The 70,882-nt window shown below is 37.3% G+C and overlaps 7 protein-coding genes and 1 non-coding gene across 11 annotated transcripts; 3 read left to right on the top strand and 5 right to left on the bottom strand.

Moving 5' to 3' along the window:
* Positions 1 to 3,459: 3,459 nt before the first annotated feature.
* On the top strand, positions 3,460 to 5,661 carry LOC143900969 (uncharacterized). Its single transcript, XM_077412801.1, has 3 exons — positions 3,460 to 3,737; positions 4,121 to 4,383; positions 4,956 to 5,661. Exons 1-3 carry the CDS (start codon positions 3,515 to 3,517, stop codon positions 5,151 to 5,153), a joined length of 684 nt encoding a protein of 227 aa, XP_077268927.1. The 5' UTR covers positions 3,460 to 3,514; the 3' UTR covers positions 5,154 to 5,661.
* Positions 5,662 to 5,746: 85 nt separating this feature from the next.
* Positions 5,747 to 10,654, bottom strand: LOC143900968 (uncharacterized). Its single transcript, XM_077412799.1, has 3 exons — positions 9,407 to 10,654; positions 7,607 to 7,862; positions 5,747 to 6,884 (listed from the first exon to the last, which is right to left on the bottom strand). The coding sequence occupies exons 1-3, from the start codon at positions 9,751 to 9,753 to the stop codon at positions 6,795 to 6,797; spliced, it is 693 nt and encodes a 230-aa protein (XP_077268925.1). The 5' UTR covers positions 9,754 to 10,654; the 3' UTR covers positions 5,747 to 6,794.
* Positions 10,655 to 24,879: 14,225 nt separating this feature from the next.
* Positions 24,880 to 27,482, top strand: LOC143900941 (ras-related and estrogen-regulated growth inhibitor). Its single transcript, XM_077412743.1, has 4 exons — positions 24,880 to 25,137; positions 25,606 to 25,828; positions 25,947 to 26,133; positions 27,193 to 27,482. Exons 1-4 carry the CDS (start codon positions 25,002 to 25,004, stop codon positions 27,370 to 27,372), a joined length of 726 nt encoding a protein of 241 aa, XP_077268869.1. The 5' UTR covers positions 24,880 to 25,001; the 3' UTR covers positions 27,373 to 27,482.
* LOC143900940 (BBSome complex member BBS2) lies at positions 27,278 to 30,828 on the bottom strand. Its single transcript, XM_077412741.1, has 11 exons — positions 30,571 to 30,828; positions 30,333 to 30,452; positions 30,079 to 30,267; positions 29,736 to 29,918; positions 29,428 to 29,650; positions 29,129 to 29,340; positions 28,790 to 28,960; positions 28,603 to 28,707; positions 28,208 to 28,520; positions 27,813 to 28,067; positions 27,278 to 27,744 (listed from the first exon to the last, which is right to left on the bottom strand). The coding sequence occupies exons 1-11, from the start codon at positions 30,793 to 30,795 to the stop codon at positions 27,650 to 27,652; spliced, it is 2,091 nt and encodes a 696-aa protein (XP_077268867.1). The 5' UTR covers positions 30,796 to 30,828; the 3' UTR covers positions 27,278 to 27,649.
* Positions 30,829 to 30,984: 156 nt separating this feature from the next.
* Positions 30,985 to 32,858, bottom strand: Emc10 (ER membrane protein complex subunit 10). The gene is made up of 4 exons (XM_077412744.1): positions 32,433 to 32,858; positions 32,080 to 32,343; positions 31,373 to 31,639; positions 30,985 to 31,285 (listed from the first exon to the last, which is right to left on the bottom strand). The coding sequence occupies exons 1-4, from the start codon at positions 32,490 to 32,492 to the stop codon at positions 31,199 to 31,201; spliced, it is 678 nt and encodes a 225-aa protein (XP_077268870.1). The 5' UTR covers positions 32,493 to 32,858; the 3' UTR covers positions 30,985 to 31,198.
* A 144-nt stretch (positions 32,859 to 33,002) lies between these two features.
* Positions 33,003 to 35,734, bottom strand: Fer3hch (Ferritin 3 heavy chain homolog). The gene is made up of 3 exons (XM_077412699.1): positions 35,425 to 35,734; positions 34,692 to 34,916; positions 33,003 to 33,912 (listed from the first exon to the last, which is right to left on the bottom strand). The coding sequence occupies exons 1-3, from the start codon at positions 35,521 to 35,523 to the stop codon at positions 33,727 to 33,729; spliced, it is 510 nt and encodes a 169-aa protein (XP_077268825.1). The 5' UTR covers positions 35,524 to 35,734; the 3' UTR covers positions 33,003 to 33,726.
* On the bottom strand, positions 34,034 to 34,105 carry Trnaa-cgc (transfer RNA alanine (anticodon CGC)). Its single transcript has one exon. It is a non-coding gene; the product is annotated as a tRNA-Ala (tRNA).
* A 2,468-nt stretch (positions 35,735 to 38,202) lies between the features above and the next one.
* LOC143900915 (tetratricopeptide repeat protein 17-like) lies at positions 38,203 to 45,038 on the top strand. 4 transcript variants are annotated; one of them, XM_077412696.1, is made up of 16 exons: positions 38,209 to 39,218; positions 39,401 to 39,657; positions 39,743 to 39,854; positions 39,936 to 40,162; positions 40,273 to 40,560; positions 40,632 to 40,969; positions 41,059 to 41,272; positions 41,346 to 41,589; positions 41,677 to 41,901; positions 42,058 to 42,226; positions 42,721 to 42,882; positions 43,291 to 43,451; positions 43,572 to 43,729; positions 43,816 to 44,041; positions 44,130 to 44,393; positions 44,476 to 45,038. In XM_077412696.1, the coding sequence occupies exons 1-16, from the start codon at positions 39,057 to 39,059 to the stop codon at positions 44,629 to 44,631; spliced, it is 3,363 nt and encodes a 1,120-aa protein (XP_077268822.1). In that variant the 5' UTR covers positions 38,209 to 39,056; the 3' UTR covers positions 44,632 to 45,038. The 4 variants fall into 4 exon arrangements, with proteins under 4 accessions (XP_077268824.1, XP_077268822.1, XP_077268823.1 ...); XM_077412695.1 differs by having other exon boundaries at positions 38,210 to 39,218; positions 42,058 to 42,238; XM_077412698.1 differs by lacking the exon at positions 44,476 to 45,038 and having other exon boundaries at positions 38,203 to 39,218; positions 42,058 to 42,238; positions 44,158 to 44,332.
* The last annotated feature ends 25,844 nt before the right edge of the window (positions 45,039 to 70,882 follow it).

Here is a 70,882-nt window from a genome sequence, read left to right as displayed (position 1 = left end):
CATGAATTGTCTGTCGAATGGTTTTTGTAAGAGTTTTATTTACCTGAAAAGGGTCCAAATTTGGACGGAAACGTTGTGTTTTATTATTAATAAATTTGCCAGTTATGGAAGTTTGATGATATTATCACTAGAGTGACATCACTAATTTTGATGAGTTTTTGATTATTTTATATAATTAGTCTATTTATATAATTAGTCTATATCTTGATGAATATCCGCGCACAAGAGCGGTATCGAAGATTTGTTGACATCGCCGTTATTTCATAATAACGTCATTATTTTATCGCGTCGAGGCATCCTCTTTTTAACTCTTTAGGCCCAGTTTCACGCGAGTGTCGGTTAACTTTTAATCTTAGATTAACTCACTCTTCGTCTCCTTCACGTCTCCCCTTTAGAAAAAGGCGAAGAGTGAGTTAATCTAAGGTTAAAAGTTAACCGACACTTGTGAAACTGGGCCTTAGGGATTCATGCCTAATTGTTTGGTATTCGCTAGACTGTAATCATGTCAAGAGACCACGTGCCTTATCGATTTATTTCTTTCGTAAGGCAAGTTCAAGTGAGATATTTTTCCGAGGTTTCTCTATCTTTACGTTACATGTTACTTTTATGTATCTGTTGGTGGTCTATTTCTTGACTGTTATTTAATAACAGATAAGATAGAAAAAAATATACCACATCTCTAATTATTTATAATTAGACAATTATATATAGACAATTAGAAATTATCTATATATCATGTTTGTGCGCTCGCCTTTTGAATCTTCTGAATTGAGTTGTAATTTCGTAATAACAACATCACGAAAAATAAGAGTCATAAAGTTTTTAAGGATGATAAAACTTTATCATCGTGAAATTAACAAAAACATTCGAAAGGCACATAATAACGCAAAAATTCGCTATTTTTATATCAGATAGGTCTGTAACTTCTATTATAATATAAATTAATTATATATGACAGTTATTATTAATTAATCATGTATTATTACAATGCTGAGCAACACGTAACGCAAAACTAGCACGATTGAAAAAATTGTTAATATATAATTAATGAATTATATCTCTTCTTTAGATAGAAAGAAATACTTTCAATTTAGTGCATTTTGTGAGACTGATAAAAAGACATATATCTAAGTGTTCCCTCCCCTCTCCCTCTCGATTTTGAGAAACTATGGGCATCTTATGTAGTGATCAAAATAATAAAAAAACACGTATTCTTCTTGTAACTGCTCATATGAGTTGACCTTAGCCGATATGAAAAAAAAATACTATCTTGCAAAAACTCGATATCTTTAGACACTAAATACAAATTGCGTTGTGCTTGACGTATTGTGACACTGCAGGCCTTTTATGTATTCCTTCATCGGCCTTCATCGGAATACCAGTTATATATACGTACGTATACATTGACATACATCATCATAATTTGTATCATCATTTTTTTGTATCATCACAAATCATTCTTATCATTGCACTATGCCTATTAGTTTGTCAGAGAAAAATGACGGCACATTGAAGATATAAAAACACTCATAAATACAAAAATATGAAAATAATGAATCCTTTAGCAGTATCTAATATCTATAAATAAACTCAATATCGGAAGTAATATTCTTTTATATAATATTTACGTAAAAAAACCTTGTAATTATAAAAGAAAATATAATATTAAAGCAATAAAAAATTTTAATTGATCACAGATAAACAGATAAACACGCTAAATTTTATAATTATATCAAAATGTTACATGTATTTTGCAATTGAAAAAAATTTAGGTATAATATATCAAGTAATTAAATTTTACTGTAAATATATTTCATAAATTTCATAAATTGTTCCATAAATTATAGAAAAATATTTTAAAGCAAGTAATAAATAGAAATATCGTAAAATATTGTATAAATCTTAATTGTCATTATTAAAAAATTGAAAAGTAGTTAGCGCAACTTTTATTGTATGTTTTTACTTTTGTTTATAAATTAGTGACAGAAATATTGTTAAAGTAACATGCATAATCAATGCTCCTGATAATAATCATTAGATTAAGACATTTTTTTCATAAAGTCTGAATAACGCCTTGAAAAAAAAAAACGTTTTTAAGAATACATTATTTGAATACGCGTGCAGTAGTGTGGGATAATTACCTTAATCCTTAATGAATAACGGAAAATCAATTGTTCATTCTTTTCTGCTCGTTTAAATTGCTATCTAATTGTAAGATAATTTGGAAAGAACGCTTTTACACAAGCGCGCTTTTCGTCAACATTAAAATATTGCTGCAATGTTGCTGCAAGTTGCTGCTATATTTCGTGCTGTAAAAGATCATGAATTCAAGGAAATTGACCAAAAACGTTTTTCTCAGAAGAATTGTGTGGGATTCTTTAATTGCTTAATATGCAACTTTATGTGTTAAAAAATTTGCGACGCCATATATATATATATATATATATATATATATATATATAAATTAAACGTAACTTTTTTTAAATGCGTGACATACTGGTGATGTTCGAAGTTGGATGAAATTTTGACACCATGCACGGTTATCATGTTATTCTTTCCTCGCACGTGTCGCGATAAGTTTTATTCAGATGTCCGCAACATTAAGATATTAATGTTATCAGATCACATCAGAGCGTGTCATCGTGCACTTTGCAACAGGTACTTTAAGCACTTTGATTTATTATAAACAATATATTATACCTATAGATAGTCCTGACAAGAATTCTTCATAAAGAAATACAAATGCTTTCAAGTGTAATTCGTAATGAAATAACGTGATTGCAAAAGTGACAAAATTGTGCGAAAGCAGACATTCCTGCTGCCTTTCATCATCAAATGTTTAGGACGGCTGAAAATGCCTTGCATGCCTTTGCAAGCACGCGCTATTCAGCGAGTCTCGCAGATAATTTTCAACGCGTAAGAATATGCAATTTCAACGTTATGCAAAGCGTTTTATCGTACGCTCGTATCAATTGATGCCCACGCAACAATGAGGTAAGACCGTTTATTACACGCACGAGATTATTGCATGACCATACTAATAATAGAGTCGCAGAAAGACCCATGTTAAATTGCAATTAGCAAATAATATACTATGCGTCGTGCACATATTTCACTTAATTTTCAGACAAATTTTTCATGCTATTTTCTTGCATGCAAAAAGAAGTGCAATATAATGTCGCTATGAAAAAAAAAGTTTGTATGCTGGGTACATTTCAATATTTCCAATTTCTTCTCGCTGCCTATTCTCTTCACTTTTTCATCCGATTATCATTGTAGGTATCTCGCAGAAACAATTTCTGTGTCGTCATTCATAATATTATTTGATAACAATTAATGTGCTTATACACGGGCCAATGCACGTGCTGTAGGAACTAAAATATATACGTCAGATACGATTACATGGATGTGTCTTTGACACGTACGATTGGATAAGAACATTATTAAAAGTGCGACAGACCACAGCTCGGGTCTTGTGTCGATCGTCGATCGAAACGATTAATTGTAAAAGAAAATGCGTCTCCATCAGTCTGGCGCACACAGGATCGCGCTGATTTTGGCGATATTGACGTTAACATGTGAGATCTCATGGGCCAGTAAGCAGTGCAAGTCGGTCGTGATGGACGTACACGTGAAGAAGTGTAGACTCGGTGCTGAGAGAGCCAAGAGAGGCCTGGAGAGGTTTGATATGCAGAAATATGATGAGAAGTACGAAGCGAAGAGACAGGAAGGGCCCGGTGAGCGAATCAGATTTTAAAATATTTCCTTTTCCTAATACGAACTTTGTACTTAAATACTGTAAATGAAGTATAAAACAATATTTATTAAAACAAATACGGAAGTAAGATGTTTTCCCCCCGTTGTTCTCGTTTATAGACTTTAGACTAATTTACTATTTTGCGAATGAGTATATATTATATCAAGAATTGATTAAGTCACTTAATAAGGCATTGCCGAAGAGATTGCACAATGTCAAGTGCGGTATGTCGCGACGCTTCATGACCTCGCGCAATAAAAATCTTGTCAGAAAGATTATCCGCGAGAAGAAGCGGCGGCGCCGGCGCCTCGATCGCGGTCCGAACTCTATTAACGCTCGATTCATAATTCCGTTTTCCTCCAGACTATTCAAAGATGAAAGATTCAGCAACGCACGGCGTTCCACAGAAAAGGCAGCTATCGGCCGGACAAATCAGCGGTATCACCTTGCCGATTGTCGCGGAAGCTATAAACGGCGCTGCCCGAGCCCGGGTGTACGCCACGTCCGGGACAGAATACTCAGACCCTAGGCCGAGTTTATTAGGATCTACTCTCGGTTGGCCGAGAGAATATTATCTCGCGCCTCCTTATCCGCTCGGCAGGGGTGTCGTACCCGTCCGCGCTCCGGTAAGCCAATCACCTCTGGGATCCATTCTGTTATATGGGAAACAGAAGCTAGTCGGTTCATCAAGATCAATATTGCAATCCGTCAAGCCGTTGTACGTCTATGGACTAAAACGCTTCACAATCGTGTAATTCATCTAGCTGTAATTTGTGCAAGAGAACGGCGATGATAAACATCGGTGACCCAACGATACAAACAGCGTAACAATAAAAATGTTTTAACGCACCGTTCTGCATGCACTACCTGTGTGATTAACATGTATGTACACAACTATGTAACTGCGCTATATGCAAATTCCTCCGACGATGTCGTGTGCCTCCACTTCTTTCGACTGACTCATCACAACAAAACAGGACAAACACGGATTGTATCGAAACACGTTCTAATTTTAGCTGAATAATTTTAACAACATCGTGTAATGTAACTAACAATTAATGCTAACTCAGAAATATGTTAGTAAACAATCAATTAACTCAAGAATGAAAAATAACAGATTTGATCAAACGGAATTAATGATAAATCTGGATATAAAGGCAACAGGAAAAAAATCAGACTGACATATAATGTTCGGCAGGCCTTAAACGACGGTCTTGATTTAAACAACGAAGAACTGGACGAACTGTACAATGATATCTACGGAAGGCTACCGAGAGCTCCGAAAGACGAAGCTTGGAAAGTTTTCTTAGAAACAGCATCAAAGTGCTGTCAAAATGTTGACCGGTGCCTTAAGGAAACGATGCACGTACCTTGCCTAGAAAGTCAAATGTCTTAACGCGTTGACTGCCACGATGGTCATCCGTAACCGGCGTCTGACGCATCTTTAAATGGCGTCCTGGTGATCACTGATGACCGGCGCTATCAAAATTTTTTAAAACGTTTGTAAAAAAATTAATACCGTACCAGTAATATAAAATTTTAGATGACATAAGTAGCTAGCTGATAACAATGTAAAGTAAAAAATCCGCAATTCAACATACTACTCTTCCCTATGAGAATAGTCTTATTTAATCACATATTACATAATATTTTATCATTATACAGAGTAGATCAAAATATATACAACCTGTGAAATGCATGACTCAAAATAAATCAAAATAATAGAATAATTCTTTTCGAATAAGGCCTCTCTTTCGAGGAAAAGAACTTTATGGCATATACGGTAAGAGATACTTGCTGCGTAGACAAACGTGTTAAGAATTAAAAATTGCGATTATAAAATTAGTGCCTCTTGGAAGAGTATATTAATTACAATATATTACAAATACAAATTATAAATACAATGTCTCAAGTTTATTATCTTACTTCTCAATCAATTTCCTGTATTTGTACGAAGTCAGGTATTCGACGAAATAAATGAAACATCAGTCAGTATGTATAAATGTTTATTAGTCGCTATTATTAACGCCGATGTCAAATGGAAATTTTGAATCGCGGTAAAAAGAGCGTGCGCTATTCAATATTCAATATTCAAATGTATATTGCGTGATAAAACTTCCATCTACAACTACTCCCTTCCAAATCCTTCGAATCTACTTATTTTATTAAAAACTACAAATTCCGCATTTAAATCTTGTCCATTCCATTGTGGACTAGTAAAGTACGCGTTCGTCGATGTGTGTTTTAAAGCTAAGAACTCTAAGTCAAATCTTAAAACTTACACAACAGAATTTTTAATACTAATGAGATCAATTGTTGATAAAACTAAAATCACCGATAAATATCCAAATCGGACTGCTTCTCGCGCCTGAAAACGCTTATATCAAAATCACTTAAGTCTTTTCTTTCTTTTTTCGCGAGATCGCGCGACCCGATTGTACGGATTGCATTCAAGTTCATCACAAACTGCATTCGATATTCGAGTCCGCGCGGTTCCTCCAGGAGTCGTCGTCGAAATTCACTTCTTCCTTGACGACATTATTCTTGACATTGAAGGAAAGCAATATATTGGAACAGCCGCATCTGTTTCCGTCAATATCATCGCCGAGCAATCGATCTTCCACATGCTTCCCTGATCGCCAGTTCTTCGATGTCCAAGATTGATGGATGACGCTGTTCGCCACACGTGGTCGCTGTTTCGATACGATCTATTAACACTAATGCGCGCGATGAGGCTGAATTTCCTATAAATAATATCTCTTCCACGCGAATCATTCATTTTCAGATCGATTTATCCGCCCTGATGTATCCGTCCCCCGAATTCTCCGGTTTCTTCTCTACGAGCGATCATCCGTGTGCAAACTCCATCAGTTATTTCAATGATGCGATCGATAGAACGTAACGGATCAAAGTTTGGCATTGGAGAAACAAATAACTTCGATCTACGAGTAATCACTTTTCAAAAAGTTCTTCTTATTTCTCGTATGGACGATCGACAATCGTCTGTATTTTTTTTTTTTAGCACCGCAGCTTCGCATTACGATACAGAGGGAAACGACGTAGGTTCGTCGGTCGTCAATGTCGTTACAAATTTGTTGTCTAGAGGCTTAACGTTGTTGCGTGAAACCTGTAACGATAGATACGCCAATACGTTACAATCAATTGAAGAATTTCATTAACGCTTGAAAATTATTTCGTTTACAAGACAGCACGCATGCAAAGGCAATCGATGGCTGTCCGAGGCTGCATTGCAGCCGTTCACCGTGGGTGACAAACAGCAGAACGTCATGCAAAATGAAATAAAGAAATCATACGCAAGATAGCCACCTATCTTATAATTATTTTTAGATGCAAAGCATAAGTTAGTGATTGGTGTGTAATAAGCAGTAGTATAAAAGAAGTGCGCTGCGCTGTAAACACAAGGACACAATCATATCAAATGTATTTACAACTTCGATGAGACTTCGCGCTTCAGATATATGTACAAATCTTAAATAACAAGAATTCGGGATAAGGATAATGCGATTTGAGAGAAGTTATAGAGCTTTTTTTTCAAATCTTTTCCTTCGAGCAGTCCATCGATTTAAGAAAACAAGTAAACAGCAAATATATAATATTTTAATAAGCATTTCAAAATATTTAAGCTTGCAGCAAATTCAAGTTTGGTAAACGGGATATATAATTATTGTTCGAGAGATACCTTCATTGCATTGCGGATGCGTTAGAAGCATATTAGATAAATTAGCAAAAAGGCATTGGGTCGCGATCAGATCGCGCTGCAAAAGCGTTTACAAGCGAAAGTGCGCTAGGTGCTAATAAGCAAGCAATGACGACATGACGTGAAAGCACCTTGCCAGCTCGGCGACACTCTAGACGCCGACGCCGGCATCTGCAGTGCCTGCCGCGGTGTCGCTTTTTCGCATCAGCCTTCCCCTTGCATTCACCATCAATATTGCGACCACTTTTCCCCCTATGGCGTCCCTTTTTCAAATCATCGACCTTACGTTTTATCGCATCGCCGGCGTACTCCAACTCCGTTTGCGAATGCTGCTCCAGCAGATCTTTTGTCGTCGAATGAGGTAGATTCGCTATGTACGACTGATCTCTGAAAAACGTAAAGATAATACACATAAATAAACAGATCGTAGGACGAAACAAAGTTATCTTGATGGGAAGCCAATGTTATATTAATTATTGAACGATATAATACGTTCGGATTTATCTTTCAATTTTCAACTTCTAGCCACATATCGATTACATTTTTCTTTAAACTCCCGCAAAATTATATTACGATCTACTTCGCGTCGCGGATCGATGACCCTACATCCGAGTTTAACTCGAACAGGACAGTGTTTAGCGAGACAAAGACACTTCAAGCTTAGACGTTAAGAATACAATAAATATGTCGCCCGATATGAAAGTCGCGTGAAAGCAGGTTCATACGACCAAAAAAGTACGGTAAACATTTGTGTAAGAAGGCTCGATTACGATTGTAGGTGGATAACAAAAAAAAACAAGTCGCACAACTCGATAAACCCACGGGGCAACCAACGCGAAACCGTGGCGGGGGGAGAGAAGGGAGGAGGAAAGAATGTTACGCACGATAGCGAATCGTCCTAATACTTCAGACCTTCCTGAGACCAGTTCATACACAACCATGAACTTTAGATAGCAAAGATTATCACGGAGGCAATGATAACGCGGCCTAGCGCGCGCGCTCTCTCTCTCTCTCTCTTTTTCTCTCTCCCTCTTTATTCCTCCTCCCTCGCTGATTGCGGTTTACGCTCTCTCGAGAGTGCACACGCTTTCTCGAGTGCATATTAACTCCCTCTTATACTCGTTGCAGATCGTCTATTAATCAGCTGACAGCGCAAAACAAATGATTCCGCATCAATATAAATAATTATATAATAAGCTGCTATGTGTGTTACAAGACGATGAGCTATATTTATACGTATTGCGCGCAATTATACGATATTTATATTTTTCCCCCGGTTGCAAAACGGAAATAAATCGACTTATCGCGCGAATGTGTCGTGCAAGTGACATATGCATTTGCAATTAAAATTCAATCGATGAGCAACGGAATTTTTAGTAAAACGAGTGATTCGAGTATCGATTTAACATTGCGTTTTTTTTAGATAGGAAACTTTGAAATGTCAATTAAGATATTTTTGTCATGTGTTATTCGAGCAAAATGAGTCCGATTAGGTACGCGTCACGAATTTGTCAAAATATTTATTTGAGAATTTTGAATAAAATTTTTCCTCTAATTTATTATCGTGTTTAAAACGTATCCGAATATTTAAAGAAGAGAGAGCTATGAATAAACACGCACGCAGATTAGATTCTCACAGAATTTATTAATTATCTGATAATCCACTCATATATACTTATATAAAATCGAGAGAAAGAAAAAGGTGAAACACACAACAAGACATAAGAAAATATACAAAATTAGAAATATAATAATCTTAGTAACATGTACAAGAAAGAGGTAAAATTAGAAAGAAAGTTAGAGAGAGAAGGTTGAGGTATCTTTGTCTGTTTTCGAAAATATAGTAAAATTGTATAAAGAGAAAGAAAGAGAGGTGAGTGTGAGGGGGCAAATAAGAACATAAAAGAACAACCGCACTAACATCCACTCACATAACGTCGTCCCTCGAGTCGACCTGCGTCTCCTCGGGAAGGGGCTTGCAGTATTGTTCGAGCTGCTCGTAGGTGCACTGATGATAACAGCACTCCTCGACGAGTCCTGGGCCGCGATCGGCCCTCCGCTCATCCTCGTTACTATACGAAAACGGTTCATTGTAGCCGCGTTCCCGGCACACGATGTACAGGGCGTCGCTCAGCTTTCTGGAGCACAACTTCTGCATCCGGATGTGAGACTTCTTGTAGGCTTGAGCGTCGGTGGCGTACAGGACATTCAGGAGAACCAACGCGATCAGAAGCACCACTCCGTTCATCACACGATTGCCACATACCATCATCCTCATGTTTCTCTCTCGTCAGGGACGATCGTCAATCAAAGTGGATGTGAAAGAAGTGGCGGAAGACCGGTAGTGTGCTTTCTCTACGGTTTCCGGAAGTCTCGATACCTTAAAGTCTTTCACAGTCGCATTCGCCGACCGGATCGTTGTATATATATATATATATTTTTTTATAAGAGTTAAATTATTCGATTTCGCCTCACGCCGGCTCCACGATCGCGACCGCCGAAAAGTCCCCTTCGAGTTTGATTCCGGTCTCGATGTCGCGATGTCTAACAGTTCGGTATAGTCTTGAGAAATGATTTCCCGACGCGACTCCCGTCTTTTCTCGCGGTCACGAGAAATCGCGAAATGATGCTGCGAGACTCGAAGCCGTGAAGAGACCTCCGTTAGTACCGAGTTCGACGATATAACTGGTACCGGGCCGCCTCACCACGCGGTTCTTGTTCTAGATTTCAGGGACCAGGGGGAGAGAGGTATGATAAGGAGGGAGTAGTGGAAGAGGTAGGAGAGAAGGAGGAAGAGAGAGAAGAAGGAGGAGGAGGAGGAATAGAAGCTCGGTAGCAGACGGACTCTCGCCGGTCACCGGCGACACCGCGCGCAGGAGGAGAAGAGGGATCGTTAGCGGCCAGACGAATTCGCTTTTTCGTGCCACGAGGGGGACCGTCGCGTCGTCTCTCACAATCAGCCGAAAGCCGGAGAAACGAGAGTGGGCACTGGGCTGCCGGGAGCTGACGGACAGGCAGGATGAAGGCCGACAACGACAACGATTCCGCTCTTACTTCGGGAATCGGCGCGTAGCTATACTTCGCGCTACATATGACCGGCATATATTCCCGAAGTATATAACATAATATATTCTTTTGTTGGACGGACTTCGCGCGCCCCTTTTGTACCGCGCCGGCCGGGCCCAACCCGCCCCGTCTGGCTCGCGAAGACAGACCCGTTCTCTATTTCCGTTCGCTATTCATTTTGTCGCGCACTTGGACGGACACCGCCGCCGTCCGATTTCATCCCCCGTCTCTTCGTATCTCCCGAACAAAGCGAGCTGTTTTTTTTTTATCGAGGATGCTGTCTCTTCAGACGCCCCCCGTAGCGAAGTCTCGACGTCTCGGTCTCTTCGCGCCGCGCCGGGACAGAGCGCTAGACAGCTACACGATACCGCATTATTCCTATTGTATCACGCGGGTTTAGAACTAATGCCCCGTGACCCGTGACTGTGTTAGATGTAGCGGCAAATTCAAAAAACCAGAATGGGTGGGAAAAATTTTCACATTAAGCTGGTTGTTTTGAATTTATTAAGGAAGAACGCTGCTCACGCTGATCGCCCCGTTTAAAATAGATAATTATATGCATCCGTATAGCAAACCCTACAAAAATACAAACAAATATTTTTCATTTGTGTATCTAGCTGTGGTTATTATTGTATTGTATTGCCACTTCTCAAGTGATGCAACGACTGCGCTTTCTGCTCGGCTTCAAGAGAGTAAATATATATAAAATCGCTAGTGATTTGTGGCGCGAATTGTGTTTCAGGATCGAGTGACACGTAAATAGATCGCGTTTCGCGAACAATTGCAAGAACACTACTATTAAATGTCGTTTAGACCCACTATGGATCACGTGCACAAGACGTCGCGTTTCGAGCGAAAGTGGAGTAGCTATCGGTTACGGTTCGGCATCAATGAAGACAACCGTTCCATTATCTCTGAATGACTTATCGAAGACCGACGGGGGAGCCGGCGATGATCGATTATCGGGGTCCACGCGGTATCGGGGATCCGCGCGCAAAAACACGGAAGGATCACGTTAAGTGATCTGTGATTCCGATCGAAGACAAAGTGTGGTCCATTAACGGCGACTTTAATTGATCGCCGCGCCTGTTTTGTCTCTCAGCCCGATATATCGGTCGCAATTTTTTGCAGATAGAGAGGTCGCTACACGCGACCTGCTACCCTCGTTTCTTTCGACCGATCTTAGCAATTTCGATATCTTTCGACGAATATAGACGTATATCCCCCCCCCCCGCTCGATATATCTCCTCTATTCAGACATTATTATTTTTGCGGAAAGCGGATGAAAAGATTGGCAAATAAGCGTATAAACCTATATATATATTTTGCAACAACACATATCCAAATTATTATTTAAATTTAAAATATCAAAATCAGATAGATTTTGCACGAAACGTTGCAGGTCTAGCGGGACCATACCTTTTATCCGACAGGTGAACGACGTGTGGCATTATTTTTTTTCAACAGACGCGTTAATTTAAGAGAGGTGCGGCGATCATTATCGATATATATGTTATCTGAACTTTGACGAATAAATTCCGATACGACAACGAGTCAACGACTCCCACGCGTGGGTGCTCGATGATCGGGCAATGTGTCATTATATTATCGTTGAAATACGAGAACTTTTCGAAGAAATCAGAGCTCGTCGTCTGGGGTCTATTTATAGATACAATTGCAAGTGTCTGTCCAGGTGGTGAAACCGCAGTCGGATATAGTTTTACGTCTGCGTCGTACGGGGGGAATACTCACGCAATCAGTCGTGTGGAAATAACGCCCATCGATACTAATCGTTCTCTCCTCTTTTATCTTCTTCTCTCTCGTTCTCTTCTCTCTCTCTCTCTCGCTCTTTCCTCTCTCCCTCCTCTTTCTCTTTCTTTCTTCTTTCTCTTTTTCTCTGGCAAAATGCATCTGCAGAACGCGATACGCCGCCGAATCGCGATCGCGCGGCAGCACGGCGAGGAGACGAAAAATTTCCCCTGGATCGCACGTTCTCGCGTGACACGCGGATGCAGGAGGATGTCGACGACGCATGCCAAGGACACGCGCCACGTGCTGCAAACTACTACGTGGCGATGCACTCGCTTAACCGCGCGAGTACACGCGCGCACGTGATTCCTAAGTGCGCGCCGTTGTAATAGCGGCCACTTACGAGGTCTATTGAGCCTAAGTGAACCGCCTGCACATGGCGCGCAAGGAGAGGTGCGAGCCACTTAAAAAAACTCGTGAAAAACTAGCCTCAAGTGGTCACACGTGGATCGTTATAGCCTGTCAGATCGTCTCGGCCAACGCGCGCGCTAGACAGCTACAGGGTGGGGGATCTTAAGATGAACCGATTTCGCGCGCGGAAAAGTAGAATTGTACTTTTCCGAGAAATGTAAATGGCGCGCGACGATCATCATCAAATTAAATCAAGCTAAATTATTTTTTCTTCGTTAGACAATTTGGATTATTAATCGATTGACTCTCAAATTTGTAAAAGTTTAAATAATATCGATAATATAGGCGATAATTGTCAATTAAAATATTGTATTTCCAAAATACCATATTTTTTAAATAAATAGATTATTCGCAAACGTTTCCGCAAAAACGATATTATTTTGCAAAGGTGAATTTTTTAATTCTTTACACCTTTGACGTGAAAATCAAATTAAAAACAAATGAGAGAGAGAGAGAGCGCCGATAAGCGGTTTCACGAAATTATAACACGGAAAGTATAATGTTTATAACCTCTCGATTACAGAATCCTGGCGTTCCTGGTAACGTCAAATTGCAATTATCGCGTCACTCGCAAACTTCGTGATCGTTCTCTATCGCAGGCCTCTGTGTCGCGCCTCATGCATGTGCGAAAAACATTTCGATTTGACTACCTCTTCGTACATCCATTAACTCGAGATGCTCGTTATTACCGCGATACGTTAATATTAGTTAACGCATATCGCAAAAAATGTAAATTATCCTGCAGTAGCGATCGCATAATTGCCGAGGCCGAGAAACACGGAGACTGTACTTCGCACCCGGAACGCATGCTTATAGCTACTTATATACCAATATTTTTAAAGGCGAATTATCGGCGGATGTGTGTGAATCAGGAGTCAGAGAGGGTAACGATGTAGACGACGAGAAAAGGGTAAACAAATAATTAATTTATCCGCTGGCAACGATAAAGAAATTCCAATGACGCATTTCATTGATCTCTCAGGTATAATGTAACTCGTGTAATGGTAAAAACTTGTACAGTTTTTGTAAGAAGAAATTGGGTATAATTATCGGCATCACATAAACAGATAAACGTCAATACAAGTTTCAATAAATTGTATATTATTACCGAAACTCCTCATAACTTGCAGCGTAAGCCTTGAAACGAGTGCAGGGAAAGAAATGTTTACTTTTGCTGGAAAGCGAATGTAGTATGTCCAGACGTGACACGTAAGCGCCAATTAATTAAGCGATTCAGAAGAAAAAACTTTAATTAATTAAAGGAGCGTGACACGCGCGCGGTCTTAAGCGCTAATTGGCGCGCCTCGCCGCGATTATTATGTCGGGAGAGGGATGAAAACTCGCAAGTTTCCCGGCCGCGGCGCGCGGCGGCGCGGCGGCGGCGCGCGGGCGGCGCCGCAACCGAAAGAGAAACAATTCGATAAGTAATCGCAGTGGAAAATAAGCGTGTTATGGGGCGCGGGCATCAGTCGTCTATTATTAACAACGAGATATCGTTACGAGCAACAATATGGCAACAATATAGAATCGGAGCTTCTGCGCGTTCTCGCGCATTATCGGCCACGATGTGGCATCTCTCATCAATCCTGGCGGTGATGTTTTCGAGAAAACGGGAGAAACACCGCGATAAACCACGTTGCACCGACCCTTTTATTTTCCACGGTAGTCTTAGGCTGCAGCATGATTATTGAATGTCTTCGTTGCGCATCGAATATCAAACGAAGATAGAGCGATGCTTTCAGCTCTATGAGCGTGAATCGGACCGCAGCCTTAACAATATATGAAATATTTACAGTCACTAATGCGATGCAGGAAGAAACGCGAGCAGAAAGTTCGACTGTAGTCGGAGCAAGAGTATCGGCTCCGGCTCACGTTCTTCTTTCCCGACACGCGATCGTTCTCGATTTCTGAGAAGCCACCGATCGCTTAGAAACGAGGAGTCATCTGGATGACGGTCATATTTCCTCGAACGAGATCCTTCCGGAAGAGAAGGCGCGGCGGGAAAAATTCGTATGCGTTCGCGCGGCCGCGGCGGCGCGGAGGCGGCCGGCGCGGCGCGTGAGAACGAGAGATTGAAAATAGCTAAAGCTATTTTCCATCCTCGCGTAATGCACGTCCTTCTGTAGCTAATTGCGGATCAAAAAATGGACACGGCCGTTAAAATTCGACGCGACGGTTTTACGGCAAAGTGCCTCCCGCTGAGGGCGCCGCCGAGAGCGGGGGGAACGATGACAGACACGCGATGAACAACACGAGGAGCGGCGTGTCGACGTCGCGCGTCGGCGAAAAATCGCTGACGTTGCTTATTGTTAAGATTTAGGCTTCTTCGATAATAGCGGCTATAAGAGCAGTCGGAGAAGCGATATAAACGGGGTTAAGTTCGACGAGCCGGCTACATATCGGCCGTATAACGTCGATCATCCGTTCTATCGGCTGTTTTCCTACCCGATTTTTCTCTCGCGCGGTACAGAGAGAAACTCGGCCGTGCAGCTGTGCCGAATCTAAGTCCGATTTGCGAGGCTATCACGTGCACAAACGTGATGGGCTGCACTTTGACATAACTGCACTTTGACATAACTGCCGCTGCCGGCGACGGCGATCCGGTTCGCGGGGGAGCGTATCGCGCGCGTTATCGATAAGAGGAGTAAGATTAATTGTCTTAAGAGGGCAAACGTCCAATTTTAATAGAAAATAAAATTTATTAACTCGACATAAAAAATGTATCGTGTTTATTTTTCTTTCTTTGTTTCTTTTCATTTTTTTTTATTTTTTTTTTACTTGGTTCCGCCTTGGATAAACTTTTGTTGAAATTTGAACTCTCTTGTAAAGGGTAAATTTGATAAATTGGCGTGAGAGACCGCGCGACACTCTTATATAAATAGCGTTCTAATCGTTCGGGAGCATTGTGGAAAATATTATTTCTTACGTCTTATTGTCGCAACACGGTCCTCGTCTTGTATAAGTTTTCGAGATAATTGACCGATTAGATCGGCAAAGCCAATGTACTACATTCGAGAGCAGTCGAGATGCTGCCACAACGAGTGAATCAACGAACGGTAAGAAACGAGCGGTTATATTTGAAGCAATGACACTTACCGCACAGATGATTCAATCGGTTACGTCTATCTTCCAATTACTCGCTACACCGCGCGCGCGCGCGCTGATCTTTATCTACGAGGGCAGAGAGCACTCCTCTTCCGCGCCAACCTGATCGATATGAAATTAAGACGCGGATTACGTCCCTCTCTTCCCGATTTCATTAATAAATAAAGACTATCAATTATAGTTGCGAGATCGATGCATTCTTAAAATAAAAAAAAGAAATGCTAGAAAGAAAATATTCATGTACTATAGATTACAGGAAAAGCTCTCGATAACTTTTCTGCGCTCGACGAGAATATGTTCCACCACACGGCTCGTGTCTATAACAGCGCCATTGCAGAAATTGTATGCATTAGAATCGATATAATATACAAACAATTAGAATCAAAAGCCATGCGATCCAAGCTTAGGTCTTTGACAGCATGACAGCCTTATATTAGTTTCTGTATACATATATGTCTATATATATACATATAATTTTTCCAACATACTGCGCGCCGATTATTTGTCGGACTTAAAACACAGTCATTGTTAGAATTAAAAACCCTTCCCTCCCCGGAATTAAATCGACTCGATTTAATTATCTAAAAACTGTAAAGAAATTTATTGCAAAAAATATTACCTCAGCCAGGGTTCGAACCTGGAACCTCTCTCATTCCGTGTAGGGCGTCGTACCATATCCGATATAATATAATATTAAAGAGTTATAGTAAATTATTTTAGCTGATCCTACTTGTCGTTTAAAGCGAGCAAAGAGCACGCATCTTACTCCAGAATCAATATTATCTGTCACTAAACAAGTAGTTTCTAAGCGAAAAGAGATAAACGTGACTTTTAGCACACCCGAGGGTTAAGGGTTAAGGATGAATAAGAAAAAAGTATATGATGGCAATCTTGTTCTCTTGCGTGCGAAACAACCCGAGATTCCGTTTTATTTTTGTAATAAGCGCCGTTTACCGTTCACTGGACGTGATTCTCGGTACTCTGTCCCGACAATCGCAAATTGCCACCGCGAAAGTCACACGAGTTCTTACGCTAATTTTATATGTCGTCATTTTCGCGTAAAAACTCGTTGCGCAAATCAAGAATATCGTACGCGAAATGACATAATTACAAATAGATGTACTATATATAACCAATGCGATAATCGCAGTATTCGGTACATTACGATTTATAAACTCATGGTGAAATAGTATATTACACTACAAGGGCCGATAGTTGAAATCTCGGTCCTGCTCGTCATGATGCCCCGAGGCGAAGCCGAGATTTCAACTTTTGGCCCGCGTAGTGTATACGATTTTTCTTCATAGCCGGTCGAAAGTACGTTATTAATTTTACTTTTTTTAACTTTAAATGTTAATAAGCATGTTTTTGATGCCTGCCCCCGACATTTGCGGCACGAGCGAAGCGAGTGCTGCTGGTCGGGGGGGGCAGGCATCAAAAACATTCCAAGAGTCAAGTTAAAATACACAACCAAATTATTTTCTTCACAGTTTGACAGTGAAGTTTTGTGTTCTATCTGCCACTTTTTATACGTGTCGTAAACAAGATTGTATCGATCAACAGACTTCTTTGGCAACGTATCTGTATTTATTATCAATCGCGCTTCTGCATCGAAATTTCGTATAACTTCTTCCTCGTCTACGGATTCATCAGATGACATATTGACAGAACAATATTGATGACTATTTTTAAGGTTAAAGGGCGTTAAGGTTTAAAGTTATAGAGAGCGCGCGTGTACTTTTCACAGGGAGTAAATGTTAAACTTTCGTCCCTGCTATTAGGGACGAAAGTACGTACTTTCGACCGAGGTATGAAGAAAATATTTATAAGATAATCAGCGATAATTTTCACGACAGTCATTTTCATTTTCGAGATAATTTTAAAGCTCCGTTTGGAAAGACGTCTATTAACGCAGATGATGAATCGAGAAATTTTTAGAAAATAAATTACCTACATAATATTTCTATTACAGCTAGACATCGGATTTTTTTTAATATGCAGATTGGTGGAAAAGAGCAATTAATAACTTAAATTATGTTATTTATAATATCCAACATATTCACACTGCAACATATGTTAGGTATAAATATGTTGGATATTATAAATAACATAATCTTAGTTATTAATTGCTCTTTTCTACCAATCTGTATATATAAAAAATCCGATGTCTAGTGATTATTGAAACTGACGAAATATAATAATTCGCAAAGTTAATCATTTATTAGATTGGACTTTATTTCCTTAAGAAGATTAGGATAGTGTTGTTGACGAAAAATTGAAAAAGTTCCATCATTGTAGGACCATCTAGTTTCCGCATGGCGCCATATCCCTCAGAGACGTTATTATCTATTCTAGTGGCAACGACACGTGTTTAGTAGATGTAATGTTTTTTCTTATCGATCGACAACGTCGTATTGTCGGAAAATTCCTTCCTAGTATCGATTAATTAAGAGTGGCATCGCCTCGTGTGGGAGCAGACTGTTGTTTCGTTTACGCCGTAGGGTCCAAGTTCAGTGTCCGACCCAGCTGTCATATAACCGAGAGAAAGCAACAGAATTTTTTCTCTATTTTTTCTTATCGTTGGCGCCAGCAATAGCTCAAGTGTGTTAGTTGATACTTGTCAGACCCATCGCGAAATAAGAGATAAAAAAAAGGTATCGGCGGCACGCGAATGCCATATTTTAAAAATATTCATTGAAGTTTTGTTCTAGTTCGCTGCGGGAATTAATTAAACGCCTGACTGCAATGTGCAAAAAAACTGATATACAACTGACGCTGTGTGTAACATCTTTACCCCATAATTATAAACATCTTATTTCGCGATTAAATACAATTGTATCCCTCAATCTTTCTTATCTTTAATTTATAATTGGGGTCGGAATCATTATTATGGCGATTATTCTTGATCAAACGGTTAGGTTCTCTCTCGCAGCAAATTGACCGTGTATTAATAGAAACCGAGGGCTGGCTATACACTTAGATAGATTTTCTCGTAATGCAGCTGCAAATGATCTTTTTATAACGGGAAAAATTGTGTCAGGTCACAGTGGAGCGTGTATTCCGGGAAATGGTGTAGAATGTATTTCGCATTTTTAGACACTTGTGGCTCGATCAGCAATTGATATGGAAATTCATTAGCTTAACTAATTCCGCGCAAAATTGATGTTTTGACCTCAAACCTGATTATGAATATACTGATTAGGAGAGATGACAGCGTTTCACACTTCCGCCATAACAGCAAGAGTGGGTAAACAGGAAGAGAGTCAAAACTACTTTGTAGATAAAAGTAAAAAATATTAAACTGATGATCCCCGACAACGTTCGTCCGCGCGTGTCGAAAAACATGAAGAATCAGTTTTGTCGCAAAAAAATTCCTAAGGCTGTACTGGAGGTACCGGTTCAACCAAAAAAGTCATGGAAATATTAAAAACACCGATATTTTAAGGTAAATGACACTTAAGACCTATGTCTGGACACATTTGTCACTTTAGTTTTTAAATGAGCATAACGCAAATTAAAATTAGAGATAAAAATATAATACAAGAAAAATATTTTTATCTTGAATTCTTTGATTTTAATTCGCGTTATAACTTATTTAAGGAAAATGATGAAAATGTCCAAATATAGGTACGTGTCCAGGCATATAGGTACATTTATTTTAACTCTCCAAAGATCCAAAGACAAAAAAATGTATATAAATAGTTACGGCAAATCTAATAGAATCTAATAGAAAAGACATAGATTTAATGACTGTAAACTGTTATTACTATTTCTTTCTTAAAAAAAAAATTTTCCCTGAATTTAACTTAAAGTGAAATCTGTGAAAAATATGTGTAAAATTTCATACTACGCGCGCCGAAAGTCCTATCACGAGCAATAATTTCACTGGTTATTTTTTTGCAATTTCTTTAAAAGTATGTTGTAAATCGTTTCAAATTTTGCTATACTTTTGTTTGTTGATGATCTACTTGTGTGTAAAATATCACTGTATTGATAGTATTTTTTAATGTTTTTTTTTACACTTTTCTCTGTATCGTCGTCAGGTTGTTAAAACTCGGATATTCAAAAATTGATAACTTTTTATTTGAATTGTGAATCGATCTAAAATTTAGCGCCGAACTTTAAAAGAGAATACAGAATATAACATTAAATTTTCATCAACTTCGTATAGCATTTTGACAAACCATCCTGAACATCCTTAAATAGCTATATTAGTTAGGCTGCGACAATATCGTTTTTGAACTTGTTGTAAAATATCACCTCAATTGCATCTTATATATTTATCTAATTACTTCGCATTACCATTCAAAGGATTAGAACTGTATTTATAGATTCTCCCATGTCTCCCATTCCGTTTCTTCTTCGCGTGAAAAGCGCAATCTTTATTACGCAGAAGGTGACATCAACCCGGATTCGCCGGATTAGATATAGCTCGTCGCAACATGGTGGTCGAGAAATAAAGTATTTTTCATTGCCGGGACAGAACCCGCTATAAACCGGGCTATAAACCGGGCTATAAACCGACTTTACATCTCGTCGTACGGCACGTCAAAACAGATCTATAAAGCAAATATGACTTTTCAGAAGCGCGGGCGTCCTGTCGCGGAATCTCTGGCGGAATATCAAAAAAGCGAATCCACACATCTGCTGGGTTGCGTTCCAAAATTCACTCTAGTTAACTAAAATGCTATATAGTGTACGTGACGTAAACTATAGATTTTAGTTACCCAGAGTAAATTTTGGAACGCAACCCCGGAGGGCAGAGAGGTCGGTCGCGTTCATTAATGTACGAATTATAGCGATGGCAGAGAGAGGAGAAGAGAAGTTACAAGGGTGTTTTGTCTCTCATTAGCTCGTAAACAGTGCATCAATATCAGCTGCTTGCCAAATTCAGCGAGCAGGCATCGACTTATTTATCAGCGCTTCGTCGCTTTTTCGTTTTCCACGCCTCCTACCGATCCCATTCGCGGAATATGTTATACTCGCATTTAACCAAGATAGTTTAACGAGGACCAGCTATAATATAAAATTCTAACTCCTGCCTCCTTCAATCTGATTATTATTATTATTATTAAGTAACTTCATTAATAATGGGGTAGGAACAGGATGGAACCATTTACCCTCCCTTAGCATCAAATATTTTCCATAATGACCCTTCTATTGATTTATCAATATTTTTTCCTTACACATTGCTAGTATATCTTCAATTTTAGGTGCAATTAACACTTTATCTCTACAATTTTAAATATACTCGGGGAAAATTTTTGAAGTTCTAGAAATTCTTGCAGTTAAACAACTTAACATTTTGATTAGTGCCCCTTGTGAAAATTATCTTTGCGTAACTGAATATCGACAGAACTAATTGAGAGAATTGACTAGTATAACTTAAAAATCTTTGAAATAAACAGAATAGCTAATTATGATTTTTAGTTACGCGGGGTTTATTATAGGGTTACGAATCCAAATAATTTGATTACTAATCGCGGGCCCCAAAGTGGGTTGCTCAATCATCTTCTTTTTCCCAGAGAATACATCATAAAAATTTTACTATAGATATAAAATCCCCTTATATTAGTTTGATTTATACTGATTATACTTTTTTACCCGACCGCGGAACACTTCTTCATCTTCCGTCTAATTATCCTTTTCGCAAAAAGCAGCTCTTGGCAGTTGCGACGTTTTTTTGTCACCGCAGACGCGATACGATCGAATCTTTTTGCCAATTTCGTCGATCCATACGTCCCCTCGTAGCTGAACACTCATCTTCGCGTGCTTCACGCGAATTTATATGCGTCGGGGGCTGATATCATCCGCCGATCTCGTGCACTGACCGTACCGCAGGCGGACGAGATCATTACGGGTTCGTAATGAAAAAAAAGACAGTCTAAAATTGACGACCTCTCCACCCTTCACTCTTTTTTTCTCTTGCGCTGACGTGAATCCGACGTTATCTTATCCGTATATGTAACACGTCACGATCGCCTTTGGGACACCTCTCCTTTTTTCTGTATCTTTTGGATGACGGCGACTTGACTCGTTATCCTTTTTTTGGGTGAGACTGGATTTGGGATAGTTTTTACAGATAACCCCGATAAGGACTCACCCAGCCGATAACCCTCATTGAAACTTGCAGGAGATGAACGAGTGGCGGCACGCTTTTCTCCAATCCACATTGACGGCCCGATCGAACCAAAGTCTATATTTAAGCTTATCAAAGAGAGTCTTTAAATAATCATGTTAAGCTATAAACTCGCTTTCTCAAGCTTATTTTAAAATAATATTTCACCTATATATATACATTTCGCATAATTATATTCAATTATTCCACATGAATATCCACATGAATAATCCTTGGAATAATCCTTCTCACGAATAATTCTAATAATTCTAAGACTAGGTATCCAATTAAAATTGACAAGAGAAACGCCGTAATCGGTCAGGACTGGATTTTGATTGTCCAAATAATATAATATTAATATAATATAATTAATTAATATATATTGCCAGGGTAAGGAATAGTACGTAAAATTCACTCAAAAATCAATATTATATTATTTGAGCAATCAAGATTCAGTCCTGATCTTGACCGATTACGGCGTTTCTCTTGTCAATGTTGATTGTATGCACGATCGTAAGTATGCTCACTTATTTATTGTCTAAGACTATCGTTGTAACCGAGGAGAAATCACGTTATAATTTGAAAAATTTGAGCTGTAAAATAATTTCGGTTCCTAGACCGGATATATATGTCAATTCAATCGTCCGATCTTATCGAAATTCCTTAAATAGTTCTCACTTGATTTATCAGCCAATAGGAATAAAGTTCTATTCTTGTACAAGCTGTCGGCATAGCAGGGGAAATGTACTTATCACGGGACCTATTTTTATTTTTGGACACAAATCCATTTCATAAATTCTGATTTATCCATTCAATCTTGAGCTATAAAGGTTCTCTGATCGAAGCGTACCTACAGATAAGACTAAGTCCCATATTATATTTCTTGGATATACGAAAAGATACCAATGCCGTGCATATTATTATACATATATTAAGCTTTCGTGAAATAATTTCAGCGTTCTTAGAAATGACGTATCATCTGAATCTGAACTACTGATATACGCGAAAAAGTGCATATTCCATAATTATAGCACGAATCACTGAAGATGAAACATTATATTCGCTGATATCTGTGAATAATTTGTATTACAATAATTATGCATGTACTTTAATGTGAAAAATTACACATTTAAGATTATAAATTTCTTACCTTATCCTCATCATTATAATCGATAATAACTTTCCGGCTTGACAATTCAAGGTTAGCGCTTAACGAGAATAATGTGTGCACAATTCCAGAATATACACGTTATCATAACTGACTTCGTGACATACTATGAATTCCGTATAAGAAAAATTATCAATAGATTAATATTCTACATTATTAGAACTTAACTGGGTCACATTTACGGATCAAACTGATCAAAACACTAGCATCATAACATAATAAGAGATATAAATTTTCTACAAGTCTCGTCGCGTCAGCAATAACTTAAATGATAAGAAATTTTTTTCCGCTCGTTCGAAGCAAAAGCTATAACAAGGATTATGATCGATTCACGAGCAATAATGGTTGTTGAAACAATGTCAGAAATATATACACGTTTATTAAATAATTCAATATTCGACTTTTCGTGCCATACTAGGACTTCGTCAAAGAATAAATATCGATCAATAATTATCATATTCTACATTATTTTACGAACCTAATAACTGGGGTCACATTTAACGCCAGCAATCAAAAACAATCAAAACGAGTCATACCGCAATTTCAAAGTCAACAATTAAAAATGATAGAGCGCTTTTTCTTCACGATCCTCTAGCTGTCATCCTCCGATGATTGTCTTTCCTTTCTCTCGGATAAATTTTCCCCATAGTCACCGTCGCAAGAAACCCGTGCAAATCCATAGGATTTCATTCCTACGACATTTATTCTTTGAAGAAGTCCTATAGTATGGATCGGTCATAATCCTTGTTTATATAATAAAAAAATGACTGAGCGACTCATTAATTCCCGCGTGCAACTCCTTCCCGTAGCTTTTTTTATTCCTTTAACCAGGGACATCGATGGGCCAGGTGCACAAACTAAATATAGCCCCCTTAACACATCGTTCTTCATTTAAAGCTATAATGAAAAACAGCGCGCATGTTCCGTATACCAACCGTGCGGTCGCATCGAGATGTGTATACGCAACACCTGAGGACGGAATAGTGTTTTATACCACTGATTGTGTGAGATATTTCCAGTCGTTACTCGCCAGACAGGAAAGCGGGAAGCAGAGAGAGGGAGGGAGGGAAGGGGAGAGAGAGAGAGAGAGAGAGAGAGAGAGAGAGAGAGAGAGAGAGAGAGAAGGAGAGTATCGTATTAAATGCAACGCGACGCTGAATATAGTCGTAAAACAATTAGTCGCAATACTCGCAATACCGCTCACGGACGAGCCGAGTGTACATACGAGCAAGTGCATCGAACCGCGATGCGCGCCGACGAGCGATGCAATGAGGCGACGAGTCGACGAGTCGGCGACCGGCCGGCCGCCGTAGCCCGGCGCCGTGTCTGCGGAAGAAGAAACGCGGCGTGAAAGGCGAGACGCATAATACGAAGTGATAAAAGTCACCGAGAAGTCCCACGATTCCCCTTTAGGGTCTTACGTAAAATTAACAACAACAACAACAACCGTCTGGTTGCGTCGTAGCTCGTAGCGCGACGGCACGTGCGTGCCAAATACGATATGCGTCAACAATTGCTCCGCGATCAGCTGGCTACGCGATCCGGATATATTCTTGAAATCAGAAGCGCGTCTGGGATTTTATGACGTTGTTCCCTCATATGACGCGTTTTTTTTTTTTGCAACTTACACGTAGATCCTACGCAATATGTTACTCTAATAATAAGTAATGACGCAGTTGGAGTGACGTCGCCCCGCGCATTGTTTATTACACGTGCGCCCACCCTTCGAAGAGCGCGCGCGACAGATTGCTATGAATAATGCATCCATTAAATATCACCGGAAGGGGTTCGTACAAAGGGGTTCATAATCGATGGGACACCCTGCCGAGAAATCAGTAGCGATAAAGACATGGATAGCGATAGTTCGACGTTGCCCGTCAAGAAGAGGAACAGTCCTCCGATGCTCTGGGGCCTCAGCCTCGCTAAGGAATCTTTCAAGACGATCAAAGTGATCTTACTGGGCCAGCCAGGCGTCGGCAAATCGGGTGAGTGATCGATAACAGTTTCTTCAGCGGACAAATTATAAAACACGGATATGCATCTAGTTGAAATCATTAAACGATTCATTCCTTCAATTAAATAAACGGAGGTCTACGTAACAAATAAAAATGGATTGAGAAAAAAGTTAACTTGACTAAAATATTTTCAGCTGATTTATTATTTTTTTAATCGAAATATGTTTATGTATTTAAATTAAATACGACATATTTTTTAAATCTAACACGTAAATCTGACGTAAATTGAGACTCAAATACTTGAATATTTTTATTTAAAAAATAATAATCAGTTGAAAATATTTAGTCAAGTTAACAACTTTTTTCTCAGTGTATAGTTTTAATAAACTTCGCGAATTTGCATATCAAAGATAGCGCAATTTTCTTAAGTGAAGAAAATACGGAAAAGTAATATATTTTTTTTTCTAATGTTATTTTTGCTTTGAATCCTGTAATCAGCTTTAGCCGTGCGGTTCGCCACGAAACGTTTCATAGGCGAGTACGATTGCACCACGGACAGAATCTACCGCGTGGACAATCATCTGGGATCTTCGTGGGAAATAGCGGATCCACCCGGATATCCACCCGCCTCCACCGAGCCGAAATTACGATGGGCCGACGCGATAGTTCTCGTTTATTCGGTAACGGACCGAGTCAGCTTCGACGAGACCTCCCGCCTTAGGTACGTTTGTCCCTCTCTCCCTCCCCCCTCATATATTTTATCAGAAGATAATTGCACTCTACGATATATTAAATTCGTTCGAACGCGCGAGGTATATGTGCATGTCGTGTATTTACAGGTTTTTGGTATCGCACGCGAGAAGAGGCAGAAAGGTGCCACCGGTCGTGTTGCTTGTGGGAAACAAGGCCGATCTCTCCTGCTCGCCGGGTGAGCGAATGGTGTCTGCCCTGGAAGGCCAGAAAAGGGCAAAAGAAATCGAGGCTCATGCTTTCCACGAGATTTCCGTAAGGGAATCGGTTGATCAGGTAACGACCTGCGTGCAAATATTTTTATATCTTAATTTGGTCGATTCTATATTCGCGCCGAGTAAAGGATAATCTCATATTATTATTATTATAAGATAGAGAGAGAGAGAGAGAAAGAGAGAGAGAGAGAGAGAAACGGTTCAGATTATGGTATCATATCATTCTTTTCTTTGACTGTTTAAAAATAGTACATACTGATCTTCAATTTTTGATGCCCCGAAAAAAATCGATAGGCTATAAATGAACGCGAACCGCCCGCGCCCACGCGATAAATACACGATGCGGTTAATCTCTATCAGCTAATCGCAACGAAGATTATTATTCTAAACGATTGTTTACTCCGCGGTCATGGCATTTGCGCGTGATCGGCGGAGCCACAAACAAATCTATATCGCCCGTCCTCAAGACACGCGATACAAACAACAGCATTTTAGTATTTTTATCTATACGCATTGTAATGACGATGGATCAACGCATTTCAGTACTCTATAATCGCCGAGTATCGGAGCGATAAAAATAACTTAATTAATGTAAATAAATCTTTTTGGGAACAATTAAAAAATAAGATATTGTTTTTTATTGTAAATTCGTAAATTTAATTTAATAATTAATAATGAAAGTTATATTAAGTATAAAATAAATGCAGAAGCTAAAATGAGTTTTCTCTGATTTTTCTACAAATATGACAAAATATATATCGTGTCTAACAATTCTTTCATAATTTTGATAGAATATAATATTATTGAAATCATATATATTAATGGAATAATATTTAATAATAATTTTATTATTGTGATTAGTACGCTTATTTAATATATAAAAATGTTGCACGCAAAGAAATAACGTGTATAAAACACGATTTAACAGTAAAATTAAAGTATTCTGTGACTTTGCGTATGAAAAAATATTTAAAAAATGGCGAATGAGAGGCGTACAGCAATTGATTTTACATGTATCGTAAACGCGCACCAGAACAAAAAAAATTACAGAAACGTGGGAGTGATAATGTTCTTTATGTAACGGCGGCCCTGATAATTTGCGATTATTTTCTTTTGACAGGTCACGGCCATATTCATGAACATATTGAGATTGCTGACCGAATTGCACAGTTCAGGACAGCAGCAGGCATTTTTCAGAATGAGAGCTTGCACAGACGGAAGTATAAACTCTCTCCGTTGTACGTCACCTCCTCCATTGGAAAGAAGGTTTAGCATCTCCGCTCGCGGGAATTTATTGTAATCGTTAGATTAGTTTCGAGAAACTAAATATTTATTCCACGAAACATCGAGCAAGAACACTGTATATAAAAAGATTATATTTTAAATGTTTTAATAAATCTGTATTTGTAAGAAAAACTACTTGTGTAGATGAATTCATTAACAACGTTTCGAACTTTCATCTTTGTCAATAATTAGATAATACCGGCAGTTTTGAGATGTTTTTTTTTTTTTTAAGAATTACATGGTGTAATTGCAAAATTGATAATTATATTGCGTAGCTTGTAGATATATTTGATCTAGCCGTGTCTTATCGCGAGCGCAAGAGCTTTCGCATTTTCGTCCTGTATCGCCGCTCTACAACGAGCTATTGCGTTCGAGGCAGCTTTTCCAACTGCAAAAATAAATATGATTGCAATAAAATATAAAAAAAGAGCAACGGTTCTACAATAAAAACGTTACCTCTGAGCCTCGCTACACGCTGCACCCCGACGTTCAATTCTTTCAAGCTAGCCGCGAGCTCCCGATGACTGTTGAGCCGAATCTCGTGCTCTCGAATCAAGTCACCGTTGATGTTCTTCAACTGCATTAGTTTCTTTCGCATATCGTCAATATTCTCGAGGATTCTAGCATCTTCTAGGCGAATCACAATACTCTTCAGAAGAGTGGCACCGCCCGCGGCTTCCGCCTGAAGTCGCGCGTCGACTTCCTTTAAGCCTAAAGAATATTTCGATATTAGTCAAAACGCGTCTTTTATAGCAGTAGATCTCGCTCGAAAGATGACTTTCGCTTAGAGAAAAATCGATTGTCGACGGAAATCACTTCGTATTGTACTTCCTTCTTTTCTAACGACGTACCCTTGACGCGTTCCAACGCGTCCAACATCCTCTTCTCCTCCGCGGGGAACGTGGCTTCTGAGTTTAGTTCTCTGACGCCTAAATACATAGCGAGAGATTGGATAATGTCGCCGGCAAACGTCGCATCATCTGTCTGGATTATCACTTTTCCACCGGCGTTCGATTTGAAGCAGTGCGCCTTGTCGTCCCGCATCCCACGAAGCCAAACTTCGATGCATCCGGCATTCGGGCCGCTCTCCACGACCTCCAGTTCCTCTCCCAGAATGAGACTCTGGTTCAGCCAAATGGCGATCCGCTGTGGTCTCTCCGCGACCTACGGGATTACGTATTCGTGTGTATTAACATTAGCTTTTTAAATATTATTAAAATATCTACGAAGTTTAAACGTTACTCACGTCCGCCACAACGCCATTGTTCGATAATTCTTCTGGGACATGTTGGGGCTTCGGGATGCGCTCGTACATACAAAATCTTGGCAACTGCCGCGTTATTTCGAAGACCTAGCGAACGTTAGAGATATATTACGATTTGAAATTTACATTACGATTATGTTCCGTATATTTTACAACAATTATCAATTACCTGTAGTAGATCGGCACCAGATGGTCCGACGTACACTTTAACGTGAATGTCTACGGGATCATTCTTTGCAGGATAAAGCGCGATCTCTAACTCCCCTTGCGGCCGATTGGGATGGGTGACCAGCGTCTCACCCTCAAAAATACCCTCAGCAAAGACTATGGCGCAATGCACCTAAATATTATATTACATTTACGAAATTTCGCGACTTTAATAATACGATTCCATTTTTTTTTTAAGGCAAAATCGAATTGAATTCAAATTGAAGAAATCAAGAAATTTGTGACAGAAGGGAACTCTCGAGCGGTTTCAGGGATATCCTGTACAAATGTAGCGTATTACCAGAAGCCCAGGTCCAGCGGCAAGCGCGACGCGGACTGCACCCCTCTTTGTCAGCAGGCTGATGGCTAGTCTTGATCCGTAGTACATATTAGAACCCGTCGCAGCCCTCTGTCGCAATTCCATCTGGAGTGCCTGCTTCTTAGCTAATAGTTCACGAATTATCTCGCCGGGTTCTGGAGCTTGCATGGCAGAGCCAGTGCTGTATCCGCGCACTAAAAAACGCGTGCGAGAGTAAATGAGAATTTCGCAGCAAGAATCGTAATTGTTTAGCAGGGAAAACGAGTTCCAAAAGTTTATACCTTCGCCATTAGTAGAAACCACCACCAGATCAGGTTTGCCCGTTCTTCGATAATCAGCTTCTACTATGCCCGCCACGCCGGATGGTAGTTGAATCTTAAACATGACCTCACCGGTGTTATATGTTCTCGCATCCACTTTTCCGCTGCTCCAACCAGTGATCAGCTCCGGTACACCATCGCCGTTTATATCGAAAGTGGTTACGGTTATCACCTTGTGCTTTGACTAAAATATATTTTGCAAATCCGATTAAATTGTTTTAACGCGCGCGCAATTAAGATGTAAACTTTCTCCTATGTAAGCATTTTACCTTAACTCGCCATAGTCTCTGTCCTGCTTCGTAGACCCCGATTGTTCCGTTTTCAAGAGCATAAGCGAACTGCCTATTCGGGAGATCAGTGAGAACAACGATCGCCGCTGTTTCCTTAGTTTCCCAAAGCATGCTGTCTTTCTTCTGCACTCTAATTTCAAAATCTGTTGTACCCGTCAGTAACTAAAAAATTAAGTAACAAAGTCATACAGCAAGGAATATATAGGATGATATTCTTAATCCTGATGCTTCAAGCGTAAATCCAGATTTCAAAATAGGAAGAAAATTTGTCGATAACTGATATTAAATTGAACGTCTTTACTAAGAATCGCCCTATACTCACTTCATTTTCTCCATCTCCATCAAAATCAAACGCTGCCAGTGAGGTAACAATACCTCCCATTACTGTCCAAAATATTTCTGTTCCATGCGAATCTAAGACTGTCACCGAGCAGTTGCCACCTACCACTACAACGTGGTTTGGTAGCCAGCCGACTTTTGCAACAATCATACAACTTGCACCGTCCGACATCTGAAGTAATCAGTATTGTAAGCTATAGATTCTGCTATAACTTAACTCGAAATCATAATCAATACCTCCTTGTAGAAAACATCAGCATTATCCTCGACGTGATAAGCGAGCACGTGAGAAATAGTACCGACCAAAAGAATATCCCTCTCATCTTCCCCAAGGCGACCAGTGCATAATGATTTCACCTAGATAATATGAATTTTCGTTACACTAGGAAAGCACGAAATAAAAATACAGAATGATGCGAAATTATATTTAATGCGTGAAACAATTTGTAACATTTTCATTCCAGCACATTCGGACCTCGGTACCAATTTGGAGTTCCGCAAGTTCGCCGCTCCATGACAATCTTTTACTCGACTGCTTGTGATCGGAGTAATCGACCTGCGGTTGCCTGTGTGGACTGTGCACCAAAATAGTTCCGCCAGGCGTAGCAGCCGCAAGGCACGCATGCGAGCCGTCAAATTTTCCACTCACGACAAGACCTGCCTTTATATGTCTCTGAATGTTTAAGGAGAATTCTGCCATTCTGAGCTAGCGTTACATTGTCGCGATATGCTTCGCCAATGTTGTGACTTTACCATTGGCACGGTGATGGAAATATTGATTTTTACAGCTGACTCTATCGTTTGTAGATGTCACAGCTGTACTGTACAATACCGTACAATACCTACGTTATCATTATTCTGTTGTATTTAGAATAACGCAGTCAATACATCCAATTTAGTAATTGTATTTATTTTAGCAGAAATGTAATTATATATATATATATATATGTATTACGCAATACTTTAAATTATTATTAATAAGTATAATTATTATTGATATTATTTCTATCACTTTATGAAATTATACTATTAATTTGAATAATTTCCACAAGACCACTCTTTGGGGTAAAATGCACCCGCAGGCACAAATTATTTTTATTGGATCATTGTCTTTGTGCACTTCCGCCAGCTTCTGGATTCGTCGCGGATGATAACAGCAGAAAAATCAAGAAAGGAACGATGTACATCCACTGCAACAAAAATAAACGAGTTGTACATTGACTCTTGTATACATATATGTACATGTGTACAAACTTCTACAAAAACAATATTCTTACGTATTTCGCAAGAAATGAACGATTATCTTTGGTTTCCCCTCTCTCCCTTGCTTCTCGTTCCCGTTCGAGCTTCTGGATATACATAGCGGTGTCTGGGATTGGACCGCCATCCGGATATTTGACCACAACATTGGTGGTCCACATGTTCGTGAAGGGATTATCTAGCGTACAGGGTCCCGTGGATGAAATGCTCACAGCTATCGGCTCTGCTGTACTGTCCAGCCATATCGTTATAACGTCTTCCAGATCCGAGCCAAGCAGGTAGCACTATAAATTGGAAACAATCAGCACATTCAAACACAATAAGTCTCCGCACAAAAATATAAGGTACAAGAAATAGATATTAGCCATTAGGACTAAGGAATCGGGAATCAAGCTGGTGTAGCATCGATACATGGCTTCTGATAGGTTAAAAATCTATTGTCAGTTTCTGTCGCCTGTGTTTTTCATTGTACATCCAGTTTTATTCCTGATTCCTTAGTCCTCTCTCATGGCTAATTCTGTTCCATATTTTTCATCGTACGGGGGCCTTAAAACACAATGTAACGTCAAATGAAAGAAACTAATAAGAATCGTCCACAAGTGTCACGTTCCTCGATCAAGATATTCTAAATCATCTCGGGCGAGCGTCCTGGAGCAAGTTCTTATCAAGGAATCTATCGGTAGGACGTGGACGATTTCTAGGGGCTTGCTCGCGAGACATTTACCGCTGGCACCGAGGTGAGGAACACGATTTCGCTGCCGGAAGAGGTGCGAGCCAGCGCCTTCAGTCTGTACTTGCCGTCGTGCTCGGCAAGATTTTTCAGGGCGCTTATCTGGGCCGGCAGCAGACCGTTCTGCCCGACGACGGACGCGCCGCTACGCACGCTGGACACCGTGATGTTTCCCCGTTCCGTGAACACGGGCACCGGGTCGTCGTTGAACGCGTGCCCTAACCTCAACTGCAGCCAGCCGTCGTACTCGAGCTCGCTCTGGAAAATTAACCCTCGCGTCAAGTGCGCGCACAAAGACCCGCCGCTGGCGTTATTAAGAAACGTCGAAGGCTCCAGGCTCCACTTACCCCGCAGACGAGCGAAGACGCGCAGAGCAGCGCACCGACGACGACGTACAACGGATGCATTTCTTACGGCGCGACTTGGCGCACGACGCTGACAGCTGACAGACGCACTGGTGGGAATATATAATTACGAAGTCACCGACGCAGGGGCAGGGCCACGTGTCATTGTGCAATACCGATTTTTAGGGAGTCACGGCAGCTAACACAGCTATCACTGCGACCATGTCACCATGCCCGACTCACTGGCCCGAGTTGGGGAGAACTCGCTGACTGACGACTGACAGTATTGACAGTGACACTACTGACGTCTGACGTAACTGACGCAGTGACGCGGTAGTACGCCACCGCACGAAGATTTTGGCCACGTTCCGTAAACGCACATTTATCGATAGCACACGTAACGTTTACTACAGAAAATGCGCGCATATGCGCGTTACGAAACGTGGCCTTTATAACGTGCGGCCACGTCGATAAGGTTGATGATCAAATATATATATATATATATATATATATATATATATATATATATATATTAAAATGATTATATTAAATAAAAAATACATAAAACATATATATATGTATATAGGACATTTTTTACTTCTATTTATACAAAAAACTCTTTTAGTTCGTACAGTATGTCATATGTGACATATATGTGTACATTCATTAATGGTAATTATCATCTATAGTAGGCGAGCCTAAACCTATATTTTTTTACCAATGAAAATTTCAATTAGTTCGATAACGAGAATACGATGCGGTTGACGAAATACGAGACATTCTGTACATATATAACAATCGTTTTATTATTATTAGGGATTTAGGTGAGCGAGTGTCTGGATCGCTGTAGAATCTTCAGTAATAATTATTATTAATGTTTGATCTAAAACAGTACAGTATCATGTGCGATTACAATTTGTAGAGCCTAGAAATATATTATATATATCTCAAAAAATTAACTGTTAGATAATTGCACGAGTCACTTGATTATTACTGCGTCGTATGATAAAATCACACTATAGCTATATACGTGCCTTCTTCCACAATCGGAATGCAAATGCGAACAACAATATATGATACGAACATTACGAACATCCGCTGCCTCGCCTATCTATATTCGTATTCAGAATCTGTTTTCAACGCGAATTTCTTATCGATCCTTTTTATTACCAAATTATTACGAATCAATAATACCGCGTTCTCGAGATATTTTATCTAAAATCTACTTGAGTGGCCTTTATTTTATTTAATTTTTTTTTTGTTTTGGCAAATCTTTCAGACGCGACATTTGTTCATCTCAATCATTCAGCTCCTTGTCGTAGATAAAGACCCCGAGGCCTTCCCCGACTCTCTCCAGATTAGTCACATGATCGGCGATCTCCTTTATCGAGTCCACCTGCTCCTGCAGGAACTCGGTCTCCAGGAAATCCACGAAATTCACGTCGCTGTGCGTCGAGGCGATGCCGTGCAGCTCGAGCAGCTTCTACAAAAATTAAAAAACGATCGATCGATAGAATAAAATCACGATTTTGGCGTCGAATTAGCGCGAAACCGGACACGCGCGGGTCGCCTGACCGCGAAGCGGGAGAAAAAAAAAAACTGGCTGGAGGAGCTGGGATTTGAACCCAGGACTTTCCGCATGCGAAGCGGACACTCTACCACTGAGTTACACCCCCAATCGCTACATGGTAGTGTAAAATCGCGCTACTTCCACTAAACGCGCGCGTTCAGCGGAAGAATTTATACCACTTGTAATAATTGAATTAACGGACAACGCGAGAGCAACCTTGAGACTCAATTAGCGGAAAAAAAAACGCGCCAAGTTGGATTTTATTGTTGTATATAGTCACCTGTCTGATTTTCAGTATAGTATTTTGATTTACAACAAAATTTATGGCAATCATTAATACCTATTAAAAACTTAACAATCTTAACAGCAACATTGTTAATAATTTAATAACGGTTTTGAACGTTAGTTATAAATTTTATCTTGTGAAAGACGTCGACATATAGGAGATGATGAGTATATGACAGTCACTTCTTCGATTCACAACGATTTTGCTAAACTGAGATGGGAAAAGAGAGATCCCTCGTTTAAATTAATCAGATTCAATATCGCCCAGGGTTAAGTTCAGGTGTGTCCCAGGTGTCCCTTTCTTTACTTTGCCACGCTATTCCCGGCGGGTAAATCGATTACGCGCGCGCGCGCGCGCGCTCGCGTATATACGAACACACAACACACATGACACATACTACACACACCTGATTCACTTTCTTCTCCAGCTGCAGAGCCTCCGTCATAGCGTCCTTCGCGCTGTTCCAGTCCCTCTTGGATGGCGCCTGGATGTCCGTCAGCACGACGTCGCCGCCCCGCTTGTTCTGATAAGTCAGAAATTTCATGGCATGCTCGCGTTCCTCGCCCGACGCCTTTTTAAAGTACTTATACAGGCCCGGTAACGCGACGTCGCTCCTGTCGAAGTAGTACGCCTGCAACGAAAAGCGTGGCATGGAAAAATCGCGGGATTAATTCCGACGAGGGGAGAGGAGCGCGACATCACGCTTTACGAAAAACATCGATATATATATATATATACACGTAAGTAGTATCAGATTAGAGAAAGGGAGACGGAGCTAGAGGGAGAAGCGTAAATGCGGAACTCTACGACGCAATAGCTGAATGTATTATTCGACGAGAGCGAAAACAACGGACGCGAAGATATCTCCCCTCGCAGCGTCTCCAATTACATGAACGTAACATCCAGATCGGGATGAAAGATTTAAACCAATTAAGTGTCATCGAGAGGCGCGCGTGTGCGACGTACAGATGAGGAGCCGCGCGATCTACGATTCTATCGGATTGCGCTCATTGTCAGGTGTAGGATAAGTACACGCGAACACGCGCGGGGTGTTTCGATCGAGAGCGCGATCAAGGGATGACGGAGGGACGACCGGAAATTAAAGCTCTGGGTTGTGTCTGATCGATACGCCGACTGACCATGGACAGATAAACATAACTGGCGTACAGCTCCAGATTGATTTGTTTGTTGAGCGCGTCCTCGCACTCCTCGTGGAAGTTCTGCCGCACTAGACTCATGGCTGCGAGACGAGGGTGGCCCTCACGTCGCGGAAAAGGAACTGCGAACAAGAAGACTGGCAGTACTGGCACTCCGCGCGCTCGCGATCTCGGCCTCGACTACCCCCCGATCTCGATTCTCGTTTCGTTTTGTTCGCGCTACGAGGCACGAGGATGACGCGGCGACGTCCGGATCGTCGGATAAGCACGGTGCCGCGGAGTCTCGAGGACTTTCATAACATTCCGCAATTGGCGGAGCAGTCGGCGTCGAGGAGTGCGGGCCGTGACACTGCACGCAGCGCAGGCGCGGAATCACCTCGGCCGGCGTACGGCGTACCGGGACAGTCGACGCGGAGAAAAGACTCCCCCCTGTCAAGGCCGCGGCCCGGAAAAGAGGCGCGATTGAAGTTGACGGAAAGTTCAGGACCGCGCGCGTGAAACGCCGCGATTTGTAAAAAAAAAATAAAATAAAATAAATAAATAAATAACGAAAATGTATAAAATGTACAAACTATAAACTATAAACTTTCGTCGAACGAGATCGGTTAATGCGACGCAACGCGCACGTTTGAAAGATACGGGAAGATAAGACTGAAATTATCATATTTTGCGACAATTAAATACATATGCATGATAAGCGAGTTAATGCGATCGTTAGAAACGCGTCGTAAAAATACTAGAAATAAATTTTTTCCTAAAATTTGATTTGAGATCTCTGAGAATATCTTTTTAATTCGTACGAAAATCGGAAATTTTACCAGTGATATTTTTGTTTTTATATTCACCTTCACTCTAATTTAATCTAATCTTTTATCTCGAGCACCAGATATCGTTAGAAACGCGTCGTAAAAATAAAGCGTTGTTTTTCTGCGACTCTACACGTTGTTATGTAAAAAGAAATTAAAAAAAAAATCTTCAATGTTTTTTTAAAACTGCAATTGATGTACAAATATTGATACAAATAATAACATATATTGGCTATAAACATTTGCTATAAACACATTGGCTAGAAACATTTCTGTCGCGTGTTCAAAGTCTTAAGCAGGGTCCACATTATCGAGCAGAACCGCGAGCCGAACTTCGCCGCGAACCGATCATGCGTCCACATTATCGAGCCGAACCGCGAGCCGAACTTCGTCGCGAGCCGATCATGCGTCCACATTGTCGAGCCAACGGGCTCGCGCGAGGCTCGCGAACCTCGAATCGAACATCAGTGCGAACCATCGCGTACTCACCCCACGAATTTACAAGGATTTTGATGATACGCGGTTTGGCTCGCAGTGTCCCACCAAAAGTCGGTATTTCGACGAAACATCAAAAGATGCTATTTATGATCAGATTACACGCTTTGTCGGGTGGTAGACTGGTAGTTAAGCTTCGAGCTAGACAAATAATGACAAAAAACAAAAAATGAACGATGAAAGAAAACGTGAGTAATTGCCCAGTCGCTGTATTTGATTCTATCCACGTATGTGCAGTCTACACGTCTACTGATAGACAAAATGGAATGGTCTGATAAAAAATGTTTAAAATTAATTAGTGATTATGAGCAGAAAAGATTATTATATACGGGACGCTAAAAATCCCGAACATTATAACAATTAAAAAAATGCATATTTATATTTACAATCGTATTTTTAACGTTGCAATATATATTATAAATTTATTGCGTATTTATCATAGATTTAGAGTATGTGTTTATGCAATATTAAATATAGTTGTAACCACTCTAAATATATAGTTTTATGGTTTGAAAAGGAATTAAGCTTTGAATACAAGAAAATAATAAAAGCACGCATATGTATACACATATTTAGTCGTCTTTTCTTGTTTTCATACTTTTTTTATAAGAAGAAATAAGTAAAGAACTCGAATGTGATAGTGACATGTGATAGTGACAAAAAGATGACGACATTATATTGGCATCTCTGCAAAAAGAAAAAGCAAAAATAAAAAAAGTATGGAAACAGGAAAAGAGGTGAGTGAATATATGTATATGTGCTTTTATTATTTTTCTGTATTCAAAACTTAATTCCTTTTCAAACCATAAAACAAAATTTAGAATTAATATTGCATAAACATACTCTAAACCTGTGATAAATACGCAATAAATTTATAATATATATATTGCAATGTTAAAAAATACGATTGTAAATATAAATATGCATTTTGCATACATGTATTAAGAATTTATATAAATTTTATTATAAATTTCAATACGAGATTTAACTCCAAAAAATTTTAACTCATGTTCGCGGTTCGCGATGGAGTTCGATTTGAGGTTCGTCTGCAAGTTCTGCTCGAGATTCGGTTCGGGGCTCGGTTCGCGGTTTGGCTCGATAATGTGGACCCTCCTTTTTATGCATGCACTTATTTACAAACGCCAGATTTTATTTTTAGAAATTTATCCCGCGGCGCTTTTCCTCTCGTTTGCTCATCCAATATCTATCTTATTACATATTTGCGATAAAAGCTGTGAAAATTAGAAAACCAATGATAAAAATGTGTTATAAAATGAAAAAATTTGGATTTAATCGAGAAAATCGATAAGTTATACGTTATTTATATAAATAATAACATATTTATAAATATTATAAATATTATGTTGCGTTAAATAGAATATAGTAATAATTATATTATACTAGAATATAAAAAAATAACGTGTAAAACTTTTATAATTAGTTCAAAATCAAATTTTACAGTGTACTTAGCTAGAGTATTATAGAGTAATTTCTAAATAACTTTATATATAATCGAATAAGATGTTTTCGGTCTAAGCTCATAGATCTTAGGCAGCTCAATATTAATTTTTCCGTATATATGTATTAATTATTAATAATACATATATATTCCAACTTTTTACTGCGCGCCGATCACAGCCAGACTTGAAACGCAGCTATCGTTGGAAATTATATAAACCCTTCCCTCCCTACAATTAAATCGACGCGATTTAATTTATTTAAAAACTAAAGAATTTACAGTTTTTAAATAATTTCTAAATAACTATATATATATTATTATATATATATATATACACAATAATATAGGTTATTAATAAAATTGTTGTTTTTTCTTGCCCGTTCCGCGCTATCTGCATTTCCTACATTTTCTGACTTCTGCACTTTCTACACTTTCTGCACTATGGATAATTGATATTCTCAGGAATATATTTGGATTAATGAGAAGACGCAGATTTTTTTTTATTCTTTCAGACCCATATAATAACCGAGTTTCAACTGCATTTCACGTTTAATACCTAAAAATTATGAAATCCAACGACAACGATTTTATTATGACATTTTATTGTATCAATGGCTGGCAAGGTAACTTGACTTGTTGTTGTAATCGCCGATCGCGTTTCGAATCGTCCTGAAGCACTTCGGACTCCGGCAGGAAAAGGAAATACGCGCGACGCAATAGACGTTTTCGCGCGAATCTCGCTGTGCGCGGCGCATCTTGGACAGAAACACGCGTGTTCTCGTTTCTCGCTGGTTCTCGCAGCCGGCAGCCGACGCAGTCATGGTCTACGCCGCTGGGTTTCTCTCGCAGAATCGATGAATGACGATGAAGCCCGTGGCACGTTGTATGGGGTTATATCGTGGAAAATGACCCGGCGCAACGTGTCCTGCAGGATTGCCACGGTGCTCGCGGTGATACTCGAAATCTCGGCCATCAAGCATTGGTATGTCACGGAAAATGGGAGAATTCAGCCGCAGGTGAGTGTTCCCCACTTTCTCCATATTATTCAATGGAAAACGTTTGATTCTGATCTTTTCAATAGAATTGTCACGTGTAAACGCGTAAAACATTGCGTTATCTCTTGATGACCTGGCAATTTTATTAATAGAATATGTCTGGTCGCTTGGCGTTGAACCAACCTTCGTTTTCACATTTTCAGCACGACAGTGTCTTTGATATGCGCCGACCGTACGACCTTCTGGGATTTCTCGAGCAGGAAAAACGCAGGGAAACGGCCGATGCCATATACAAAAAGATCTCCAGGAAGGAGGTATCCATTGACAATCAGTTTGTTGGTCTAGGCATGGCTGATGCGGAAAGCTCCAACACTGACTGTTTCTCGTGGGACAAGTCGTTGGCTGACGTCGACGTACACGCTAGCATTGTAATCGATTATAGACTTAAAGATGGGATAGAGTGAGTGATTACTAAGTAATATTTGAATTTGAGAGAAAATACTTGAATGTTGAAATAATGCTCTTTCTCTATCTCTCTGTTACAGCCAAACTGATTACATGTTATATAACGTGGTGGCTAACAGTAAACAAACAGTTCCAGATTGTCGGAGAACATTTCCATTAGATTTCAGTATATATACATTCGAACATCTTAAAGTAAGCGACAACTCTTGTGTAACATTGCTCTTCGTACCGTAACTCTGTAACATATCTGTAATGCCATTTTTGTTGTATCAGGCAATGCAAAACCGAAAGAATCTTACGCAGCGCAAAGAACTCAGCCTAATGCGGTATCTACCGTTGAACACTGATCTCAATCAATTTGGTCATCAACTCGCCTATAGCTTATCTCGCAATAATACCTCCTGGATATACTTGAATCTAGCGTCGATTTATTGGCGGATTATGGGAAATGCTTACAATGCTTTAGAGTGCAGTCGTAGAGCGATTGTATGCGCTCCAAGGTAATATAATAAGAAACTCGTTTAGAAGATACTAGAGAAAAAGCGTCGCCGGAAGACCACCGTGTAATTTTACTAGTGATCTCGTAACGAAAGCATTGTACGTGATTAAGGCAATATCGCGATATTCCTCTTCTGACTACTGCCGGCATTTTACACGCTGCGAGGTATTCTGGCGAAGCCGCGATTATTTTGCATGCGGCGATAGATCATAATCCAACAGAGAGTTATCATCATCTGGCGCTGGGCCATGTGTACACATCTCTCGGCGACTTCGATCGATCTGCAGCGTGCTATGATAACTGTTTGAGATTGGCGCCCGACATGATAGAGGCCAAACAGATGAAGTACGCCATATTATGCCATCGTTTCTTAGAAACATCTTTACTGTTATTTGATCAGTAAGTTTTATATTATTATTCCTCGTTTAAACAGCTGTGCTGAAAAACGTTTATGATTATGGTTATTACAGGCGCTTGCGGAATGTGTTGTCAGAGATACATGCGTATCAGGATTGGAAGGAGGAGTGGTTCAAACTCTATGAGCATATGCTCTGGGAGCAAAATATTAAATCTGCCACCAGAGAAATTAAGCTCGCTTTTGTGCGAGAGCAGAATCTGCATTTACTCGCGATAAATCCGGTTGAGAGGCCAATTCATCATATCGATAATAGCATTGTATTATCTTACGTGGATTTAGGAGATAGGAAAAAAATAGCTGAGAATATGCTACAGAATGTTCATGTTAGTCTTCACCTGTTGAAAAATCTGCAAAAACAAGTGAAGGAGCACAGTAATCGTATCGCAAAAGGTATTTTTGTAACTTGCAGCAGATGTAGGTTTTACGAATTTTACAACCTATATATTGCAAGTAGTAAAATCTATTTAATATTGTTACAGACATGATGACGGAATTAAATATAGAGTATAATAATTTATTTGCGTCACCAACAAAGAGTCCAAAATATCACAATGTGGAAATTAAGAAGGGAAATGAAGATTTTGAAGCTGATCACTGGCCAAAGATATCCGACTGTGATAGTTCTATGCTAATGTTTGGAGATGGAAAACAATATTTACCTATTTATTTATCGCCTGAAAACAAAGGTTACGCGTAAGTGTACTTGAAATTTTTTTCTGTATTATATCATATAATGTATTAATTCTATGTTTCTATACGTTACTAGAACACATTTGTTCGTAAATGAATTGATTGATATAGAGCCATGGAAGAAGCATCCATTACCATGGCGTCCACCAATATGCCAATCACCTAAATCGTTTAATGAGAGATATATTACGCATACGTTACTAGACGCGACTATGCAGCAGCATTCGCCGGACGCTTCTCTGAAACCATTTCTACATAATTTAGTTCAAACTGCGGACTTGGCAGAAATTGGTCAAAGGATTTTGACGGCAACTGAAGCGGTATAATTTATTATTTTCTTATTATTACATACAATACATACATAATCATAATTTTCTGATAAAAAAATTAATTATGTTTTAAAACAGAAAGTAGCAGCTCCATGGGTGTTGTCTATGCTCGCATCTTTACATTGGAGAGTAGTAGGAAAACCTCGTTTAGCCTTGGATTGTCTTCAATTAGCATTGGAAAATGTTCCCAAAGAATCTAAAGATGTACCTTTAATAAGTATAGCTTCGATACACCACAAAGTAGGTTTAATTGACGATGCTTTAAGAATTACGGACAAAGCTTTACAAATTAATGCTGTGGAGGTATGCATGAAGAATATAATTAAATTTTGTATCATAGGAAGAGACCTTTGTTTCTATACACAAATAATATTTCCACAATATTTAAAAAGACCATTTTTTAAATCTACTTATTGACTGGACAAAGAAAAATTATATATTTTGCAATTTATATTTCAGCCAATGACTAATTTTTTGTTTGGTATATTATTGAATATAAAAGGAAATTATACAGGGGCTATACATTACTTGAAACAAGCGTTAAGGGTGGATTCACATTTGTATGACGGTAGGGCATTAATGTTATTGAAAACATTAGCCTGTCGCGAAAAATTTAACGTTATTACAGGTAATTGTCTAGGTATGTATAAATGCATATAATTAACATATATTCATGAGGTAGTTTTAACCGTTTTAACACATTTTTTAAATATTTGATATAATATTTTGCACATCTTCACGTTATTTTTCGTTTGTTTTATATTGTTTATGTTGCACAAATTCTATGAAAGGTGTATAATTTATTTTTATTGTAAATAGCGATAATTATAGAGTTTAAAGTAATGAATTAAAAATAATACGGAAAGTAAAAGAAAGAAAAAAAAATATGGATTAACTTTTCACTTCTTTTTCTTATTTTTTTAATTTGATTTTTTCTTCATTTTTTAACATTTTTTAATCTTTAATATTGTTTTTTTGCGATTATTTTTTTATTGTAATTGAATTTGCACAGAATATGTTTTTTTCAGTTGATTAATTTTGTTCACCGTTGACGGTACTGTGTTCTAAAAAACGCAGGTTATTGTATTTGATGAGTAATGACAAACATTGTCATAATCACAGGCTGTGAAGAACAAAGAATTAATTTACACAAACATTCTACGAACCTGCCTTCTGTCTTACTTACTAAATATAATTTGCAAGCAAGTGATACATTTTTACGTAAACGGCAAGTCAAGAATTGTAAACATAAGTATGTTTCAACAGAGACAGAAGAAAGAACAGGTGTGTACTTTCGCACATATATCTTAAGAGTAGACTCCGTTTTTAGACTGTGTGCTATGTACTTTTTATTTGACACAATCTTGAATTTACGTTTCTTTTTTTGCTTGGAGCAAAACTTAATTTTGGCTTATAATCACGTATTTTATGTTGTCATAATGTTGTCTTGTTATTTGTGTTTTTTTTCCTTGTGTATGATAGTATATAATAAAGATTATTGTTATTTCTTTATGCCTCTTTTATTATTTTACCTGTTTTGGATGTCATGTAATTTGATTTGATTTTATATACATGATGTACTGCATAAATGCAGAGCTAATGTTTTTTTAGTGTTTTTTTTTTCAAAATTAAATTTAAAAATAAATTTTCTATTACTATATCCCAGTTGATAGATGAAAACTGTTGTTATAGGGATGAATTGTTGGAGTAATCACAAAATTGGATTATTGGACGTATCATACTACAGTAAGAAAGAACATGTGCGCCAAGGTCTTATACATTCTTTATTACTTCCTAATAGCGCAACTAAACTACATGAACCACATGTGCATATGACTAAAATTTCAGATAATGTAAGCAAGCAATTCTCACGATAAAATTACACATTAAAGATGAGATAACACTTTATATTATTTCATATATTTAATTTATAAATCCCTAAAATGGTTTAAAAAATAATTTTTATATCGAAGGATATGCTATATACATATACCGATTCATCGTTTGATAAGATATCTGACAATCAAAAGGAGTCGTATTATCCAAATAAGGATGAATGCGACGAGCTCAAGTATGAGGACTGGGCTGCTTCTTTATTCGTATTTCATAAATTTATACGACGAAATGTAACGTACGTAATCGGCAAATTATGAAAAATGTACACAATAATACACATATATTATATAAATTATTTGTAAATTAATTCTTCGATTTAAGCATCGAAGATGAGATCGAGTCATTGGACAACGATATCCCGAACTTACAGCCAGTATGTAATAAGAGTAATTCTGAAATGAGTCGTGTAACAGAGGTGATGCAATTCTCGCAGTTACTACAATATAAAGCTGAACTCGATATGGCCGAGTGGCTGATGATGATAACTGGAACGCAAAACGAAACTTTACAAGGACTCGGGACCAAAATTGCATTTGCTTTGCAAAAGGTGAATCATCAGATCCTATAATTACATATTCGGTGTTTTACGTATTCGGTGCGTAACATTATAATCAATATATGTTGGCTTGAATTAGCATTATGCTTCTTGGACCTTGGCAATAGCTGCATCATTTTATTGGCGCGTGGCAGGCGACAGTCGTAAAGCATTGGATTGCATGTGGCAAAGTCTAGAGAACACTCCAAAGGATATGCAAGACATACTTCTTGTGAATCTGGCGTCTTTACTTAGTTCGCAGAAATATTTCCACGAGGCCCTCGAAATCGCTCAGATAGCACTCTCAATTGGTCCGGACTTCATAATCAATCACTATGTTGTCGCTAATCTTCATGCTGCTTTGGTAAATTAAATATTATTACACCAGTTACAATAACTTGTATTACGTAATGAAGCAGACATTTAACTCACACTTTTTTTTACAGGGTGACTTCGAAACCGCTGCAAGTTTCTACAGATCTTCACTTGAACTCGATCCAAATTTCGAGCCAGCCATTACGAGATTGCGAGTAATACTATGTTTCTTGTTGTTTGACGATAAAAAATTTGCAATGAGTGAGATATTGCGGAATATTTTGTGAAACTACTTTTTGCAAATTGTTAATGCGAAGTAATTTGATAAAAGTGCCTTTTTATATCGTTAATGTGGAATATGAGGAAGAATGTTACAGTATTAAAAACCATGAAGAAGCAATTCTCATAGGCTATGTGTATTGCAATTATATAATTAAGACAGACATTAATACAGAATTTCACAATTGAACAAGATATATTTTCACGTGAAATTTCTAAATTTAGCATCGGTGTTTCGAAGTATATAGAACAGAGTAAGAAAACAAGCACATTTTTAAATGTATTATTTAATTATCCGTTATATGTTTATTCTCACAGATGTGATATTATAATTCTTGTTGTATCAGTGCGATTATGCCATGAGTACGTTATTGAAATGTAAAAAGCATCGAATAAAAATAAATTTTTGCAATGATCTTGACATTTATGTTTGCTTACACTAGAATTGTATACAATTCGAATCGCGCGACAGCAAGTGAAGGTGTTATATTCAAATTTTTCATCAGATTAGTTCTGAGTCGAGTGGCATCGCGACGCATTTATTTAACGAATACAGCTATAATTAATACTGTAATGAACTGTAATTTAATCGTAGTTTAGTATTTGACAATTGCGTAGTATATAGATTCGGTGTTCGCGCGTACATTGGAGAGATTTTATTTTACATTATAGTAAAATGCGTATTTCGCAAAATATATTTAGTTGAAGTCCAGCTGAGAAATAATGCAAGAAATATATATGTGGAGTCATATGGTTCGGATATCGGTTAATTATATCATAATACGAGATAATAGTTGCTGCACACACACACAAAAAACGTGATTGTATTATACTTAACTAAAAGCGCGAAAAGTGCACCAAAGTGCAGATGGGAGCAACAGGTGCAGCATTCACCCAATATCATGACATGGTATGGTTGATCAATAGTTGATCCTGTACTTGCTTGAAATTGTGTGTGACCGTGCTGTTTGCGAATTTCTTCGCGATGACATGACAGGCGGATTTTCCGCCTTTACTTTAAATTCAGTCGAAAGGATCGCGTTTTTACGCAAGCGTATTTTTTCGTTGTGATGTGATATAGTCACATCGACCATACAAAGTGCCGCGCGGTTGTGCGATTAATTTATGTTTTCGCGAACGAGCGTTGCACAAGCAGTAATTAAGTTCGTGCGTAAATTGTATGAATCGTGAGCATAGGATGAGTATGTCGTGAATGGCAACGGAGAGAGAGAGAGACAAGAGAGGAGAAGGAAACCAGAGAAGGCATCGGGTATCGGTGGAACAATCACAGGTCGGCATATTTATTTATTTATTATTTATCACGGTCTTTTTTTGCCATTCGAAAGCTCCCAAGCGCAATTTGATTCATTCACTGTAATATCGAGGATTTATATGATTGCACCTAACGGAAAATCCATCGTTTTGGACATAGACATATGTATAATACATATAATGCTATATATACGAATAATATCGTAAAATAATAGCAGTATAATATCGTTAATGTTACTGAATACAGTGTCGGTATCGCGTCGGTAATGCGACAGTTCCATCAAGTGAACTCCGTGCGATCGTATAGCATCTCCGGATACAATACCTCGCGTCGGTAATGCAAATGCGCGCGACAGTTCGTTCAAGTCAACTCCGTGAGATCGTAGTATTGCCTGCACAACGGGCGCGTCGCGTTCATTGATTATGTGAAAAATCGAATTAATTGAAATATATGATGACATTTAACAATTGCGATTATTTATATTTAGAAATTAATTTTGTTCCTTTTTTTAACACTTATTTAACAGACAAAATATAAAATGCGCGAAATGATTATTTTACAAAATATTAATTATCTTGAACATTAATTTCATTTATATACATTTATTTTACAAATTAATAATAGGAATGTTACAATTCCGTTGCTGTGCATCTTCTGTCGGTATCTTAAATTATTTTGATCTTTATTTTAAAATGATATAAACATGTCAAATATATGTAAAATGTATACAATATATATATGTCAGAAATAAAAACGGAATTTTATTTTATTATGTAACAGGAAAAACAGGAGAATCAGAGAATACGCATAATATATGTATTAAAATATACGCATATATCGAAATATACAGCAAGAAAATAACCATATAATAAAAGAACCACAAAGAATTAAAATTTTTTTCTAATAGTTATTAAGTAAGGGGTTCCAAGCTGATCAAATTACTGAGAGTAAAATATTAGTTTGTAAAGAATTAATAAATATGTTTATTCAGCGTTCAGCTTATACGCTCGCGCTTCTCTTCGCGACTCTCTCCTATATATCCGCTTCTTGACTTTCACTTTTTAAACGATATATACCAAGCTATAAGCATCTTTTTTTAAAACAACTTTACAATTTTACAGTACTTAAAAATTTAAATTTGCAATGATAATAAATGTAACACTAAAATATATCACTTATTCTTGTCAACTACTTATAATATTACAATATTTTAAAAATTAAAATTTTAAATTAAAAATATTAAAGATAAATATATATTATCTTTCATAGATGTATTACTTTAAAATAAATCTGAAATAACAAATTTTATTTACTTAAGTATTTTTAAGCTTTCTTCTCAAACTTGCAGAGAAGGTTCGATAACCTTTTAAAAAAATTTCTAAAATCTGAAACTTTGCAGAAATAAAATACGGCAGGTGTAAACTTAATTACATAGCAATTTCTTATTTTGGCTGGTAAACAGTTCTAAACGTGAAAAAGTCTCTTCAAAGAAAATTTGACTTTTCATATTTTTATCAACATTTCAGAGAGATATCGAAAAATAATGTCTATTATGCTGACAGCCACTTTAGCACAAATAAAACATATATACATAGAAATTTAGTGTTTTTTTGTTGTTAATTTGTTGCTCTATTCTAGATTTTGTCGCTGCATATTTTTTGAAGAAAACAGTGGCTGTGCTAGCTTAAGTTTAAGTTAGCACAGCTACATAAAGAAACAAGATTAAAAAAACAATGACATATTTATTTATTTAGTGCTGTTTTGTTGCTAATTTTTTGTTCTATTCTCAAATTCGTTACATTACCTCTACTATGAAAAAACCATCCCTATGTATTCTTAGAAAATTTTTGTATTTTTGTGAAAAAATCTGCTGGTTAAAGTTTTTGTGTACAGAGTAATCAACATATACATGTGTAGATTTAATATATGTCTACTATGTTCATTGAATTTAACAAATATAAAATGTAAAATTATTAAAACAATTTAAAAGATATATTAAAGTAACACAATTTAAACGTATTTATATTAAATGTGTTAGAATTTAATATAATTTAATATAATTTAATAAAAAATTTATAGTAGGTATTTAATAGAAACAGAAGAAGAGTGTTGATTTTACTCTATAACAGAAGTGGAGATAATTCAACATAAGATTTAACAATAAAAGTTATGTTAATTATACACACAATTAAGTTCAAATTACGATCAAAATTACATTTCTATTCTGTTGAAATATTAACATAGTATTGGTGTTACTATTTAACACATTATTTTAAATTAACACAAAAATTTGAGTGAACCGTTTGGGACATGAGATTTATGTTATATTTAACACAAATTTTCCAACTGTAATTAATTCCACCTTAGCACAACACCTTAAAAATTCCATTAATTAAAGAAATATATCGATGGATTATTTATATCACTTTAATTTCGTTGCTTTATATTTTCGTCGATCCCGATTTTGTTGCTCCACCCCTATTATCACAAAAGTGAAACAACAAAATCAAAATGATGTGATTTCCGTCGAGATATTCCTTGAAAATGTTATTATAAGATGTAGTGCTAGATAATTAGAAATAATTTTCTGATGATAAGGGCGGAGTAACAAAATCGGAGTTGATGAAAATGTTAAGCAACAAAATTAAAATGATATAATTTATCGATATATTTCTTGAAATTTTTGAATTTTTAAGATGTTGTGCAAGATAGAATAACTTGGGGTAGTTTTCTGATGACAGAGGCTGAGTAACAAAATCGGCGCCAACAAAAATGTGGAGCAACAAATTCAAAATGATATAATTCGTTGAGATTTTATTTGAAATTTGAGTTATAAGGTGTTGGAATAGATTAGAAGTAACTAGGGATAATTTTCTGATGAGGCGAAGCAACAAAATCGGAGTGGATGAAAATGTTAATCAACAAAATCAATCTAAAATAATTTGTCAAGATATTTCTTTAAACTGAATTTTAAAGTAATGTGTAGATAGAAGTAATTAGGGATTGCTTTCTGGATGATAGCGGCGAAGCAGTAAAATCAGGATCGACAAAAATGTATAAAGCAACAATTAAGTATATAAAAACAAGGCAAATGAGAGCCAATACGTATGTTGGTCGGGTGACGGTTACAATAATAAACAATTAATAAAAAAAATAACAAACAAAAATGCAGTCGTAATACCAATGTCAAAGGTTCCAAAGTCGCAACATGATTGTAAGAGTATCGATGTCATTCGTCGATGTGCCTTAATTAAAAAAAATAACATTAAAAAAAAACATTTTAAAAGTTTATTTTTTTTAATTAAGGCAACAGTCGACGAATGACGTCGGTACTCTTACAATCAGGTTGCGATTTTGGAACCTTTGACATTGGTATCATGACTGAATTTTCGGATTCTATGACCTTTCGGATACGTTATCACAACTGAATGTCTTGATCCTTTTTATCACACTGAGGAAGTTCCAAACCAAGAAACCGGAACGTTTGTTCTTTTTTTTTATTAATTTTTTATTATTGTAACCGTCGCCCGACCAACGTGCGTATTGGCTCTCATTTATCTTGTTTTTGTATACCTAATTTTCTCGGAGAGCTTTAACTTTTCATAGTAAAGCAACAAAATCAAAATAGTATAATCCATCGAGATATTTCTTGAAATTTGACTTTTTAAGGTGTTGTGCTAGACAGAATAACTAGAGGTGGTTTTCTGATAAAGACTGAGCAACAAAATTGGGTCGACAAAAATGTAAAGCAACAAATTTAAAATGATATAATTCGTCGAGATTTTATTTGAAATTCAAGTTGAAATTCAAATAAGGTGTTGAACTAGATAGGAGTAACTCTATAGGCAGTTTTCTGATAATAGGAGCGGAGCAACAAAATCGGAGTCGACGAAAATGTAAAGCAACAAAATTAAAATGATATAATTCGTCGAGATTTTATTTGAAATTCAAGTTGAAATTCGAATAAGGTGTTGAACTAGATAGGAGTAACTCTATAGGCAGTTTTCTGATAATAGGAGCAGCGGAGCAACAAAATCGGAGTCGACGAAAATGTAAAGCAACAAAATCAAAATAATATATTCCATCGATATATTTCTTTAAACTGGAATTTTTTGAGTGTTATGCTATAAGGTGGGATTAATTAGGGGTAGTTTTCTTATGGTAGGGGAGGTGCAACGAATTTGGGAATAGAGCAACAAATTAACAACAAAATAGCGCTAAATAAATATGTCATTGTTTTTTTAAATCTTATTTTTTTTGTGGCTGTTCTAACTTAAACTTAAGCTAGCACAGCTACTGTTTTTTTTTTCAAAATGGCTACAACAACAAAATCCGGAATAGAGCAACAAATTAACAAAAGAGCACTAAATTTCTTTGTATGTTTTATTCGATTGTGCTAAAGTGGCTGTGTCAGCATAACACAGATGTGAAAAAGTTTTGAATACAAAAGTTTATAGGTTCATAGGTTTTGACCTACAACACAATATGATAAAAGATTTAAAAAATACTTTTTTTAATATTTCCTACGCCATTTTTCTTTATCATTTCTTTACCACTCTCTTAATTCAGGAAATATTTATTGTTTGATAATAAAAATATAAAGTGTATCACCAGCTCTTTACAACATGTATAAAAATTATATGTTTTTGGATATTAACAATTAATTTTATTTTTGAAAAAATTATAATTTTGAGTATAAAATGATTTATATTTGGTTATTATCGAACAATAAAAATTTAAATGGATTAAAGAGATGGTGGAGGAAACATTTAAAAACGTTTTCTTAAATTTCTTATCATATTGTTGTAGACTATATGAACTTTTGTATTTAATATTTTTTTAATATCTCTTATTATAGTGTCTCTGAAATATTAATTAAAATACCGTAAGTAAAATTTTCTTTAAAGAGAGGTTTTCACTCTTATAATTATTTTAGTCAAAACAGAAAATTACTTGTAATTAGGTTCACACTTATTTTATTTCTGCAGAGTTTCAGATTTTTAGAAATTTTTGAGCTGCCGAATCTTCTTTGTATTAGTTTATCATTTTAGTAAAAATCAACGTGCAATAGATATTGCAGTCAGTCACATATAATAATGTTCCATGAAAGTAATAACATATTTCTTAAAAATATCCTATTTTCATAAAATAAATATTTTGCTTAACGTACTTTCATGCGTTATATTTGATCTATTATTAGAATTATTATATACTGACAATTCTCCAAAAAATAACGAACAATATACCTTCAACGACAAATAATTGTAATATCTATTATAATCATTATATTTGTAATAATTAAGTATTATATAATAGTTATAATACTTGACGTGTGTTTCTTTATTCGGGGCTTCCACTTCTCGTGATGATTTCCAACGTCGAAGTGTGATGTATGGAAGCCCCATGATAGTCGCTGTCACACGCACAAGAGTGTTATCTCTAATCTTGTGCAGTGGCCAGCAGCTGCATTGGGGTCCAATATATTGCCCCATATTGCATCTTACGGTATTCTAGTCAGTTCTGCTCAATTGGATCCGATTCGATCCACGTGCCTAAACTCACACGAGATGTTTCGCGCAATTCGCACATTATCTTTGATATCCCCTTTATGAAGGAAACACAAAACAGTTTATATATATGTGGCTATTATTATTCTATCGACAATAATGTTTAAAGAAAATCATGTTTTAACTAAAAGTACGACCTACATTTGCTAAACAAACGGTGAAGCGGACAAGATTTCGAAGATTTAGTAAAATGTGTTTCGTGTTTTTCTTTATATACTAAACAATTCACACGGTTCAGAATTTTGTAATGGTATTGAATTTTGATATACAATATATATATATATCACTTTGTGTTTGATATATAAGACTAGAAAGTTATCTAAATATCTTTTTGATAAATGCAAACTTATGCAGTCAATCCTTCATGTACATCTTAACAGATGTAGGCCATTCAATATTTGAATAAATATCTTATTGCAATACGTAATATGACGCCATCATTGTAACCTGGAGATTTCCGATTTGGCATTTAACGGCGTTCAAGATCTTTTGGCCTTATTTAATGCCAGTTTAATATATCTTTGTCATCTATCATGTGTGATCGTTAGAAAGATTGAGTAGTAGAAGTCAAGGATGCATAAGCGTTACGGATGAATAAATGAAATACATGAAAGTGCAACTACTTATACAGCGTCTGTCAAGAATGTCTTTCCTTTACTGTCACGTTCCTTTACTTGATTCACAATTTTAATAAGATAGTCTATTACTAATAAGGTAGTCCTCTAAAAATTTTTTCTAATTAGTCACGTTAATAAAAAAAGTTTTTTTTATTATCTTATTAAAATATAAAACTATTATATATGTGGAAATCACCAAAATGAGATAGAGATATTAAGGAATGTAAACATATTCTATTTCATTTTTCGTTTGTTTCATCTTTCCCATCGTTGTATCTTTGAATTTCATTCAAGAATAAGAACAAGAAAATTCAAGAATAAGAACGATCGAAAGGGCTTTCGACCAGATTTAGAAGCAAGTAACACGGTGCCAGAGAATATCAATGAAAAAAACGCGTTTTCACGATAAAGTAAGTTGTGGGGACTGGACATCTGGCGATTCTATAGGCCGATAGGACAGTTCAGCTCGAATACAAAATTCATCACATTCGATCTTCTTAACCGTGGTACGCCTGTACGACAGACCTACTGCCGTTTGCAGTAGCGTTACGCTAAGAACCATTCTCCATCATTTAATACCACCCCGTTAGGAAAGTCGATCTTACAGTTCGGCGATGTCGGCGAAAATTATCGACACTACGGTGCTAAAAATAATTTCCGGCTGTTAATATCGAATCGCAAGGTCGATCTTAAAGAACGAAGAAATGGTTTGCTTGAATTGTTAAGTTGGTTGCGTATTAGGCAAATTTTTCAAAGCTACACGTTCATCGCGCGTAAATGAAGATTACTCACATATCCTAAAGATGACACGTATCAGTTACAGTTTTCTGAACTGGACTAATTTCGAACAATTTTTAAATCTTTCAAGTAGTATCCTCTTCGTCGCGATCGAAGATCGAATTAGAATCTGAAATAGATTCTCGAATCGATGACCAGGGTTCGTAGAATCATGAAATAGATCTGTGGCACCAGTTGATGTATGACGTATTGCTCGGCTCATCATCGTTCTTTTATTCACTTTGTTATATGTATATCTCCCCCCCCCCTCGTCGGAAGATGTCGCAGATAATATTTCTCAAAGCGATTCTTGGCGACACGGCGATGTGTTGCGGTTGAAATATATTCTTCAGGTCGGCGGGATCGACGAAAAGGCAGAAATCGTGGAACTTTGCGAATTGCACTGTCGAAGGATCTCCCCTTGGGGTAGCCGTGATGATACTACTCCGCAAGAGGCAAGTTCGCGCGCAAGTCGTTCGGAAAACGCTCGCATTTCTTTCGTCCGCCATCGGTCGAGCACAACTGCCGTTACCTTCCTAGTTCACCCTTGGTTATATAGCGCGACACCACATGGTCATCTAATCCATCGACCAATGGCAGGGTGGCTTTAGACGAGAGGGGCCAATGGACGTTCTGCTTTAAGGCTGCAAGACACGTGTTCCTTCGGAAATAAGGGCACAGGAATTACGGACGAAATCGTATTTGCCTTACTGAAGTTGGCCGATCGAATAGCAGCGGCCTGTCTGCACGTCCGATCATCTATGTCCTCAATCTTGTGACAAATCGTATCTATCACCGTATTATCTTTCGAAAAATTTAAAGCAAGGAAATCGTTTTCGTTTACCGCTAAATTTACATTGTCGCAATGAGACATCGCTTCCTCAAAAATCGCCAGATATACATTCACAATGATCACGCGTCTTTGCGCATAATACTATAATCGCGAAACATTTTATAATTGTTTGCTATTCAACGAACACAGGCATATTCAAGCTCTGGATGTATCCAATAGATTCGTCTTCAGGGCAGAGAGTATTCTCCATTGCGAAAGCGATCCGGGTCCTTTTCATCCCAAGGACAATTGCGACGTAGTGTTTTTGCTGATTGCGTAAAGCCTTCCTACGAAGGACATACAAGTTACATAAGAGTTTAGGCTCTGACCTGGCCACGTTGCCGTTTGTCGCAGCCGCATCGGTAGCTGGTGGTGCTGGGGTGGTAGTGGTGTTTAATGATATTGTGAAGAGGTGAATCCCTAAAACGTACCCCACATACATACCGACGTGAAGCAAGTACTCCGTTCGGTAAATAGTGGGATCCGGCATTAGGTCGACCTAATTTGTACATCTTTTACCACGTTACCGTGATCGTGACGATCGTCACGACGGCGACGTGGTATTCTCGTAGATAGCACCGATGACTTCCGTGCACAGGGTTCCTTCGGGATTACATCTCGTCTTTCGCTTTTGTTTCACATGTTTACACATTTTCCATGCTTGCACGTTAAAAAAATTAGTACAACGTGACATTCTTGCTACATGCATTATATACGAATGATAGTGTGCAAACGATAAACGATCATTTAATTGGTCATTGATTATAAATTTTCTCGATGTTATTTTATCGACGCGATACGTATCAGCAACTTATAACAATATCAGCTTTAATAAAGTTCCTATTTTCCATCACATAAACGTGCGTTCGCTTATCAGTATAAATATAATGCAGAGAGAAAGAAATTGAAAATATTGCACTTTTAATGGAGAAACCATGTATAAAAATTTTTTCTCTATTCTTTGCTTACATAATAATACCATTCGTGCATCCTAAATTGTTAATTACCGTGCCCACACAATTATATTGTAAAATTTCCTGACTTCGCAAAAGAAATGTGCATTAATACGCATGTCATTAAGTTAGTGACTCGAATAAAACTCCAACCTGCTGTCTCTCTCTCTCTCATCAGTAGATATAATATTATATAATATGATATTGAATAAATATAAATAAAGATTACGAGAAATCTTGTTCTCCGCGCAAGGTATGTAAAATTTAGATTGTACATTGTCGTCAGCACCGTATGTATCTTACTTACAGTTAGTACAAATCGATACTGTATAATAAGCGAAAATTTTCGCAAATCTGCACAGAGGCATAATAGCATTTCCATGGTCAGAAACGTGGCTCAAGGAACATCGATGCGAGGTAGAGACAGCAAGAGAGTTCGGCCGCTTTGGCTACTTTCGGCCGTGCAATGCTGCGCAGTTCTCGTTTATAAGACGTAGCTGATAAAAACCTTGACAATTTTCGTGAAAAAATAGATTAAAAATAAAATAAAATCTGAAAATATCTTTATTTTCTTACTTAATCAATTTTTCTTTAAAAAATTATTATAAAAAATAAATATTTATAAAAATCTTTAAAGATTAATAGCTTCTCTCGTTTAATTTAATTTATTACGGCTTTCATGGAGCTAATTTAATCAGTAGGGTAGTGCGAGAACTGTCACGAGAATCGAGTCATACGCTACAATTATAATTTTTACATTCTGAAAGGCATAGGCCAGCCATAATTTGCGACACAACAGTTTCAGATCTTTCTCTATTTTCACAGAATCGCATTATAATCTTGAAATTTGAAGTCAGGGCCAATTCTGAGGGCACCGAAGGCGCGTTTACTTGCGGGAAAGATTTTGTCAGAACAAGGATGGGCATGGCAAGCGGACGAAACGCAACGAGGCTAAAAGTGGAAAACGAAGGACTAGGATGCCGACTTTACGCCCTTGTGCACGTAAAGGGGGACGCGTGCATCCTCCGCGCAAAGGGGGTACAACGTTGAGGTGAGAAAGGAGCGTTGCGTGGGTAACACTAGCCGAGTAAGCTGCGGACACTTTTTAGGATTCACGGCTTAGCACCCCTGGCTCCTCAGGCTTCACGTCTGCCTGGTCATGGCTGTCCGGCATGGACGACTCGGGATTCGTCCCGTTATTCTATGCTTCAGAAACTTTTTAGTTTACGTCTTACTTGCCGCTCGCATTACCCTGACTCGGAGTGATTTTGTCCTACGTGTTCCGTGTTCTAGCTGCCGTCGCTTCGCGACTCCGCGATGATCCGCTATGTTACTAACAGATTGCTTAGGATAAAGAATTTATTTCGAATTTAATTTTTAAAATCTTGCATACAGTTCAGTAATTAAGACAAGGAATCAAATGGGGAACACGTTATGTCAAAAATGAGCGAGCAAAGTTTAATTTGAAAAGAGAGTTTTGTAAATTGCTTCAAGAAAATAAGGCATGCTCGCGATAGTTCTAATTAATTCTTTGGATGTTAGACTCAAAATAGGTATAACTGACTATTTACTAAGAATTAGTGACACAATTCATTGTTCATCATATACGTATTTACGCGATCAATGCTCAAATTGCAATCTGCATAACTTGTTTCTGTCTCTCATGTCTCTGCAAGATTTTATTAAAAAATCTTTAAAAATATAGATAGAATTACAACGTCGTCAACACGTAGCTAAATAGGTGTGCATTACTTTCAGATTTATTTTTTTCAAAAAAAATTTTTTTTTTTTACGAGGAATTTTCATTGATTGTACCGTGATGTGCTGAACGTTGCATTTAATGTCGTAACTGCAATAAATGATACAGTCTTCTCATAGAAATTTGTCACTAAAATTAAAGAGAGTCATACAAGATTCAAGGTATGGTTTTTGAGACTATATCATTAAACTTATAATCGCGATTTATGGAAAATTATGAATGTTTGCACATTAAAACTTTACATAGTAAAGAACATAAAATCATCCAATATCTTTCTCACGAAAAATTATTTTGCTGATCGTACTGTGATTTACTGAACGTTACATATAATATTCTGCAAAAAATGATAAAATCTTCTCATATGTTTCACAAAAATTCGTTATTCAAAAGTCACACAAACTTGAAGATAGAATTTAGGAAAGTCTATCAAAATTAACATCACGATTTATGGGACATTGTGAATATTTGCTCATTAACATTTTATATACCAAAGAATATATATTCGTCAAATGGCTGTTTTTTTCTCACAAGAAATTATTTTGCTAACTATACCGTTATTTACTGAATGTTACATTTAATATCGTAACTTGCAAAAATGACAAAATCTTCTCATATGTTCCATAAAAATTTCTCATTCAAAATTAAAGTCACACAAACTTTAAGATACGATTTTGGAAAGTCTATCGAAATTAAAATCATGATTCATAGGACATTGTGACATATCTGCTTATTAAAATTTTATACAGTAAAGAACATAAAATCGTCAAATGGCTGTCTTAAACTTCATTTGTTTGACATAGAGAACGATTCACTATAGTATAGTATTTAAATAACACCTATTGGTGATGATTGATATGAATATGGTTGCAATGTGATGATAAATAATTACATAAACAGTTATATAATAATAATAATTTAAAACGAATGTAGGAAGCATATATCGATAACAAATATCACTTTCTATTCGCAGTTTCGAAGATTCTCAATGCTTTTAGCGTTTTTGGAGCATTTTCTTACCACGATTGATTATGGCGTTTGTAAAGATCCATTGTAGTTGAATTCGTCGATTATATAAGCACCCACCTTAAGTTTATGTCATATTTCATCTTGCAAATTTACAATGAAATAAGACAGAAACATAAGACGGTTTGCTTATGATATATTTTTCCCTTTAGTCCCATCGGCTGTTGCCTCTCTCTCTCTCTCTCTCTCATCGTCGGTTCCTCTTCGAGTCTTCTTGTTATAAAGTTTCTTAATTTATAATACCTAATGCTGACTGGATAGCTACAAGGCAATAGATATAGAATTCCAACTCGTCGGAAATTTTTTTGCTATTGCTATCGTTATCGCTATTGCCTAGCATTGTGCATCCAGCTTTATACCTATTTAAAAATTTTTTAATGATAAAAAAAGTGTTCAGACACAGCTCTTAAGTGTCCTGGCATTGGTATACATTTACCTTAATGGATTAAAACTTCTATTGATTTATAACATTATTATTTGGTACAAATTAATATAGAAATAATAAATCAGCACACGGTACGTCATAATTGTAAATCTATAATTTCTGTTTTGCCGGTAATTTTAAACAAGATTTTCTACATGTTGGAGTTAAAAGGTTAAATTTAATAAGAATCTAAATTTAAACAACTAATTCATCTCTTAATCGCGTATGCCCCAAGCTCAATACGATACTCTACAAAACGGTTTTATTCAAGAATATTTTCGTGCATTATTCTCTTTCACGGCTGTATCGTAACATTCATGTTACGGTTACTTCAACATACACTTTTTGTGATATTTGGATAAATTTCTTGAAATTTTATCTTTGTGTGTCAACAAACTTATTAATAGAGTTACTTTGTCAAAGGCAAAACATAATAATATTGAAAGAAATTGCATAAAAAATTTAAAGCGCCGCATGCTATAAACGGCCTGAAAATATGTTATAAGTTCATCGACTATAAAAGTCATCAGTTATGTAGCGTTAGATGACCTATTATAAATTATCGCAGGAGAGTTAACAATATCGGGCTGGGGACATTTACATTATCTATGTGCAACGTGTTATCTAATATAGCTTATTGAAAACGTAGGATGTAAGTAAAGTTCTTGTATCGTATATGCCGCAGTCTTGCGTAACAAATTTATGACATTTCGCATATAGTCAGTAATGAACTTGCCTTCGTCACACTCAATATTATTCGTTTATAGTTGCATCGAAGACTTCTACCATTAATTTTCCATCTGAAAGTTTTTAAGCAAAACTCGGCACAGAAAGAGACAAATCTGTTTTAGCCAATAGATAAAAATTTTTCGTTCCATTTGAATGACGCAATATTATAAGTAATACAACACGAGTAAATGATAATATAACAAGAAATACAAATTCTACACACAATAATTCTATCATATTATAGAATAATTCTCTATAATTATTAATATAATTTTCTATATATAACTATATACTATATATTTACGAATTATATATCTTTTTACAACAAATTTGGCACTTACTGTCATCAATTTTTCTAAATCAAGCTATCCTAAATATACGAACACAAGCAAGTCTCCTGTTATCTAAACGTTGAAATAATTCAAGGTATTTTTAGTAGACTTGCTACGCAATTATAATGTGCTAAATCAGTATTTGAGAGCTAAATAGAGACGAATAGGGTAAACCCGGGTAAGATGGCTATACAGGAAAGATGGCCAACCCATGTTCATTCGACGTTTCATGGCGAGCTAGATTGAAAGAACATAGCTTGGCCATTTTTCCTGTATGGTCATCTTACCCGAGTTAACCCTAGGCGGGAAAGAAAACTGTCATGAGATACGGCCTGTGAAAGGGACGTACTTATTTCGCTGATTGTGTGTATAGGCGTATAGACGGCCATATGCATGCGTAGATACCAAGAGTTGCATAAGAAACCTTAAATCTGCACGAAGCAAACGAGATTAATCCCGTCTTCCCCATGCGAGAAGCCTTGCCAATCTCATTGGCGTAGAAATCGTCTTCTATTACGAAGCTAACATATTTTTTTTACGCTAATATAGCGTTTGTTTTCCGTGTTCGACCTTGATGCTAAACATGCTATCGTCAAGAATCGCGACGCACCTTGAGACATTGATCGTTTAGCCAATGAAATTATAATTTTCTGGATAATGTTTATAAGTTTTATGTTAAAATGATCTAGAAAGTCCCCTAAACTATGTTATATTCGAGGCCTATTGTTAAATAACTTTCCACCGAGAGAATTCTTTGTTAATTCGTTTTTTTAAAAAAAATTAATAAAGAAATGGCACGAATTTGTGCCAGAACTTACATATATAAAAAAAATACAGGATATCTTTTTAACAAAAGTTTTTTGGTGAATTTTTGGGGTCGATTTTCTTATTTTAAGACTTTAAGATGTCGAAATGTTGAAAACTTTCGAGTCATAAATGATTGAAAAAGAAAAGAAGGTCTTTTGCGAACTTGAACTTTAGATAATTAAATAAATATCAAAATTACATATTTTTTAATTAATTTTAGAATGGGATATTGCTTTAATAATATTTTAATGTAAAACCTACACAAAAATGTATTACACAAAAAATTGAAACATTACAATAAATGAAAGTTTTTCAACGTTTTCGTTAAGAAAAGGCTCTACTCGTCAAAAAATCTCATTAAAAAGATAGCAATGGTTTTGAACCAATTTGGATATATTTCCTCTTTAAAAGATAATATAAAACTTTGATTCTATTGTTAAAAGAAATCCGCAGTATTTTTTCTTTATTCTATAAATGAAAAATTATATGTATTATTTATATATATTTTACGAACTTTGTAAAATATATATATTTGCATACATGTATCCGCCGTTTTTATAGAATAAAGAAAAAATACTGCGGATTTTTTTAAACAGAATTTTTGTATACGAATCAAATAATATTTTCTAGATACTTAACAATGAGAAAATAATTATATGTATTTCTTCAAAAAAAAAAATAATAATTTTGTTATACATTTTAGATAATACAATGGAATAATGTAATACAAAGTTATTTTGAATTTATTTTCAACTACGACAAATTTCAAGAAAGATATTAAAAAAAATGTTATATTTGAAATCAAGATTGACAATTTATGCTTTAAAATATTTTTACTAAGATTATGATCGTATTATTGAAAGGATGCAAAAATACTGCGCGTCTATACGAATATCAGAATATATTTTTTTGAAATAATAACCACAATCTTTGTTATAATGAAGAATTACCGTTTCTGTTCCATATTATTAGCAAAATAATCAAGCAATATTGCAGATTTGTTAGGTTTGCGTTGCAAACTACTTTGCAAATTTTAGGCCTACATGCGCGAGGACGTATCATAATAAAACATCTCGTACTTCGACAAATATTATAAATTTTAAGAAAAATATTATGTCAGTCTTTTCGTGAGATTTTATAGAATAAAATTTTCTAATTTTTGTTTTGCATAGGCATCTAATATGACTGTTAATTATGGAAAAGTTATGAAAGAAGTAATTGCTCGAAAAATTCGATAAAAATCTCGGGATTTAATTTAAATTGTATAACATTTCTTTTAGCAATAATTAAGTAAATTTGCAATCTGATAAGAATTTTCGTTAAATAAATACATTCTTTTTGATTACCATCGCATAAAATGCGATGACAATGAGTAATAGAAATTTTTAATTGCATTTAATTGCTTAACATATAACAATTAAAATTTTCATAAAGAATTACGTATATATTCTTTCAATTTTAATTTACAGTTGATTATATCTAACAAATTCTACATATATATGACTATTGTTTTATTTTTGTTCATGCTTTTATAAAAAATATTGATATATAGAAATACGCGTGTGTGTAAAAATTACATTTCAGTATTTTAAAAAATTGTTGATACGTTTTTAATATAATACCAAATGTTAAAAATTAAGATGTGATTTTCATACGCTTTAACAAAATGCGTTTTGACTAGAAACGATATATAATTGAAGTAGTCAATAGCCATAATTAAATTTTATTCGCTAAATGCATGCTTCTAAAGTAAAAATTAATTTCTTAACATGCAGTAATTAACGTAGCATGCTGTACTAAGAAACTAACATATAAATTATAAATGACGGCGGTTAAAAACAATAATGTGCTGCAAAAGCAAAAATCTTTGATGCTGAAAATATCATGATTTTCTACGTTTGTCAAACTTAATATATCGATGACAACAATTAGGAGTATTTGAAGATCGTGCGCAATTAAATACTCTCACAAAATAGCAGTATAAATGACAAAACATCAATCGCGCGTAATTATTTCATTTTTTAAGTTTCGTTCTTATTTACATCGATCCGCGAAGAAAGAAGCGATTTATTCGATTCGGTAGCAAAAGATCGCCGGAGGATCAGACGCCGTCGGGTCAACGATTTTCGAGATTCTACGCGGTCCGCGATTGCCGATTGCGATGAGACAATCAGAAAGACATATGGGAATTAAATCGCATGTCGAAGGAAAGTCTGATACGTACCTAACGGCGGGGGAATCACCGATTTACTTTGCGGACACGAGGCATGCGACTGAAGCCGCATTCGAAGTCGATCCCGAGCGACGGCAGGCGAGACGACGCCGTCCGGCGACCGCGACGCGGCGACGATGATTTTTGGCGCAATCAGCCGTCGACGGTCGCGCGCCCCGATTGCAATAAAATCGGACGAGAGAAAGGAAGGCCCGATCCGACGATCTCGCGGATCCGCGCTTTTTCCAGAATAATTGACATAGCGGATGCTCGCGAAGCGACTGCCCGTATAGGAGCTCCTGGCAGATCAATTTGCCAGTTTCTCAGAGTTTGCCCTGCCATCTGGTACTCGGATGCAGCACTTAGCGGCTTTTATATTGTTCGAAATGTAAAATATTTTTGCAATCCCCAAGATCGAATTCAAGATCCCTCACGTTACCTCGATTTGCAGGCCTCGCGATTTCTCGTATAAAATCGAATTCGACGCGATTAAATTGCCTACGTCCAAACGTCTATTTAAAGCTATCTTCTATTTTCGCGACACTATGCGTTATAAAACTTTCCACAGCCTCTCTTTCTCGCGTTCTCAGAAATATGAGTTGAGGACACAGTCCAGATAATTTTCTTTTCAATTTTTAACGAGCTCTTTGACAGCGGTAGCTTTCCATTTGAGAACGCGCGTGTTGCCATTTGCCGAGGATAGTATTATATGCAAAAAGAACTTTAATCTAGAGTATAAGCTTGAGCGTTTCTAGCACGTGATCACTTGATTCAAATTCAATGTCGCGTCACGTTGATCCCAATAATAGCACGGACTTTTATCTTAATACAACGATTTTACAGCAAAATATTTAGCTTATCAAACTACATTTGTAATTTATTATTAGCCATCTGTGTGCGTAAAATGTACAATCAATTGACAATCAATAAAAATGTGCTATTAAAGTGAACTCATTCACTAAGATGTGTCTTTTGCAGCACGCGCATAATCCAACTAGGTCGATTAATATTCGTGCTGGTAGACGGTAGAAAAATATCGATCTCCCATGTTAATACTTTATTAGGTTACTTTAGAAAGAAATGTATGTCGATACACATAAAATTGATGTTTTTGGATTACCTCAAAAAAAAAATTCACAACTTCTAAATTTTTTAAGTTATAGCGAGTAAACGACACAGGGTAGCTTTGTTATTTAAATCAATAAACGAGAAACTTTATTTTTATATTCGACAATTAAATCAGCAAACCAATAAATCTTAAAGTATAAAAGCAGCATTTTATTTATTTCAAGTAAATTAATATTGATATTATCGCTTTTCCTAAATCCTATATATTTATGAGCAATCTATTATTTATAATAATGTATAATTAATAATACTCTTTAACCTTTTCTTGAACATTTATGTACATTTAAATAATTGCAATCGTACATAAAATATATCGAAAACGTAAAAATGAGAGGTACGAGAAACTTTTAATTATAAAAAAGCAAATACAAAATGAGATTTACCGTAACGTCGGAATTGCTACAAATTTCATAAAGATTTCATATGTGTTAGATTAACTGATAAGTTAATAAACACATTCACGATACACGCGAAGAGAAATCCTATACCACCGATTCTATCACGACTACCTGTGTTGTTATGTCAGTAGAAAAGCCGCGTGTTCGATCGGACAATTGTCGCTGCGATCGCAACCCTCTTGAATGCTCGTCGAATAATGCAGCATTTTACCGTAAAAGCATGTCGGTCAAGCTTCGGCCGTCACTTCCTACGGTAATAGGAACAGGATTTACCACCCTTCCGTATAGATTATCAGTGCACAGTACTCTATCGGCCGTATACATCGGTACTGCAGTCTTATCCGCGGCATTATTTCACCGAGCGTACCGTTTCCTGCGGAAAATGCAACGCTATCGTCGACAACGTTATCCACTGTCAACGATAAGAAAACATCGCCCTTCCCTCGGTATTTATAACGGTGTTAATAGATTACTCGGATACGTCAACGACGCTTTTTTCTTTGAAGTGGCGCACCGAGGGGTGTGACATTTGACGTCATTATTTAAAGAATTTTTTTTTTTTCTACATCCGACATTTCGTACCGCGTAACGACAATGTCAGGCAGCGGCGTTCGATGACGCGCGGGTCGTCGATGACGTCAGGGGGAAACACCGCTTGCATCGGGAGCAATGAACTCGTTGCGCTAGAGAGGGTGCGAGGTCACCGTTGATGGAAAGAGAGGCGAGGTGCGAAACCAGGCCAAAAGGGGGGGTGTAGAAGATAGCGCAAGAATAACCAACGACGTACGTATCGTTGAGCGCACGTCGTAGCGTAGTTAAGAAGTATAATTTTAACGATCGAAACGGAGTTTCAAAACGTTTAAACGTTTTTGAAAGGTCTCTCATGGTCTGAGTTTTGTTTAACGAGCGCCATAAAGCGCTTGGATGGAAAACGTTCGAGAAAATTACCGTAATCTGAATAATCGCAAACTAAAAGTCTCACCTATCAGATTAAGAATATCCTTACATATTTTCTCAATAGCGTTTCCGATACCAAATTATCGACCTCGTATATATACATATATATAAATAGAACGTATCCGTAAACACCCGATATTTGTATAAAGGTCAATGTTGGCCGTTCCTAAACTTTTAAACTAAATTCGCGATATTTATAACAGATACAATGCATATATGCAAATGCACAAAAAAATTAAGAAAAATATAACATATTATAAATGTTATAATACATATTGATGAAAAATTTATAAGAAAAATACTTTTATTTCTTCTAAATTTATATCACGCCTTTTGTTTGTTCGGTCTGTTAACTATATTGCCCGATTGCGTACAATTGGGCCTTAATAAAATTACAAAGAGAAATGCATTCGCGTTCGCCACATCTCCTTGCTCGCATTTGATACAGACCTTCGTTACGTTGCGCTCGTTGGGGTCGTTCATCGGGGGTGGTTCTATAAATAGCGTATCGCCATGTATATAGGTATATTCGGGTCAGTAAAAGAAACTATCAAGACGAGCGCCAAGGGCGAGCTTAAGATTTTCTAACAAAGCGTGATCTTCGTCCAAAGCAAGCTCTTCTCTCATTATACATTATACAACCGTGGTTTTTTATCAAAATCTAATAGAAAATATTTCTTGTAGTCAAACATTTGAATGCAACAGAACTTGGCGAATAAATTTATTGTTTTACATTCTCTCTAAATCTGAATCAGTGAATAGTCACTGATTCAGATTTAGAGAGTTAGAAAGAAATAAGAGTACAAAGTTTCCAAAAATGATAAGATGGGGAAATTTACTGTTTAAAATTTTGCCTACATTTATTTTAAGATAAATGCCATGTGTGTTTAACTAAAAATGGGAGATGGGCATGATCTTTTTTTATATTTTTTGTCTTACCTGAGAGAAGATCACTTTTTCTCAATTTAATAGCACAAAACAACTTGTTATATTCACACGGACGGGACTTTCGTAGATATTTTTTTTTTTTTTACGCGAGTTTGTTTCACGACACACAACGGTAAATTCGAACGCGGACGTTTTTACAGCACTCCCGAAAACGGTATAGAACCGATTGCACGCATCTTTGGAAGGATTTAAGAAGGCATCCTCCATCCTTCTCGAAGATCTTGCAGGTTGACCCAGATTCCCCTATATGTATCCCATTGACCCAAGGTGAATAGTTGCCAGGCAACAGCCGCACCATGAGCCATGGATACTTCGTCTTTGTCCGGATTCGTTTTTGACTTACCTTACTCGCACAATGACGATCGCGTGACACTTCAGTGTCCGGCACGTGCCAGAACTGACTTTCGCGCGAATTGTCGTTTCGACTATTCGGAAGTTTCACCGTGGACATGCCGATGCAAGACTATAATCCCCTATCAATTCCGATTATTGTAACGAAGATCCTTGTCAGTTTAAACCGCGGATATTGACACTGTTCTAAAAATATTGGTGACAATTTCTTTAGGAAAGACCGAGTCATTCACGACGATCGCAAACGCGTTTGATACCGTTGGTCGCGCGCGTCCTTGAAAGAAGACCGAAAGTCGATGCCACTGATCGGGGCGCCGTTCGATTCGCGATTGTCTGTCTTGCAGGCTCGCGACCACCGTCCCGCGTTCATCCCTTTGCCATTTCCCTTTGTATCCTCCACTATTTTAGATGCGTGTAGTCACCGAGGCTTCGCTGGCGGGGAGAGATTGTGAATGACGCAAGTCATGGAAAATCTGGGTCAGCAGGTCATGCTACCCCCATTCCCCGATGAACTTCTCTTCAATGGGGCTTTATTTATGAAACTCGATGTCGCTCGGCCAAGGATCTACCTACCGATGTGCGGATATATAGGATCGCGGTACGCGATTAACGCGCCGATCATGAATGATTCCGGATGTTGTTCCAAGAAACGCGGTCTCAATGTGATTTCAACTTGATATCGTGTAGCCAAAGATGAATAATCATCTGTTGCGGCCTATTATAATATCCCGCGTGTCATTTTTGTTTAAATTTTTCCAATCATAGATTTATTGGATATATAAAGAATATGCAAATCCGAAGATTGTATATAAATATTCACAGTCGACAAATTATTATCTTTTTTATAAAATTGCTTTCGATCGAAAAGTTTGACAGATTGTCAAAAATGATAAATTTATTTATATAAGAAACTATCTATATATATAAAATTTCATTTTATTTTTATTTATTTTCGAAAAACAGTTTTGTTCTTGTAAAAAAATACATATTTATTCGGAAATAAAAATAAAGTTTCAGAAAGAAATAAACACAGACCAATTACGAGTGATATAAAAAGTTTCGTATATCAGAAGATTATTAATACACAGAATTTTTGACGTCGCGATTAAATTTAAACTCTCAGCAGAACCTGGAATATTCGTTGATCAATAACGGTTGGTGCGCGGTTATATCCAGGTACAGAAGAAATTACCGCATTTGACAATGTCAACGATTTATCGACCTGCCCGCTTCTACACGAAGGTCACGGAAACTCGGTCAGGCTAAAGCAACTCAACTACCTATATACGTTATCAAGAGTATACTCGGAGCTTTTAGAAAATCGAACTTTGCTCTTTTTCATTAATCAAATTCCCGGACGTGACCCACGTACAGTTAAACCAGATAGATAATAATAAGACGATATAACCAATTTAGTAAATTAGAAAATCAAGCTAAAGTCCAAAAATGGAAAGAAAAGAAATAGCAAATATTGGAGATTGATTTAGATGATTGAATTTTTGGGAACCAATTTGCTTTTATAATATTAGATGTCAGTGACTTTATTTTAGAATGACATTAAACTTTAGATGTTATCTTTATATACAACGAGAAACGATCAAAATATTAAAAAATATATTTAAAAATATAATTAAAGTTGAAATAAATTTTTATAATATAACAACCTCTTATATATCCTCGAAAGATAAGGAAATAATTTATCACTTCTCTCGGCGAACTGTGTATACGTTAAAACAAATTGCGTTACGAAGAACAGAGCAAAGAAGATAACACCCCTAGCAACTCAGAATCCCATGAAACGAGATGGAAACGAACTACCGGATGTGTGTGACAACGCGAACGGAAAGGAAGTGCGACGATTGGTCTTTATCACTATGATATAGGGGGGGGGGTATCTCGGAGAATCTGAAGAATTGGAGAACGGCGAAGAAGGTGAAAGAGAGAGAAAGAGAGAGAAAGGCGCCCGGCAACCTCTCGTGTCGGACAGCCTTGGAAAACTGTGGCTTTGAACTGGCGTGCACCATTTCTCGATGCCTATTGCGCCCCCCCGCATGTGGCGCGGGGCGGGTGGAAGGATCCGCGATCGAGATAGCGAGGGGGGTCCAAGGGGGAATTGCATACAGGCGCATACAGAGACTCACCCCCATGACGTCAGCGAGCTTTCGGCCAATCGCACGTCTGCATTCCACCGACGTCATCACCTCCCCCGTTGTGACGTGCATTCCAAGGAGAAGGGGGAAGGTGCAAGGGTTCGGTAACAGGGTTGTCGTGGCGCACGGGGGAAAGGAGTGAGATGGCGACGGCGACGGCGGCGGCGGCGGCGGCGGCGGCGGAAGGTGCAGGATGACAAGGATGAGGGCTACGCTATATTTTGACCCAATTAACTGGACTAAACGACCGCTGTGAAAATTTGCTCGTTCCTTCGGACGCCTCGCGATAATATATTCTTAGCGTTCCACGCTAACTAAATTATATTTCAAATGTAGACGATATTGTATACATCGTGCATGACATTGTCGGAATTTATTCTGTACGAGCTGCGTACGAGATTCTTGATTAAAATTATTCTTTCAATTAAATAAATATTTTCGATTATTCCAAGCTAATAGAAAGGAAATATCTCAACTGGTTATCTTTTTCTGTGCTATGAAATGTTTAAAATTAACGTAACACATCTGCAATGTACATACAGTATTTTTTACATTTCTTATTAATGACACATAATTTTTTTCACGTAATAGAATTAAACCATAAGAATTATAATTATAAATGTCGCTAATTTTATATTTCGCGACTTGTGAAGCGTGTCTCACTGAATCTACGCCATGCGACACAAAAGCGTCTAGACCTAACTCGCTCGATCGAGTATACCAAGTGAAAAGTAGGGCAATGATGGTGACGGCTATACAGATGCGTCATATTATAATGAGATTTTCGTGCAAATTAACGAAATACCAAGTAATCTAAAAAAAAATGTATGAGTGAAATATATCTGTAATTTTTCGTTTTTTGATGAATGGAAAAATTCATCTACCGTATAATCACACGGACTTTTAAAAGGAACAAGAGCAAATATGGTTTAAAATAAAGGTATACATAAAATTTTTCAGATTTTTTTCAACTGCTTTCAGTAGTTACTTTGCACGCGGTATTTTTTCATATTAGTATACGTATACATATATGTGTAATGGAAATGATGAGAAAATCGAGATTTTCACGTTGATTTTTATTTTGACAATTATCTTCCGTCGCGCACGCGAAATGTTGCAAAATTGTTTTTCTGGGCGAAGGATAGGAGAATTGAGTTTCTTTTCGTTTCGCACCATCCCGATTTCTCAGACGAGCGAGAGTGAGGTCGCTGCACTCTCACTCTCGCAAGGAAGCAACGGCTATACAGCGGTTTTCCGAAACGTGGGCGTCTCGTCTGTTGAGAATTCCGCGTAGGCGTTTGTTTGGGTCTATCTCGAACCACGTGCTGCTTTCTCGCAACTCGCAATGACAGCGATGCGTTTCATTTTCCATATCTCAAATAGTCGTGCAAAAAGAAATAGACAACTTCTTTAACTAGAAAATTCAGCCTCGATCTTTAAACTTTGAAAATTGTTATATCTCGGAATTTTATTCTCTAATTTAAAAATTCTTTGCTGTTATTTGTTATTGTTTAATATTAAAAAACGTACGTGTTAACTACATTTATAATACAACTAACTATTATAACTTAAATAATCTAAACCGTTCGATAGTCGAATAAAGTCTGATTTAAAAACTACCAAAGTTAGTTCAAATATTATCTATATATATAAAGGATTAGTGTTGCTTACTTGCCAAGGAGCAAGCAATTATAATACTTTGGTATACGCAAGCTAAAAAAGGTACTTATACAATATTCTTTTTATTCAAAAAGATTGAATTTTTGAAAATTAAAGAGATTGGATTTATATCTTTAATGTATAATATTTGAAAGAAAGTTAATTTACTGTTACCACTTCAAATTCCATTTTTGCTAAGAAAATAAAAATGAACAAAACTTTCTTGGCTGTTACACACCACTTACCTTTCACCATCTCGCTGCGGTCCACGATAAATCAGACCCACTGCCAACATCTTTCCACTGCTCTTTTTCGTATAGAACGTCCTTTCTTCACCATCTTTATTTGGTCTAAATCCCGTGCACAGGATACTTCATTCCCTGGCAGTTTTTAAAGTTGGATCTCAGTCTTTCTTCTGATAATCAGTCATCGTAACTCGGATCACGCTACCTGAAGATTTGTTCGCGAGCTGTGCCACTGATGATTCAAAGAAATAATCGTGAACGAACTCGACGATTTTTGGTGAAAAATCGCTCGTCGAGAGCGATGTGAACGGGCCGTCGAGCGGAGCGCGTCCAACCACTCGAATTCGCGCCGCTCAGTGATCGAGGCTGAACTGCAGTCGGGCCAAAGTCCGATGGAACTCGTCGAGGTTCCACTTGGACCCCGAGGCTGGCAGGTTTGAATGGAGCAGACTCGCGATTGGTCGGGATTGGCTGACGGTGACGATGACGTCATTACATTGATTGTCCCGCGCATGCCGCACCACGTGGCTCCCAGAGAAGATCCTCTTCCTCTCTTCCTGTCCCTTCCTCTCTCTGGCACCTTTTCCACCCCCCAGCCTGTCGCTCCATTGGCCGGGATAAAAACTACTTGCAGGATATGCAGAAGAGAAAGATTTTTCTACTAATCTGTCACCTTTTGCTATTTTGCTGATAAACGAAGGATCTTTTTAATTGAGGAGCTATTTCGATGTACGACATCTGTGCAATTTGTATATCATAAAAATTGTACCTAAATAAAATTAAATACAAACATCGCAATAAAACGGCTAAGAGAGAGGGGTGTAAGTGCAAAGCGTAATCAGAATCAAGCAATGTTTGATGAGTAATTAAGATACAAATTTTTTTTAAACAATGTAAATTAAAAAATTTAAATTTATCGATAAAAGATTGCGATAAAATATGGAAGAAATGAAAAAAGCTTTCAAAACTTTATCAAGTTTGGAAAATATTCTCATATCTACTTTGCTTTACTCGCATTTCCGTAGGATCTCACGATGACAATTAAAAGAATGTTTTAGGAATAAGCTCATAAATAATATCGGCCAGTATTTTCTAATCGATGATCGATTCGATCGAAA

The sequence above is a fragment of the Temnothorax americanus genome, unplaced genomic scaffold, assembly GCF_048541705.1.
Source record: "Temnothorax americanus isolate GAGA-0224 unplaced genomic scaffold, ASM4854170v1 Scaffold31, whole genome shotgun sequence".
NCBI lineage: Eukaryota > Metazoa > Arthropoda > Insecta > Hymenoptera > Formicidae > Temnothorax > Temnothorax americanus.
The sequence above is the reverse complement of the archived record's forward strand: the minus strand, read 5'-3'. Positions and strand labels throughout refer to the sequence as shown.

Excerpts from the sequence above, each read along its gene's own strand:
- LOC143900969 (XM_077412801.1), top strand. The coding sequence starts at position 3,515 with ATGCGTCTCCATCAGTCTGGCGCACACAGGATCGCGCTGATTTTGGCG. Across the intron at positions 3,738-4,120 it reads GAAGAGACAGGAAGGGCCCG|ACTATTCAAAGATGAAAGAT; the intron begins GTGAGCGAATCA and ends GTTTTCCTCCAG. Across the intron at positions 4,384-4,955 it reads TCGTACCCGTCCGCGCTCCG|GCCTTAAACGACGGTCTTGA; the intron begins GTAAGCCAATCA and ends AATGTTCGGCAG.
- LOC143900968 (XM_077412799.1), bottom strand. The coding sequence starts at position 9,753 with ATGAGGATGATGGTATGTGGCAATCGTGTGATGAACGGAGTGGTGCTT. Across the intron at positions 7,863-9,406 it reads GACTCGAGGGACGACGTTAT|AGATCAGTCGTACATAGCGA; the intron begins GTGAGTGGATGT and ends TACGTTTTTCAG. Across the intron at positions 6,885-7,606 it reads AGTGTCGCCGAGCTGGCAAG|GTTTCACGCAACAACGTTAA; the intron begins GTGCTTTCACGT and ends CTATCGTTACAG.
- LOC143900941 (XM_077412743.1), top strand. The coding sequence starts at position 25,002 with ATGGATAGCGATAGTTCGACGTTGCCCGTCAAGAAGAGGAACAGTCCT. Across the intron at positions 25,138-25,605 it reads GCCAGGCGTCGGCAAATCGG|CTTTAGCCGTGCGGTTCGCC; the intron begins GTGAGTGATCGA and ends TCCTGTAATCAG. Across the intron at positions 26,134-27,192 it reads TAAGGGAATCGGTTGATCAG|GTCACGGCCATATTCATGAA; the intron begins GTAACGACCTGC and ends TTCTTTTGACAG.
- LOC143900940 (XM_077412741.1), bottom strand. The coding sequence starts at position 30,795 with ATGGCAGAATTCTCCTTAAACATTCAGAGACATATAAAGGCAGGTCTT. Across the intron at positions 28,961-29,128 it reads CCGCTGGACCTGGGCTTCTG|GTGCATTGCGCCATAGTCTT; the intron begins GTAATACGCTAC and ends TATAATATTTAG. Across the intron at positions 28,068-28,207 it reads CGCGTTGGAACGCGTCAAGG|GCTTAAAGGAAGTCGACGCG; the intron begins GTACGTCGTTAG and ends AATATTCTTTAG.
- Emc10 (XM_077412744.1), bottom strand. The coding sequence starts at position 32,492 with ATGCATCCGTTGTACGTCGTCGTCGGTGCGCTGCTCTGCGCGTCTTCG. Across the intron at positions 32,344-32,432 it reads CGTCTTCGCTCGTCTGCGGG|AGCGAGCTCGAGTACGACGG; the intron begins GTAAGTGGAGCC and ends TTAATTTTCCAG. Across the intron at positions 31,286-31,372 it reads GTTCATTTCTTGCGAAATAC|TGGATGTACATCGTTCCTTT; the intron begins GTAAGAATATTG and ends TTTTTGTTGCAG.
- Fer3hch (XM_077412699.1), bottom strand. The coding sequence starts at position 35,523 with ATGAGTCTAGTGCGGCAGAACTTCCACGAGGAGTGCGAGGACGCGCTC. Across the intron at positions 34,917-35,424 it reads GTTATGTTTATCTGTCCATG|GCGTACTACTTCGACAGGAG; the intron begins GTCAGTCGGCGT and ends TTTTCGTTGCAG. Across the intron at positions 33,913-34,691 it reads TGGAGAAGAAAGTGAATCAG|AAGCTGCTCGAGCTGCACGG; the intron begins GTGTGTGTAGTA and ends TAATTTTTGTAG.
- LOC143900915 (XM_077412695.1), top strand. The coding sequence starts at position 39,057 with ATGAATGACGATGAAGCCCGTGGCACGTTGTATGGGGTTATATCGTGG. Across the intron at positions 39,219-39,400 it reads ATGGGAGAATTCAGCCGCAG|CACGACAGTGTCTTTGATAT; the intron begins GTGAGTGTTCCC and ends TCACATTTTCAG. Across the intron at positions 40,163-40,272 it reads GCGATTGTATGCGCTCCAAG|GCAATATCGCGATATTCCTC; the intron begins GTAATATAATAA and ends TACGTGATTAAG.